Below are 70850 nucleotides of genomic sequence, written 5' to 3' on the forward strand. Positions count from 1 at the left end.
GGTCATATTTTTGGAAGCTTCCATGCTGAGGGTCAAGAGAGTCCACTTCATCCTCACCTCTTTCTCCGGTCACAGAGAGAAAAGGACCAACTGGTTTGTAAATAGCTTTCTTTTCCAATGCTCCACACCCATCCCCTTCTCTTCTGGATGACTGGCCTTCATTGCACTGGCTTCCAGAATCCACCACACCCACTTTGGAAGGGTGTGGAAGGAAAAATGTCCTTTATTTTTGTATCTTCTCTGTATCTGTACAGAAAGAACATTCTGGATATGACAGTGAGACAGAACCACCCACTGACCAGGGTCTTTGGTTTGCTGAGGGTCTGTAGCTGGTGAACAGCAGAGTGGATGGAGCAGTGTTTATGCGACTGAGGGCCGTGGAGCTCCTGTGTGCCCTGGGATCCAGCTATGTTTAGAGTTATTCTGGAGAGGGCTGGGAAAGCCACAGAACCAAGAAAGAAAAGGGACAGAGGGAACCAGATGGGTCTGGAGAGATGCTGGTGTCTAGGATTGTGTCTGATTCACTCATGTGTCTGAGACCTCTCACAGTGTCTTTAACTTAGAAAGCACTCAATGCATCCTTAAATGGAGTGAATTATATACCCCTAAGTGTATAACCATTATATACTGCTATGTATTACTAGGGCTTCCCTGGTGGCTCAGATGGTAAAGAATCTGCCTGCAATGCAGCAGACCCAGGTTCTATCCCTGGGTCAGGAAGATCCCCTGGAGGAGGACTTGGCAACCCACTCCAGTATTCTTGCCTGGAGAATCCCATGGACAGCCGAGCCTGGTGGGCTACAGTCCATGTGGTCGCACAGAGTCTGACATGACTCAGCAGCTAACAGTTTCACTTCCTTTCATACATAATTATACAACCTTAAGTGCCTTAATGGAGAAAGAAATGGCAATGCACTCCAGTATTCTTGCCCAGAAAATTCCATGGACAGAGGAGCCTGGAGGGCTACAGTCCATGGGATCGCAAAGAGTTGGCCACAACTGAGCGACTGAGCACAAGTGCCTTAAAGGGTTAACCTGACAAAGTACCCAGAACTGCAGGGAAATGAATGCAAGCAAGCTGGCTACAGAGGCCAGAACTGGAAAGAGGGAAGCAGAGTTCAGAGGGTGGGAAGGCCTAGGGCACAGGGACACCTAAACTGAAACTAAAGAGGAGAAGGGGATAGAATGGAAAAGAAAAAAATCAACAGGGAGACAGAAATGGCTTCTAGATCCAAGGAGGGTGTGTGTGCTCCTACTGAGGGTGATGACATGTAAGGAGGTGGCTGGACTCCAAATTCAGTTCCAAGACAAAGGGAGACTGTCTCTGAGAACTCTGAGGAGTCTCCCTGGACTCACTTCTCCGCAAGAGAAGATGAAGAATGATGGCCCTCCCCAGCTCTCCCCTGCTGTCTGAGGCCTACGGCTTTGCAGTGTCCACAGCAGCTTTGTCCCAAAGGAAAGCATGCATCATTCCTCCAGTGTGGCTGGGGACCTGTGGCGAAGACCCCCTCAGCTCCAGCCACCCAAAAGTTGACCCAGAAAACAGGTTTCCAGAAATCATGTGCTGACAGCCCTCTGAACTCTGAGGCTCTCAAATGGCTTGCACGCTGTGGAAAGTATGGCCTGCAGTTCCATTTTGGGGCAGTTCTTCTGTGCTAATTCTTTTCTTACTTATTCCTCTTCCCAAAGGGACTGTAAACTCTGCAGAGTGGGGCACCACACTTTATTTTTATACAATTAATTATTTCTCATATCTGAAGTGAAGTGAAGTGAAAGGCACTCAGTCGTGTCCAACTCTTTGTGACCCCATGGACAATATGGTTCAAGGAATTCTCCAGGCCAGAATACTGGAGTGGGTAGCCTTTTCCTTCTCCAGGGGATCTTCCCAACCCAGGGATCCAACCCAGGTCTCCTGCATTGCAGGCAGATTCTTTACCAACTGAGCTATCAGGGAAGCCATTTCTCATATTATCATATGTTTACGAGCTCTACGTTCCAGTCACAAGACAGGAAAAGTTCTTTCACTGTTGGTGATTGTTTTTCTGGTGGGGGGAAGGGTAGATCATCAACAAGCTGGTAAGCAAACCAATAAAGAGACAAGACCATTTCAGTGCATGGTACATGGTGCCATGCTGGAAACGTCCTAGATGAACTGGTGGGGAATCATTGGGTGCATGAGGTGGCTGGGGCCTACAGCCCACTGGATGTCAGGGAAGGTCATTCTTGGAAGAGGTGAGATTTGCATCTAGATCTCAAGGATGAGAAAGTCTCAGTCATAGAATGAGCACAGGAAAGAGAGTCATGGGCAGAAGAGACGTCAAGTGTGAAGACACTTAGTGGAAATGGGATTTGCCCGTTCAGAGAACAGACAGTGCCCTAGGTCATGGGCCTCCAGCTTAGTGAGCATGGAGGAGCTGATGGAAGTCCCTATAGGTAGAGGGAAGGCATGTGAGTTTAGCTCTGAGTACAGCGGGAGAGAACTAAACACCAAATTTGGGGTGGAATATTCTATTGTCCTGAAGAGAGATTTCATAATTTTCATCAGATTTTCCAAGACACCTGCAACGTTCCTCCCCCATACATTAATAATGCATGACATAGAGGGAGAAAGCCCAAGCCCTTCAAACACATGCAGTTTGGAGTCACATGCAGTATATTCTTCTAGGAGGCAGAGAACTACTCAGGAAAAAAAATACAAACAATAACCCTTGAAGAGGGCAAGGGTGAAATTTGGGACATTATCTGTGAAATCTTAGGGAATAAGCAGCTTTGATCCCTGGGTCAGGAAGATCCCCTGGAGGAGGGCATAGCAACCCACTCCAGTATTCTTGCCTGGAGAATCCCATGGACATCGGAGCCTAGTGAGCTATAGTCCATGGGATCTCAAAGAGTCAGACACAAATGACTAACACTTCCAAATGGGGTAGGAACATACCTCCAAATGTGGGAAGAAATGGCAGTTTGGGGAATGCTGGAGATCTCCTGGAAGACAACAAGTTTGCAAACAACTGGACAATGAATCAGAGATATTTGAGAATTACCAGGACTTCTTCCTCTCGTTTCCATAACCGTGTCTACAGGTTTCTAAAAGTCTAAGGGTGACATAAAAATGCCTAAAAATACCCTAAAACTATGCCTCAAATTTTCCTAAATCAATTTTTTCAAGAGCCTCTTTCTCTTGGTGATTCCCTCTTCCCTTCACCAAATAGCTGTACAGAGGATGAAAGCAGACATGCATTTTGGCCGAATGGATTTCTAACCTTCCCCTGCCACCCCCTGAGTGCCCCAAGTCCCTCCTGCCCCAATCACCTAGAAGACGTGCAGAGATGATTTGGAAGGACTCGGACTTGTTAATTAACCTAAACAGTCACATTCGTCTGCAAGGTGCATTCTTGTTAATTAAAACTGCGATTCTCTTTGTGCCCAGACGGCGGACTGCTGTTGTCAGAATAATTAGGTAGCATACGATGGTTTTCATGCAAATCTCTGACAATTAGAGCTGGCAATGAATTGGGTTTGAAATCCCAGTGAAGTTTTCAATCAGAAGTCCTCTGAGGACTCTTTCTTGAGGAAGGTAATGATGGGGCTACGATTTCAGGGAAATAGGATGTAAAGACCAGGTATTTGCTTCTGAAATCCTTTGGGAGGGGCTCCAGTTTGAAATCAATGAACTATAGGCATCAATGCGATCTTCCATCTTCCCTTAAGAAATAAGTCTCTCTCCATAAAGAAGCAATGCAGAGCAACCCTCCCTAGGGAATGTGTGTGTTCCCAAGAGCTTGCTTTCTGGTTGTCTTCTTCCTGAGAGGATTTTTTCTTTAGCCAGAGGCCCAATAATTCGTACAGAGCTAAAGTCCCTGCCATCCCTGAGATTAAATTCTTAAGGGTTCAAAGGACATAGGATGTGTATTCCTGAAGGGTTGCAGAAAAGATGTCTGAGTCAGAGCAGTTTGGAAGTGGTTGGTGGTGTGCAGTGGGTTAAATGGACTAGGATAGCAGGACCCCCAGGAAAGCCTTGCTGCTGCTGCTGCTAAGTCGCTTCAGTTGTGTCCAACTCTGTGCGACCCCATAGACGGCAGCCCACCAGGCTCCCCCGTCCCTGGGATTCTCCAGGCAAGAACACTGGAGTGGGTTGCCATTTCCCCGTCCAGTGCATGAAAGGGAAAAGTGAAAGTGAAGTTGCTCAGTCGTGTCCGACTCTTAGCGACCCTATGGACTGTGGCCTACCAGGCTCCTCCGTCCATGGGATTTTCCAGGCAAGCCTTATAGAAATGATTAAGGCCAGGGTTAGACTTACATAAGAACTACCCAAATGCAATGGAGATAACACAGGGAAAGGCCAGCACCCAGGGGAACTAGGGCAAAGCAGAAGGGACAGAATGAGAAGGAGAAAGTTGTAGGGACACATCTCCAACCAATCCTTACCTCTTATCAGCCCCAGGCTTCTGCCTCGGCCTTTTCTTTGTGAGAGATGTAAGAGGGGCAGAGTATCTGAGGGTCTCTCTACCCAGGCTGAGCAAGGAGGGATTTCTATCTGGAGGCACGGCTGAGGGGCTTGGTAGATAAGACAACCCCAGTGGTCTTAAATTAAGCCTCCCTTGCATCAAGTTGACGCTGGAAGATCTGGCAAGTTGAAAATGCCCTCTCCTCCCCTTTAACTAGGTCAGCGTCCGAATCCAGTAGCTTGTAAGGGAGTTGGCCAGTACCTGAAGGATTGAGAGCGTGGTCAGGTGCTGGAGGATGCAATTTATGAGAATAGGCTGCGAAGGGAATTACAAGAAAGAAAACACTGGGATACATTCATAAACTATGACTGGAGATCTTAGCATAATTTAGGTTTGTAATTTATCTCTCTTTTCTTTATTTTCTCTGCCTTTCCTTCTGTTTCAGTATGTCTCCCACATCTCAATTGGTCCCTAAATCCCGCCTTTCAATTTAGGATGCACCAATCAGCAGCTAATCTGGTGGTTGCTAAGAGACGGGAGGTGGAGGGGGGGTTGAGAGGATTTGTCACTGCACCCACCCAGGAAAATTCCTCCTGCCTTTCAAGTCGCCTGCCAAGGATGCTCTAACTCATCTCTGCCCCTCTCCTGCATTCTCCTATTTATCCTCAAAGTCCAAAGAGTCAAGCAGAAATGATTTTGGGGAGAAACCACATATAGCACATCTTTGAAAAATGACAGGCCGTACCTAGATTCAGGTCTTCCCTGGTGGCTCAGAAGGTAAAGAATCTGCCTGTAATGTAGGAGACCTGGGTTCGATCCCTGGGTTGGGAAGATCCCCTGGAGAAGGGAATGGCAATCCACTCCAGTATTCTTGCCTGGAGAATTCCATGGACAGAGGAGCCTGGTGGGCAGTCCATGGGATCTCAAAGAGTTGGACACGACTGAGCGAGTAACACAACCACATCCCTAGATTTGGATAGATGTAAGGTACCTTCTCAAGTCTCCCCAGTGTTTAATTGGGTTAGAGGGAGAGACACATTTTTGTGTGGCATCTCAGGTACAGGGTGAATTTGTTGATGCCATTAGAATTGGTTTCTCTTGGGCTTCCCTGTTGGCTCAGTGGTAAAGTATCTGCCTGCCAATGCAGGAGAAAGGGGTTTGATCCCTGGTCCGGGAAGATCCTACATGCTGTGGACCAACTAAGCCTGTGTGCCACAACTGTTTAGTCTGTGCTCTGAGGCCCGGGAACTGCAGCTACTGAACCCCAAGCACCCTAGAGCCTGTGCCCCACAACAAGAGAAGCTGCATCAATGAGAAACCTGTGCACTGGAACTAGAGAGTAGCCCCCACTCACCACAAGTAGAGAAAAGCCCACGCAGCAACAAAGACCTAGCACAGTCAAAAACAAATAAATGTATAAAATTATAAAAAAGAGGCTGTCCCCATTATGAAGGGGGGCTTATTCATGGTCCTTCCTATCATCACCTAAACTTGACTGAGAAAAAGCCTCCAGAATCATGACTAAGCATCCAGACAATCAGGGAGGATATTTGGGGAAGAGGACCCCAGGGCAAAGGGGTACGGTGGGGAAAGCAGAAAGATATATTTGTGTGGGGAAAATGGCTTATTTTGAGAGCTAAAAGATATTAGAAGGGAAATTTGGGGGATTCCAAGCAGATGGCCCAGCTAGATCAGGAGTTTCCTCATCAGGTATCTTAATGCTTCACAGCTTCTTGATTTTTAGTTCCCTCTATGCTTCCTTCATAGAAAAGGCTAGGTCCAGAAACTGGGGTAAAGAAAACTCATTTGAGTTAGGAGTGAATTACAAATCCTGATTTCATATCCTGAGGACAAGGATGGAGAGCAGAATGAGGTGGAGGGAAAAGCCCGAGAGAAAGAGAGAGCAGATCACTCGCGCAGGAGTATGCAAGTCAAAGTCTGATAAAGAGGCAACTATACACATAGGCATCTGTGATTAATCAGTCATGTCTGACTCTTTGCAACCCCATAGACTGTAGTCTGCTTGGCTCCTCTGTGGGATTCTCCAGGCAAGAATACTGGAGTGGGTAGCCATTCCCTTCTCCAGGGAGTCTTCTAGACTCAGGATTCGAACCCAGGCAGATTCTGTACCATCTGGGACACCAGGGAAGCCCATCTGTTATTACACGCATGCATCTAACATGGACACGGGTCCTAACAGATTTAGACAGACAGATGCCCACACACGTGGGGATTAGGACTACGCTGAGGAATAAACCTCAGAGAGAGGACTCCTGGGAAGTGGCTTTAGAATTATCTTGCTAGGTTCCATGAGCTAAGTGAGGTCCTCCAGGACGCTTCTCTCCTCCCCAACCACCACCTGATCTCCAAGCAAAGCCAACAGGAAGACAGAAGGCATATAGAAGGCAGAGAGGAATGCTGGACAGGCCAGGCAGACAGGAGTCATACTCTCAGTCCATCTTCACCCTTCTCTGTGTTTCTCACTGTAGCAGCACCTCTTCTTTCTTTACTAGCTAAGCTATCTCTTCTAGCTCTTTTTTTTTTTTTTTTTAGGTTTAGCTGCTCTCCTCATATTCTGGTCCCCTTGCTCTTGCCCTTTGAGATGGCAGTAACCCCACACCTCAAGAGAACATCTGTGTGCCCTGAGGATGTTTGTACATCATTCACTTTCTCCCCAGGCCAGCCAGAAAGGCAGACGCTGACAGCAAAGTCTGGTGTGAAATGTCTCTCTCTCTCTCTCCATTCTCCTCCCTCTCCTTTATGTCCCCAGACAAAATAAGAAACCACTAGCTTCATTAAAAAAAAAGAAAAAAAACAGCGTAGACTTTAATTCAGGTTGACAGGTGGGCAGAGAGCTAGCATTTGCCTCCAAGGGTGTCCAGATGAGAAGTCTGTGTTGTAGACAGAGGCAGGGAGGGTGGGGAGGTGTGAGTGGCCTGGTAGCAGACCCAGGCAAGGAGCAGGGGTGTAGCCATGCAGTGCAATATTGCCAGGGCTTCTGCCACATCCAGCAGCATGTCCAGGGCCTGCTGGGCCGGACATGTTGACACCACTATGGCCCTGGACCTCACTAGGGAGTCCAGTCCCAGAGCCATGCCCTGAGGCCACCAAAAAATGAACCAGACCCACAGGATATCAACCCAGGGACATGACGCCCTGCCCAGCGCCTTCTTCAGCCCCTTGGCTCCCAACAAACCCAGTGGCAACAAGACAAAGATGGCAAAACAGGCTGCAGCATGTATGTACCGCAACATTTCCCACTCCCCGCTGAAGGTCACGGTGCAGAGTCCTTGGGAAGTGTCACTGCCCAGCATGACTGGCAGTGACAGGAGGGCAGCCACTCCCCAAAGCCCCACAGTCATCCCCAGCCTGAGGCCTGGGACTTGGCCGGCACCCAGTTGGGGGCCCAGGCAGGCATGGTACCCTATCAGCAGAGCTTGAGCAAAAGCTGAGCCATAGGTGACCAAGTGAGCCAGGTGGCACAGGGAGGTGATGAGAGCCCCAGTGAGCCCCCGTGCCAGGATGGGCACCATGATGCTGAAGAGGGCACTGCCCACGGCCAGCTGCACCAGGGTAGACCTGTCCTGGTAGAGCTGCCAGCGGAACAGAGGTCTGAGAAGCGCGTAGAGGACGGTTCCATTAGCCAGGATGCCCAGGATGCTGACAAGGATGAAGAAGGGCAGTGAGGAGTAGTCGAGCAGCGGGCAGGAGTGGCAGGGCGCAGCTGCTTCCATGTCAGCCTCATTATAGTCTGGATAGTAGGTCTCCGTAAATTCACTCCAAATATCCTCTTCAAAGGCCAACTTGGTGGAGTTGTCATCATCCACCTGGAGGACATTCCCAAATGGACAATCAGAACATCCAGCTATCCTTCTGAAGGGGATCCTGGGAACCGAGGGCAGGAGGTAGGGAGAGAAGGGCAGTGGGAAAGTGGGGGCCGCAAGAGCAGGGTGCAGGGGAGAGGGTGGGAGAGGACAGGACTGGTACTCAGGAGGAGTCAAGAGTCATAGGAAAGCAAGGGGAGTGGACAGGCCTGGGAGAGAGGAGCAGGTCTGGATGAAACTGACAGAGACGAATGAGGAGGCAAAGAATCGGGGACCCTGGACATGGGGAGAAGAAGGGGACAAGGAAAACGAGGGAAGGAACGAGAGATGAGAGAAGGAGCGAGGTACACAGACCCGAGGGGCAGACAGAAGGGGTGGTAGGAGGCAGAGAGGGAGGGGCTGTGGGCTTAGCCCCACACTCACCCGGTAAAGACAGTTCCCCATGACACTGCTGGGTGCAGGGCGGGCAGAGAGATGGGCTGGGGTAGTTCTGTCTGTGGCTGTGGTTCCAAGATAAGCGCCAGGGACTAATGAAGGCCATCAGCTCTGGGCAGGGCCATGGGGCGGGCAGTGCATTCAGGAAGTGTTTACCCCACGCCCATGGCCTGTCTGAGCCCCAGCACCACTTAGGGCACTGACCCCGGGGGCTTCCTGTTTTGAGATTGGAGTCTGCTGGTGAGGACCCACACTCAGGAAAGGAAAAAGGTGGGGACCAGAAAGTTGGTGTTTTTCCGAAGGTGGAAAGGGAGGCTGAGAAGCCAGGGGGCTTTCCAGCACAAAGGGATTCTTCAAGCACAAGGAAGGAAGAGGGGGCCAGAGGTGAAGTGTGAGACGGTGATAAGAGACGTGCTGGGAAATTGGAGGGAAAGGGCAGCTGATGGCTCTCACTGTTTCTCCATCCCCTTGAACTTGATCCAAGGAAAGATAATTCAAAAGCGACGTGTTTGTGGGAGGGGGTGTTAGTGGTGCTTGTGGCTGGATCCATGTGGTGCTGGCAACCTGAGTGGTATGTGTTCGGGAGGGGGCTCTTTGTGTATCATCCATGGTGTAGGAGTGCACTTACTTATCTTCATGTGTGGCTGTGTGTTGCGTCATATCTGAGTGCTAGGTGTCTGGGAGCGTGCGCTACTCTCTGGGTCTGGGTGTTTTGTTGTGAGAGGAGGGAAGGCTGGGGGGCAGCTGTTGAGGTTGTATAATGAAGCTGCATCAGGAAGCAATTGGGCATTTGCCCAGCCACCTATGGGCATAGTAAATGCATCTTCCATACCAAGCGGAACACATGATGTGACAAGTTAAAGCAGGCTCTGGGGGGCAATGGGAGAGCATACTTTAAAATGGGACTGTTGTCTATGGGGCAATCTCTATTCACATTTCTGTTGGGGGATATAAAAGTCCTGGAAATGCTACATTGTCCTGGCATCTTAGCAAGATGTAAAGTTTCTTGTGGTGGAGAGAGCTATTTCTCGCCGGCATCCTGCAGGAGGATGCCCCTAAATGGACATTTCTGCTCTCTGGTATGCTGTCCCCTCACCACCCCGTTTCTCACATGACTGCTGCTCTTTTGTCCCCCACCCGCCCCTACCTTGCATTTTATTTCCTCACTGGGGGACCCTTAGTCTGGACATGGGGAAGGGTGAATCATAGAGCATCCGAGTTGGAACGATAGAGAGGGTTAGTTAGGTGATACTATTTCCTTTGTCCAAGAAGGCGCTGGGTGTCATAGTGCTAGTTCTGCCAAGTCCTCCTTCCCACTCACTCAGGGGCGGCTGGAGGTGGAAGCAGAGGTGCAGAGGAACGGTCACCTTGCCGAGATGGTCTCCTTTCTCCCGGGACACTAGCTTCAGTTTCAGATTCAACATGAAGGGGATTGAAAACAGAGTTTGGGGGTCTGTTGAAGCGATCCTGGAATGGTGCTGGGGGTCTCCTTTTTTTCCAGCATGGCCTGGCAGAGGGCAGTGGGGAGCAGTCAGGTACCCCACCCAACACTGGAATCTAAGGACCTGGCCAAAGGGCACGAAGGAACGCTCTTCTCTCCCGAAGGGAGTTCTGTCATTTCCATACAAGACGCCCTGGAGAGAGCGGCCTGGCAAGGCACACACCACCCCTGGAGGTAGCAGGTGCAGAACAGCCCTTACACACACACATCCCAACAGGAGCAAGAGTGGCAAGAAGGAGGCAGCCGAAGGACACGGATAATCCAGATATATTGAGGGTGGCCCCTCTGAGATTAGCACAGGAGAGTTAGAAAGATTATAAAGATACACGGTGCCCTCCCTGCCCCCTGCCCCGCCCCCATCCCAGACAGACACGCACAGCACGACGGCCCCTGTCCCCCCGCCCCCGGTACAAATATGGCTTCTGTGTAATATGGACAGAGTGGTTCAGCTCAAAGAGGAAAAGTCATTGTCCCAAAAGCAGGTGCTGGGAGGCAGGGAGCCCACAGGCCTGGGGCCCTAGGCTGCCTTGCTGCTGTAAGAGGAGGGGGCCCAGGGCCCTAACCAGCGGCTGGAAGATTCACGACAGTATTACCTGAACTGAAGGGGGTGGGCAGACCTGCTGGCTGCAGCTGCCCCCACTTTGCACGCCCCTGGGTTGTCAGGACAGCAGGACATGCTGGAGGAGGGGGAGAGTGGCGCCAAGGGGCAGCCTGGGTCTGAGGCGGGGCGGCCGGCAGGCGAGGAGGGCGAGTGGCCTCGTTTCCATGGCAACCGGCTTGGCCACAAGGAAGACAGAAAATCAGAAGCAGGGATGGAGATGGGAAGGAGACAGGCAGTTTTGCTCCTAGCCCTCAACGCACTGGGTACAGACTATGGCGACAAGAAGTGACAGCGGTCATTCCAGGGTCAGTGCCAGCGGGAGGCCTGAGGGATGCATAGCAAAGGCTTTGGCACTGACTCCATGGCTCTGAGAAGGGGAAATGGAGGCAGAGGTTGAATGCCCTGTGTTTCAGGGAGAGATGAGATGCACGACTGAGCAAAAACACACCCTGGGACTATTTTCTCCATAACAGATGGGCGCTGGGGACGGCATGGAAATACCAGGATGGAGCGACATCCCAGGTGAGGTACACAGCCTGCCTAGGGACTGTCAGCTCCCACAGCCCTCCTTCACATGTCCCACAGCCCCCCACCTGCCCAAGAGCCCCTCTGCCTGTCACTCACATACACATGTGCACAGACACACAGACACACACATTAATATTCCCTTCGTTTGGGCAGGAAACAGCTCAGCGCAGTGAAGCTCCTTTTAGTATTTTTGTTGTTATGTCTGCCTGGCTGCTGAGGGAGGGAGGGAGGGCTTCGGGAACAGGAGGGGGCACAGGGCAGCACAAGACAGGGAGGCGAAGTTGCTGAGCAGTGCCTAAGACAAGTGGTTGCCGTGCAACAGTCCAGGGCTCCAGTGAGAGTCAGGGGCCCCTGGGCGGGGAAGCAGATGCAGTTTAGGGCCCAGAGCAGCACCTCCCCCACAGCTGCTAGAGCAAGGAGGAGCAGCCTTGCTCTGCTATCCCCCAAGGGTGGTTCCTGGAAAAAGGGCCTGGCTTTATTCACCATAGGGGCCGGGTGGGGGGGGGGTGCAGAGAGGGTCATCTCTGCCATCCTTTCTCTCCAAATACGCCCTTCCTGCAGGGACCCGTGTCCTCCCACATGGGGAAGCCCTGGGCCCCCACGTGGCTGCATGCCACCTGCAGGTCACATCTCCTGGGGCACCCCCATTCACTCCTTTCCTGTTAGGGTGGAGGAGGAGGAGGGGTGTCACGTGGTCCCTTCTCTGTCCAGAGCTCAAGGTGTGCAACTTATAGAGGAAAAGCCACCTCCAGCCTCCTGCTCACAACCTCCCCAAGCCCGGAGAAATTCAGGAAGAGGCTCTGATGATGGAGGGCTGGTGAGAGCCCCCCACCAAACTGACCCAGCTCCTTCCTGCCCTAACCCTCTCCTCATCCTCCTCCTAACACTCCAGGTTTTCTGCTTGTGTTTTGTTTTGTTTTGTTTCTTTCCTCACCCCAGGGCCCCTGCCCCTCCAGCCTGGAAACAGATTTGATTTGGGATTGTTACAAAAATAATAATAACCCAAACGCAGAGAAGCCACAGAAAGGGCTGAGGGCAACCCTCCCTCCCCACCCGCCCTCTTCCCTCCCCATTCCAAACCGAGTACAAAACCGCACCCAAAGCAGACATTCTGTACAAGGGGGTTGGGGGGGGGGCTGGGGAGCAAGCGGGAGGGGCGGCCCTGGGGTCGCTCTGTACAAGTCCAGGTTGGTGATGGCCCCAGAAGTCCCCATGGGGTCCCTGGGGGGCGCCCCTAGATGAAATATTCCTTCTTGTCGTCCCCGCCCGACTGCCCGCCTTCTGCATTGATGATGGCCGTGTCCGCATCTGGGGCATCGTCGGAGCCTTTTGCCTCGTGTGTCAGGTAGGTTCCTGGGGAGAGAGAAGAGGCTCCTTCTTTCAGGAGCACTTTCCGAATCTCTGAGGCCTCTCTGTTCACTTTCCCACCCACTTACGCACACCTTGCTTCTCTAACTTTTCCCCTACCTAGAGCTTTCTCCTTCCCCGCCTGCCCTAATTAGCATCTTGCTGCTGATATCTCTCACCTGAACACACTACTAAGAATTGATGAAGCCTGCTTTTAGTCTCATCTATAACACAGGCCAAAAAAAAAAAAAAAGGTGTGTATATGTGTGCATGTATGTGTGTATACATACATCTGTGCTCATACAGTGGTAATAGGGAAGCTGCGATGTCGGCTCCATGACAGCACTGCTGAGATCTAGCTAGCATCTGACCAGTCCACAGAGTCAGGCTGCTGGCCAGGGATTTCTGAGGGTGTTCAGTGGTTAAGATTCTGTGTTCCCAACACAGGGGGCCTGGGTTCAACCCCTGGTCAGGGAACTAGATCCTACATATCACAGCTAAAAAGATTTCATGTGCTGCAATGCAACTAAGACCCAGGTGGCTGGCTTACAAGGAATAACAGAGGGCTAAGTCTGAGAGGATGGCATACGAGGAGAGGGGAGGGAGAGATGGCAGAGATACAAGCTGCTGCTGCTGCTGCTAAGTCACTTCAGTCGTGTCCGACTCTGTGCAACCCCATAGACGGCAGCCCACCAGGCTCTGCCGTCCCTGGGATTCTCCAGGCAAGAACACTGGAGTGGGTTGCCATTTCCTTCTCCAGTGCATGAAAGGGAAAAGCGAAAGTGAAGTCGCTCAGTCGTGTCCGACTCTTCGCAACCCCATGGACTGCAGCCTACCAGGCTCCTCTGTCCATGGGATTTTCCAGGCAAGAGTACTGGAGTGGGGTGCCATTGCCTTCTCTGAGAGATACAAGAGAGGAGAGAAAAGGAAAGGGATGGTATGGGGTTAAGGGGTGAGGAGATCAAAGGACGAAAAACACGAGGCTAAACCGAAAGGAGCAAAGTGCAGGAAGAAACAGGAGGGAGATGCAGAGTTCCGACAGTTCTGTCTTACAGCAGGCGACCCTGGAAGCAGAGCGGCGTGGGAGCAGCAGCTGACTGAGTAGGAAGGTTTGACTTTACTTGGATGATCACCAAGTGATCAGGCTTGACTGTGGGGCTGGTGATGCTCAGTTATCACAGGTTGGCTGTGTTCTTTCCTCCACAAACGCTCCAAGGGTTTTGGACACTCAAGCCCACTGAGACTCCAAAGGCCCCTCCTTCAGCCCGCTCCTACCCTGCCTGCCCCCGATGATCTCCCTGTCCACTCTCAAGTCCTCTTGATGCTCCCTCGTGCCTCTGACCTTTGTGCCGGATCAAGTAGTGACCGAGGAAGATGAGCAGGATGAGCAGCAAGAAGACGATGAAAGCCACGATCCCTCCAATGATGGCGTGGTAGGTGCTGGAGGAAGAGGGTACAGGACTGGGGTCTGGAGGGAGAGGGGAACACACAGTCAGACCTGGGAAGAACCTCCACCTTACAGCGTGTCTGACCTGGCCACGGCCGTCTTACAGCACAGAGAGAATGGAGCGGCATCATCCAGCAAAAGGGGTATGGCTCACTTTACACCTAGTTTCTTACACGGTATCTGAAACATAGTAATTGTTTTAAAAAATGTGTTCAAGAATAAATAGATATACCTGCTCACATTTAACCTTCTGAGTTTGTGAACCTGAAGCCTGACCTTGGTCAAAGATCAACACTTTAATCCCTACATCATTTCTTATCTTCTCTCTCTCTCTCTGTCTGTGTCTTTCTTTGAATTTCTGGGTTATCAGGATATTCTTTCCCTATCCCCCATACCCTCTTACCCTCCTGTCTGCTTGGTATTCTGAGCTGGCTTTTCTAGGTGGGCTTCTCAACCTAATCACGCATTGTCCTGATTTCAGATTGCAAAGGAGCAGTGAAAAAATGTTGGAGACAGGAATAGGCATGTGGACTGTGGATAGATGGTGGACTGTGATTCCTTGTATAAAGAAAAGTGTTCCTTCTAGTCAGGGAGTTTAGAGTTCCAGTAAGACCCAATCTTCCTCTCATCAGAGAGGTCTGGGGTTCCATGTTCACTTCCCCACCATCCAAAGGTTTGTGGGAAGGACAAAGACTGAACTTATTCCTCCCAGTTCTGATGGTCTCTGTCATCAGATATAGAGAATCTGTCCCCCACAGCAGTGTCTATAGCGGGCAGATTCCCAAGCACAGGCTTGACCAGGCATGCCGAGGAGAGCCGCAGTCACAGTCAGCGTCCCACAGATCTGAGGAGACAGTCCCAGCACATGCCCGGGACACAGTTCTGATGTGTCCAAAATTATACAAGCTCTAGTTAAGGCTCTCCGACCCATGGGAGAGCTATTATTATTATTATATTTTTTATAGACTCAGTTTGAGTCTTGATGCTTCATTGACTCCTCGTACATTTTCCCTCTCCTACCTTATGTCTCCTCTGGCTTGACTGGGCCAGCTTTTTAGCTCCTTGCCTGTCTCCACCTTATTTGGGGAAAAAAAAAAAATTATGCTCTGGTTTTTATGCTCTGCTTGGGAGGGAGGGAGAGGAAGGTCCCTGCGGCTCTATGATAGGAGGGGTGGGTATGATGGTTCAAACTGGAGGAAACACAGTGAGGTTATCCACTGTTCTTTTCCCTGACCTCCGAGAGAATGTGAGATATAATCTATATTAAAAATCACTTCTAGATAATTATCCCAAAGACTGTAAGAATGAAAATTCCCTAGAAAAGCCTAGTTTGGCACAGCAAAAATGACCTCTGGGTTCATCAGTTACAAGTTGGTGTCTCTAGTTATAACCATTTAATTTCACTCCAGGTAGTTGGAAGTCAACACGGTTTTGAATTCTCTCTGGAGGCAGATGCAGTAACTAATTCTACCACCAGGCGTCAGCACTGGAAGCAGACCAGTCAAAGAGGACTGGGCTTCTAGCACAGAGTGGCGGGATCAGCAAGAGGCCTCCCACAAGGGCACAGGAACTTTCCTTCTCTGCCAATGGTCATCAGAGTCGGTCTGGAGAGATCTGGGGGCAGACAGAACCTCAGAGCATTGTCCTTGTTCCTGGCACCCTACAATAGCTTTGTTTGTTGTGCTGAGGCAGCTCCTGCGTTGCTGAGGTTTGCCCCCAGAGTCTCAAGACCCCCGGTCTCTTATCCCCGGGAGGCCTGACTGCTATCTCCACACTGGTTTAATGGACATTTCATGTAAGGGAGTCTCTGATGTTCCCTTGACAACGCATTTCCCCTATTCTGAGGAAAGCCTGAGTTTCTAGCGGGACTCAGTGTTACTATGTGCTACATGCTCAGTTGCTTCAGTCGTGTCTGACTCTTTGCGACTCAGGACTGTAGCCCGCCAGGCTTTTCTGTCCTTGGGATTCTCTAGACAAGAATACTGGAGTGGGCAAGAATACTGGAGGCCATTTCCTCTTCCAGGGAATCTTTCTGACCCAGGGATTGAACCCTCGTCTCTTACGTTTCCTGTATTGGCAGGGGGGTTCTTTATTTACCACTAGCACCACCTGGGAAACCCCCATTGTTATTGGGGGGGGGGTCTTCAAAAAAAATCTCCATAAAGAGGCCTAGCCTGTCACTTTTCTTGAAGCTGAATTTTGTAGTCACATTTTTGGGAAGGAGTTCAGAGAAGGAACATCATCCAGTCTCTCTAGACGATATGGCATCTGAGAAAAAGATCCTAACTATCTCTCTGCATAGTACAAACTTATCTCTATTTTCTATATGGATTCTCTATAGCATGTCAAAGATCCTCAGAAAAGGAGATGGCAGTAGCAGCAGGCATCCTGTATTAGTCACAGGAGAAGTGACTCCTGAGGATAGCCCTGCTGCAAAGGCAGATGCCTCTACACTCACACATGAGTGACTCTGGGGCCTCGGCACACAGAATTCTCATTCTTGTTGCCAGGTGAGTGCCAAGATTGAAGGATGGTATCACCTGGGTCATCGCTGCTAAATAAAGGCAGATGAAAGTCCACCATCCCATCGATTTTTCCTTATTCCACATCCGAGAATGGACCCGGAGCCTGAGTCCTCGGGCCCTCCGGTGGTGGACTGTTCCCCCCTAGTCCACTCCCAGCCACGGTCTGGGGAGGCTATCAGGAGACGGAAAGATCAGAGGAGAGGAGAAGGGATCTGCTGGACGAGAGCTACGGAGGGCTCACCGTTCACGTTGAGGGTGTAGTAAGCCTTGTAGCTGCCCATATTACTGGTGGCTGTGCAGCCGTAGGTGCCACTGTCGCTCTTGTTGAGGAAAGGGAAGATCAGGGCGCTCTCCTGGGCCATCTTCAGCGGTGGCACACTGCCCTCCTTCTCCCACACATACTGCTGGGGGCTGTGGAGGCAGAGAAATCCGAAGCGTTCAGGAAAGGGTAGAGCAGGGAGCTAAAAGAGGAGAAAACGAAACTGGAAACAGGGAAGTCAAGGACAGCGTGATGAGGGCTTGAGCAGTTCTAGGGGCCAGAGACACTGAGCTGCTCAGGGGCAGGGGGAGGGTGACCCCTTGAAGTCCAGCCTGGGGACGAGGGAGGTTGTCGAGCTTGTATCTAACTGTGGCTTGGTTCCTTACGGGAACCTCAGGGGCTCAGTCGGGAGCGGCCCCTCCCCACTTCTGCTGCTTTGCAGGAGAAACAGTCAGAAGATGGGCCTTGTTCGATAGTGTCAAGGAAAATGAGAGGCTCAGAGAGCACGAAGGAGACAGGAAGACTTTAGGTGAAGTCTTAGTGTGCAGAGGTGTGTTAAAGTCCAGGAAACGGATCTTCTTACACGGGATTGCCACGTCCCTCACAGTGGAGCAACAGCTTTTGGCCCTCGCGAGGATGTGGAGGGTCCGGCCTTATCTTCGCTGTCGGTGTGTCTGCAGAGAAGGAAATGGCGTCACCATGAAACTCCCATGCCATTTACATAGCCTCCATCTCAAAACCATTCAGTTATGCATGTCAGCGCCCACCTCTAAAGGCCTAGGAGCCCAAGAGGCTGTGCAACCAAGGCCGCCCCACCCCCACCGCTGTGAGCAATGACTACTACTGCCATTGGATGTATGAAAACCACGCAGAAGTAGGGTTATGTCTATCCTTGCTAGGGACCCAAGTGATGTCTTAACAGAGAGCTGAGAAGGGGAATTGCGGGATCACCTGTGCCTAGCACATAAATGGGACTTAATACATATTTTTGACAGACAAATAAACTTGAATTTGATCATTAATTGAGCTCACAATCTCTCCATTTCCTCTCTGCAAGGCAGTTTAAACAGGAAGCACTGCTTTAATGCAAAACATCATTTTTAGGGGCCGGTCCAAAAATGAAGTAAGAGCTTGGAAAGAGCAAGAGATGGGGGTCATATTTTGGCTACAAAAAGGCACTAACACAATATAGATGGGCTCTGGGAAGGAATAATGGCATCTGCCACCGATGCCGAAGGGTTGCTTAGGAGGCTGGGTCCAGATGGCCGCATAGAACAATACAACCAGATGCTGGTTTAGAACAACAGATAAAGAGGCCGAGCTCCCCCTCAGGATAGAGCCAACCTTAACAAACGGTTAATGAACGTGTTTCAGTCCAATCAAACAGGACAACGAGAATCAGGCCAGGTGAGAGAATGGGTGTTCCGGGGCCTGGCAGCCACAGAAACCTCCAGTGTGGTGCCTGGAGTGTAGCATTTGTTGACTGACTGCTGATCACACAGAAGCCAAAAGGGTCCCTGGAGAGTGACTGCCAGATGGTCTGGTACCTAAGAGAGAAGTCTTTGGGACTCAGACACGAGAGGGCCTTCTTTAGCCCTGGCCAGGGGCCGGGACAAGAAGCTCAAGGTCAGGGGCTTTACACTCAGAACTAATAATCAGAGGAACAACTTAGAGCAATATAGACCTTTGAAATTTGCAAAGTTCTTTCATTATATATTGTTTCATTTATTCTGATGAAAATTCACTGAAGTAGACAGGGGCCACTCTGAGATTAAATGCTTTGGTGACAGTGACACAGCTAGTCAGCAGTGTCACCGCAGCTGGAATCCAGGTTGTCTGCTTTCAGATTGAGAATTTGCTAAATGGACAGTGACGCCACCCCAAACCTACCTCACGTTCAAGTGTCAGCAATGGGTCTGGCAATTGATTAAAACAGCACTGGAGTCAGGTCTGGATCTTCCATAAGAAAGAGGTGAAGGGTCTGAGTTCTTTTAGAAAAGCACCCAGTCTTTAGAATAAGAAATGCATTATTTTGTAACTCATTATCTTCTGCCTTTGTACTTTATTTTTTTCCCCCTTGACTTTTCTACTCAGAAAAGTTCTTTTCAAAAATTTCTAAATTTCCCATCTGTTTTCAAGGCAGATTCCATAAAGGAATGAGGATCCTTGGAAAAGTTGGGAGTAGTGATTGTGACAGTGGCCATTTCAGGTCAGAATCCCAAGAAAAATCATAGAGCTGGGGCAGATGGGGGGGAATACTGGGAAAAAATCTAGGACTAATGATGCCAGCGAGAGTGGTTTTCCTACCATCCCTTTTCTTGAACTCATAGTATGTTAGATCAAGAGGAAGCCTTTGTGATTCCATGTCCATCTTCTCATTTACCAAATAAAGAACCAAGCTCAATGGGGTAAGTTCCCTAACATCACTCAGCTAGGAAGTGGTGGAGGGGCAGATGAGAATCTGTGTCTCCTGACTCCTGATTTGCTACAGTTACTGCTATAATTTACAATTTAGATGCACAACACTGGCCTAACCCAGGAGACGGTAAATTTACCTATTGGGCCAAATCCCTTCAGCTACAGGTTTCTGTAAATGAAATCTTATTGGAACACAGCTATGTTCACTATTTACATATGATCTATGGCTATTTTCCTGCAGCAACAACAGAGTTAATTAGTGAGACAGAGGCCACATGGCCCTCGAAACCTAAAATGTCAACCATTGCTGGAAAAAGTTTGCTGACCCTTGGCCTACCACTGGCACATCTTGTCTTATTTTTTTCCCCTATTTACTTATCTGTGCCTGGTTCTTCATATACAGTCACCCATACTTTTCTTTTCTCCGTGCATATGTGCTAGGTCACTCCAGTCGTGTCTGACTCTGTGCGACCCTATGGACGGTAGCCCGGCAGGCTCTTCAGTCCATGGAAACCCCATGGAGTGGGCTGCCATGCCCTCCTCCGGGGGATCTTCCCAACCCAGGGATTGAACCCACGTCTCTTAAGTCTCCTGCGCTGGCAGGTGGGTTCTTTGCCACCAGCGCCACCTGGGAAGCCCTTTCTTTTCCCCACTCCCCATCTTATACCAGATCCTCTTCACCCACAAGCCCATGACATACATAAAACTTCTATGCGTTGAGCAGTGGATCTGTCAGCTCCCTTTAGAGATTCATGGTTCACAGAGCACACAATGTCTGCACCATCATCCTCCCGGGTGACCTGCAAGGTGACTGAGCTGCTGACGGTGAAGGTTTTGCCATTGGGATCTTCCTGTATTCGGGTAGATTCCCCTAGAGAGCAGAAACAGACAAGGCACATGCACACACACAGACACAGAGTGAGCCTTAACATGCAGGGACTGTGTGGGCCCCACCGTAGATATACAGATGGTGCATCTCAGCTTAGACAGACTTAGGAAGTTGTGAAATGGATATGTACACACAGGGAGGATGGAGGCCCCAACACACACACACACACATTCAAACACAAGTGTACACAGAATATCTATCATCCCCTTCTTTTCTTCTACACCATGGCTTATGCGCACATATACAGACAGACAGACATGTAACCCTCTCTCCCTCTCTCCTCCCTGCTGCCCCAGCACCACCTCCTCCCATCGCCCCCAAGGCAGGAGGAACTTACCATGGAGCTCTTGGTCACCCTTCCTCCAGGTGAGCTGGGCTGCAGGTTTGCTCCCAGAAGACTGACAGCTTAGGGTGGTTGTATCTTTTTCCCGTAGTGATGACTTGTAGCCACTGATTATAGGCTTCTGTGGGATTCCTGCCACAAACAGGGGGTGGCCAGGATAGGAAGGAGAGGCACCCTCAGCTCTCCCTGCTGGGATGGACTCTCTTGAGGGTTAGGATATCTGGGTTCTAGTTTGGTTCCTGACGGGTAGAAGGCTAGAGAAATAATCTTTCTCTTTGATCTTCCTGAGGACCAGGAGGAAAGGCCGCCTCAGAGGGAAAAGATACAGTGGTGGGAGATTTACTGTACCTGAGATGATACACGACCCAACGCACTAAAGCACAACTGGGTGGCCACAGAGTGTGAGGCTCAGGGAAGCAAAGACGGAAATTGAAATATGGGGTCAAGATGAGATGCAGACAACGAGGGTACTTGTCTTGGAAATCAAAATCATACACTGAACATATTTCTCATGTTTGTGTCTCATCACACGGTCTTCGGAGGTAAGTGGAATAGACACTAGCATCCTTTTGTTACAAGTTAGGAAATTCAGGCTCAAAGAGAGTTAAAGATTTGTCCCAAAGCAAACAGTAAGTAAAGGAGAAAGATTAGAATTAGACCCAGCACGCTTTGCATTTCATTATATTGCAATATTAACACAGGCTGAACTTTCCCAACATGCCTGGAGACTTGCTTGGCTCCAGGCTGCTTTAGAGGCCCACCCAGGGAGATCTGTTTGCAAGGAAGCACGCCGTGGAGACATCGGGGTTTGGGAGCCTCACCGAGCACGGTAACGAGGGACTTGGCAGTTCTCACGGGCATAGTGAAGATGGAGCAAGTGTATTCACCCTCGTCCGCCAGGGCCACGTTGCTGATGCTGATGCTGAGCTCATGGGGCGTAGATTTAACCAGCTGAATCCGATTATCTCGAAGGGCTGAGGGAAATCGCGAGAATTGGAAACAAGCCTTTTACTGGCACCTTTCATCTTTATCTTCCAATCCCAGGCCAGTTTTTTTTTTTTTTTTTTTTCCTGAGAACAGGTCTCACATGGTTTGGGGCAGGGGGAAAAAAAAAACTGCTCCTGAGTTTGAGCAGTCTTTAGGATATTCAGTCCCTTTCCTAGGCCCCTGGGCTCAGTAGCCTCAGAGATACTCAGAAAAGTAGATTGGATGTGTGGGCTACCTTAGGGCAACACTGTCATCAGCTGTCTCTCAGGGCTCCTTTGGGGGTGCCCTTTAGTTTGGGCAGGACCCTATAGGACCATGCATGACCTAGGTCAGAGCCATAATAATGAAGTTTCTCTGGAACCAGTTGAGGAGCCCATGGCCTGTTGATTCCCCAAATAGTTCCCTTCATGTTTCTCAGCCTCTGGACTGCAGGGACATTTCCTCTCAGCTCTGCAGCCCCATTCCTCAGCCCATGGAAGGGAGATAACTCATAGGACGCTACCTCTCTTCTCCCCAAAGTAGAGAGTCTGCTGGGCAGGGTTAGACCACTGTAGGGATGAATCCTCATGGTCTTTCACTTGGCACTTGAGCACCACGGTGCCACCAGCCACCACTGTCTCATCAGATGTCCAGGGCTGACTGTCTGCAGGAGTAGAATAGGGTTAGTTTCCAGATACAGTGCTGACCCCTCCACCCATTTCTGGGCTAAAGTCCACTTCATCTAATTACGACCATCCAAGGCCCATGTCTCTGTGTTCTTTTAACACATCACGGGGGAAGGAATAGGGGTGAGGGGTGGGTAGGGGAAGACAGACCTTACTTCCTCTTGCTTTGAATGCACAGGAAAACAGTCACTTGTTGAATATTTGCTGAATGAACTGACAGGGCCACAAACATTGAGAGGAATAAAGGCACCCAAAATCTACACATACCATTCCACATGTATCTTTTCTGACAGAGTGCTACCATTCACCTTTGAAAACACACATACAAATCTGTCATTCTCTTTTACCTTCCTGCCACCACCTGCATATGAGAGCAAGAACAGGAGAAGCAATTGTGACTAATAATCCCCAAACTAAAGGTGAAGAAAAGGCCAAGTCAGCCTTACACAAGAGGTAGCTGATAAAACTGCAAAATAAACAAACGAAAAAGATTAAAAAAAAAAAAAAAAACAGAAACATTTGACACAGACTTCCCAATTCCTCCAACAATAACTTCCTTCTAGTCATCAGCTCCCTTAACATATTCCTCTTAGTATCAGTGCTACCCGCCTCCCAAATCAACACACAAACCCAACTCACCATCCTGATGTTATTTTAAAGAAGAATGGATTAAAGTTTTCCCTTCCATGTGATGGAGGGACATGGTTTCTAATCCCTCTCTCCTTAATCAAGTTAAACAAAAGAAGATAATAAGATAACATACAGATGAGGCCTTTGAATTCCAAATACGCCTTCCAATCAGTTCAAGCTATGAGCCCCTCAAGTGTGACACTTGCTTCCTTCACCCAATATTGTCGCATGTGCCCCCCAGCATGGACTGATTCCCAACACTGATTCCCTCATCTTCAGGTCTGACTTCCTATGACCCAATAGCTCTGACCTTCCAGCTCTGATTTCTGAAACGTCCATACAGTCCATACAATTTCTTCTATCCTGCTAAGTTATTTAACCAGCAATGTCATCTCTGAATCAGAAGCAAAGAAACATACTTCCTACACTCCCTAATTGAGCAATTAAAAAAAATCCCCACACTCCCTATGGCACCAACCTTATCCCTACTTTATCTGCTTTCTCCTGTCTTTCTTGGTCCCCAGAGTTGCATTTTCAAGGAATATTCAATGAGAACTCCTGGCATAGAAGGGGCCCTGAGGAGCGAAAGTGGCACCTGCTAGTGTTGACACCAAGCACCAACAGCTCTGGGTGGCTGTCTCCAGAAGGGAACCCAAAGCCTGGCTGTCAGTTTTAGCATTTAGAATCATAAACATTAGAACAGACAGGGATCTTAAGGCTCATAGAATCCAATTCCCTCATTTTACAGATGTAGACAATGAGGCAATGTAGGTGAAGTGATTGCTTCAGATCATGCCATTGATCAGTGGTTCCAGTTAGGACTAGAATCCTCCTGACTCACAAGGCAGTGCTCTTTTCTCTGGAATGCTCCTCAGGTAATCACCTAACTTGAGAACTAAAACTACAACTCTGATATTAGGGAGCCAGAGACTGAATGGGCTGAATAAATGTGGAAGTGACATATTCCTTAAATATTTCAATGGAAGGGTTGGGAAGTCTTTCATTTACTGCTCACCATATAGTGATTTTTGACTAGTAACCCCATTGTCCCTGGTTCCTTTTGAAGAATTCTACCTCAATTGTGTCTTTCCAGACCCTCTTTATTCTGCATAATACACTCCTCCCAGAATCATTTGATTTTGGAAAAAGGTGTAGGGGAAACAGAGGTCTCTGTACTGGAGTGAGGGAAGGAGGAGTAGGTGCCAGAGAAGTTGGTGGTGTAGAACTAAGCACTAAAATGTCAGATGGAGAGGAGGAAGAGTTGTGTGGTAATGAGGGGAGTTGAGAACACAGGGTGGAAGCAACATGAGTGAGAGATGATTTGAGAATGGCTCAGGGAACTGAGGGATATTGAGATGAGGGGGCCTGGATTCTCACCTTGACTGGCCAGCATGTCAGGGCTGCTCCAGACTGTGGAGCTGATGGCCTCGTCGAGTGGAGCCAGAGTTTCCAGCTCCAAATTCTGCTCTTGCCAGTAGCCTGGGGAGAGAGTCTCCATCAAGGATGAGCCCTACATGTAAGCTGCTATAGTTTGAGATCTGTACTTTCATTGCTGGGGATGGGGGAGAGGACTGGGCCCTGTGAAAAGCATGTTCAGCAGGGTACCTAAGAGAAGGTGGTCTTCTCACAAAGGGGAAAGATTAACTAGAGTGCTGAAAAAAGAAGTGAAGTTCTTTTTTGAAAGGGTGAACTAAGGAGGATGCTAAGATTTAGTAGTCAAACATATAATGTTAGAGCCAACAGTGATCTTAGAGATTGTCGGGTCCAGTTCTCCCAGTTCACGATGAGGACAATGAGGCCCACAAGGGTTAAAAGTGACTTGGTAAAGGTCATACAGAAACATGAAAGATAACAAAGACTCTTCATTTCTGATCTAGGATTCTTTCTGCTACACCATATTCTCTACTAAACAATGACAGGTTTAATAATTAGAAAATTCCATTTAATTCTTTAAATAAACCAGTTAAATAAGCATATTGGTATTTTCATTTCTGCCTCACAAAGAGGAAACAGATTGAAGTGACTTGCCCAAGGTCCTACAAATAGAAGAACAAAGACTGGAAATTAAATGCCTGCTTCCAAAGCCCAAGCTCTGTTTCAAGGTAAAACCCTCAGCACTGAAGACAGAGACCACAGTTGGGGCTGCAAGTTGCCCCACACCTTCCCACATTGTTCCCTTCTATCCAGAGTTCAGATTCTCAAGTTTTCCTCCTCTGCCCTCAGTCCCACTCATCACTTTATATCACTGACTCTGCTCCCTCATCTGGCACAACACACGCCCAAAGCCTGAGTCACGGCTCTCTTCCTAAATCCTTTTGTGAAGTAGTGTACAGTGTCCATGGCCTATTCCCCCAACTCAACCTGAGAGGCAGAGGGACAAAGAAACCGGTTCGCAGAATCTTTCCAGGATCGCCCGTCGTAAACCCAGAAGTAGCCAATAACGTACGCAAAACTCAGTGACGTCATCGGCTGCTGAGCAGAGTCCGGAGCTGCTCCTTGTCCCGGGGCCGAAGTCCCGGCAGAACTTCGCCCGCTCCGGAGCCCGCGGAGGTGGGGGCTGGGAGAGGAAAGGACGAAAAGAGGGTAGTGGGACCAAGGAAGATAGGGAGGTGGGGTGGGGAGGGTACGGAGTGGCACGGGTGGCAGACTAAAAAGAGAAGTGGGAAATGGGCTTAGGGTCCACGAGAAGAAAGGGAACGAGGGAGAGAACTGCCGAATCAAAGGGAAAGAGGGGTGACGGAGAGGAGGGCGTGGGGGAGGGGGAGAAGGGAGATAGATGGGGGAAGGGAGAGGGTGTTAGAAGGAGTCCTAGCCTCCGGATAGGGCTCTAAAGACAGCTTCGGAGACGCCGTCCCTCTTCACTCTTTCTCAGACATCCTGCAGGAGTTTGGAGACTTGACTCTATTCCCGAACAGGAGAAGCCCTAATGCCCACATGGGGAGTGGGAGTACAACAGAGAAAAAAGTATCTTTAGCAGGTAGAAGCCGACAGGAGAGGGGACAAGGAAAGTGCTGATGAGAGGCAAAAAAGATGAGGATGGGAGAAGGAAGGCGGCCAGGATGAGGTTGCCGAGGGTGCTCAGAGCCTCTCCCTGGGGGCCAGGCTCTCACCCTGCTATCTTCTGTGGACCTCAAGGATGCAGGCAACCGGAAGTTGGTGAGTGTTTCCTGATATTTTCCAGGTAGTCTGTTTGTGGGTGCTTCAGTGGGAACCCAGATTGGCTGTGCTAAAGCTTGGCATGGTAGAGGGACAGGGAAAGCCAGAGAGGGTCAGTGCTCAACCCCACAGTATTGGTACCCAGTATACAAAGTAAGCACTAAATAGACCTTTGCTCAAATGGAGAAAATAGCCTTCTCTTACGTTGGCATAAAGGCTTTCAGTTTTCAGAGTGGACTTTCAACCATGAATTCATGTCAAAACAACCTTGAGAGAGAGGCAGCCAGATAGGGTCCCTTTTTAGAAGTGAGGTTTAGAGAGGTTCAGCGACTTACCTAGAGACACACAAATAGGACCCCTTTCAAGGATCCTCTTTCTCCTGCTGGTTGGTGCTCTTAAAGCTTTTTCAGCAGCTTCTGTTTCGTACAACATTTCAGCCCACTGTATTGCAATTTTCTTTAGTTATCAGCCTCCTTATCTAAACTTTGAGTTGGTGAAGAGGGCAGGAGCCTTCCCTTTTTCATCTTTGTATCTTCAGTACTTAGCCTATAGTGGGCCCTCAGTACATTTAATTGCCTCTGGTAATTCATTCAGTCACAATTGGCACTCTGCTATGGCCATTCTCACTCAGGCAGAGCATGTCTTCTGTCCAAACAGCATGGATTTAGTCTTCATTCTATTGCTCCTTATTTCATTTGTGCTGTTTTCGGCCTTCTCCTCCGTTGCTTTTTTTCCTTGCTTACATTACCTTCATCCCTCCCCTCCTCCTGCATTTTGCTGGCATTTTTTTTTTTTTTTCTGCATAGGATGAATAAGTGAAATGATGATGTTGGTCATTCAAACCAGACTGAATTGTTTAGTTGAGGGATCTGATAACTAAACAAATAATCTCTAATAAATGGCATGTTGGGGATATGCTTGATATATTGTCTCTGTAGGTTTATAAGGAACTCATTCTAGTTTGCTGTTTTAAGAAACTGATTAAGAAATAGCTCCTTTTTTTCCTGCAAGTGGTGATATTTTCCCTTTTAATTCTCCAAAGTACTTATGACCTCATGTCTCCTCTTGAGAATTGTCTGTTAATGTGCCTGAAATTTTTCTTGCTGTTTTTATAAAACTGTACACCTGTAATGATAAATTCTGAATAGCCACTCTCCTGGGAGCAGATGAATGATTATATAATGTTATTCATACAAACATGGATAAGTGGCAGAAATTATAACCTGGATTGTGAAAGCCTTGTTCTTTGGATTTAGATCTTGCCAATCGTTTATGACATCAGCATAAATTCTCTCAATGGGTTCAGACTGGAAAGAACTTAAGAGAGTTCTCTGAAAAGGTGGCAAGCACTTTGAAGTAGAAATAGTGACAGTTCTCTTCAGGCCGGGTCACTGGAAGGAAATGTAGACTTTGAGACCATAAGACCATTAGGAAGGGGAGGCCCAGGTTACTCATGTAGAAAAACTGATAAAGAGAGCTCCAGTCATATAGATCATGTTGTTTCCCTGCTTAGAAACCTTCACTGACTTCCCATCGTCTGCAGATAACATCCAGATTTGTTAGCCTAGTTTACAAGATCCTGCAGTCTGATGCCAATATGCCTTTCAGCTTTGTCTTTTCTTTACTTCACTCACCCCGTATCCCAGACATATGATGCTATTTGGAATTCTTTCTGTAAACCCTTTGCTTTACAGCAAAGTTCACTTTCCCACAGTCACTCTGTTGATAATGCCCTTCACCCATCTGCACACATCTAAGCTCTAACCATCCTTAGAAGCCTATTTGTTTGTGGCACTTCCTTCAAGAAGGCTTCCCTGATTGCCTCAGGTGGAAATCATTTCTGATTTTTTTGTCGTTGTTACAACATTTTATCTGCTTTTCTTAAATTATGCATCAATCTTTACTTTGAGCTGAAAGTTTGGCTTCCCTCCTAAATTATAATAATTCTGCAGGTAGTGTTGATACCTGATTCATCTCTATATTTGGTACCAGCCCTATTAGAGCATATTGCACCTAGAAGGTGCTTAATAAATATTTCCTTAATAAATGAATCAAAGATGCTGAACATCTTCAGTTGGAGTAACTAGGTTCAACATATGCCCGTGAAGAAGAAATAGCAAATCAAACAGGCTAGGAAGAAATGGACCAAGGAAGAAGGTAGATATTCCAGAGGCTGAAGCTCTAGAAGCTTACAAGATGCGGGGAATCTCTATTTACTGATTACCTTCTGTGTGTCATGATCCAAGCCAAGTGCTCTGTTTTCATTATTCCAAAATAACCTGTGTGTATGCGTTAGTCACTCAATCATGTCCAACTCTTTGGGACCTCATGGATTGTATAGCCTGCCAGGCTCCTCTGTCCATGGTATTTTCCAGGCAAGAATACTGGGGTGGGTTGCCATTTCCTCCTCTAGGGGATCTTCCTGACCCAGGGATCGAACCCAGGTCTCCCACTTTGCAGGCAGATTCTTTACTGCCTGAGCCACCAGAGAAGCCTGAATAACCCTTGAATAGATATTGTTATGCATATGTTAAGGATGAGTTAACTAAGACTCAGAAAATTTAAGTAACTTTTCCATATGATAGATCCAATCAGTACTGAGATAGGGCAGCCTTTAAACTTAGATATCTCTGACCACAGAGCCCAGACATTTTTTTTTTGCACATCTTCGCTACAGTGCCTCCCTTTGTAGAAGCATATGCTTTATGTGTGTGGTGGGGGGCAGAAGGTATAGGTGGAAAGATTCCTTCCTGCATTGCTAGCCAAGGTTTGTTCACCTAAACAATATTCACAACAGTCACCTGCAATATGATAAAAATTAACAGTGTAGCAAGCTGGAAGTGGGAGCTTGTGGTGGTGGTATGATTTATACCCACTGAGTTATATTTTCAATTGGATTCCTTAGTGCATCTTCATCTATACCTTTGGGGGCTCACCTCAAAGAGCTGGGATGATTCTTCAGTTAACCGAGCAATAGATGTGTCTGGTTAAAACAGAATCCCCTCACATTTTCATAGCACTCTAGCTCTCGGCTATGAACTAAGATTGCCTTCTTGTTTGCTCTCAGTTGTCTTGGGCTTTTCTTAATTCTTGGCCTATTTACCCATGAGTTCCAGTATCTTCAGGACTCCCAGCATTTTAAAGGACAAAGTAGCCCTTTCACTCTGATTCCTTCTGAATGATTGTTCATATTAAGAGGAGCAGAGGTGGGAAGTGGAGACTTACTAATGTGCCTTTTAAAGCATACATTGACACCTGTGATTTTGTCTTTCACCCATAGTACAGGGCCTTACACATAGTAAGTACTCAATAAATATTTATTGAATAAATACATGAGTAACCAAAATGAATAAAAATGTATTATGTTTCCAATTTAAGTGCTGTTAGTAGAGAAGTTTATGTGCTTAAAGTTTATTGCTTGGTTGATGTATTTTCCCTGCTCTGTCTGTTTTGGGAATCCACACTGCATGGGCCTTAGGGCCATATATAAAGTCACAGGTGAACATTTGGGACAGTGGCACAAGGGGACAGAGCTCCCCTGCATAACCACTGCTCGCCTTGCAGTGCTTGGGTCCAGAGCTCCACTTCCCAGATTATAGAGAACGCCAGCTCCTCGAGTAGGAGTTAATGGTGATGATGATGGTGATGGTGATGATTCAGCATTTCTCTAACTCCAGAGTTAAAAATACTTTTCATCCCAGCCTACTTGTTATTCCTCACGACTACCATGGCAGGTGGGTGGAGGAGTGTTATCTCCAAGGGAAAAACACCCTGGGGGCTGTGGCCCAGAATGCCGAAGGGACCCACTTTTAGAAGGGTTTACCCACCCTCATTGCTGGGCTCCCTGGCCAGGTGATCTCACTCTTGATTCTTTCCTGACCCTAGCTATGTAGTGGATTCTTACATATATTTCAGTCACACTGAAGGTAGTGGCCATGACCAGAATCAGAACTCAGTGCCTGCGTCCTTTCTTTATGCCTAGAGCCATATTTTTCTTTAACAGTGAATGTCTGCTCCTGCATTTGGAAGAAGGTGGACCAATCTCATCTGAGGCCCAATTTAATCCATAACTCCAAGATTTGGGAAGGGAGTTACTTTGACCTGTGTAGCTTTACAGCATAACATCCTGATCACAAAGAACTCTCTTTAAACTTCATTTTTCACGCTTGCTCTTGGGTTGCCAGGAATTCCGTTACTTCTGCAGAAGTCACTGTGTAATTTCCTAGTCTAAGACTCTGAGGGCATGAGTGTCAAAATGTTCTCTCTCACTTCCTGCTCTACATTCCTTTTTAACTTTGTCTTCCCCAAGTCCCCATTTCGCTTCTATTCCCAATATTACAGAGCAGTCAGATGAAAGAAAGCTGGGGCCATAGAGGTTAGCGTTATTTTGTCATCACGGCTTGTCTGTTTTTTCAGGTGTACTTCCTTCGCTTCCTGTGGCTCCTCAGGGCAGGCTCCTGTCCCCTCACAGGCAACATGATTCCCTAATGGATCTCCTCGCTCAGCTCAGGTATGCTCCAGCTCACATCCACTTCAGAGCCTCAGAGCTCAGTCACGCTTCAGCTGCCTGCCTCCTGATCGGCCTTCTCTCCAGCTCGCTGCCCCCTCCACCCTCTCTCTGGCTGGGCTGCTGAGACCTTAGCTTCTCAGAGTTCCCTCCCTCCCTCCCTTATTTCTGTTGTTGTCTGGCTTTCCCTCCTGGAGTCTTGTTGATCTACTTTCTCTCTGGCTCCCAACAGCCTTTTGGCCCAAAGAAGTCACTACTCTTTGGGTGTGGCTTTACTCTCCTAGCGGGCCGGGGCATACAGGATATAAGTGAAACTGGATGGTGAATAGGGTGGGAAAGAGCACCTTCGCTGTTAGGAGCCCGTGACATACTGATTAGCCCTGTAGCTTGGTAGAGTGTAGCCAAGAGAACAAGGGATCTTTATAGAACAAGGAATCTTATTCTATTAGATGATCCAAGAGACTTAGGTTTGGAAGGGACGAATCTGGGCTCAAATAGGTTTATTATCGTAGGCTGGCAGACACCTTTTGGCTACATCCTAAGCAGTTGTTAGAAATGAAAGGCTTTTGTTTCCTGGTCTTGGAATGGTGTGGCGCTTAGCTTTTCCAGGCTGAATGAGGAGGAGGGGATCTTTAGGGTAGTTGGCTAGTTGACTAGCTTGCCTGCAGAGGGCGTGAGGTTGAGGTTAAAACAAAAAGCACATTGTGGTGTTAACCCCTCTTTTCACTAAAAAACAAACAAACAAACAAAAACAGTTATCCCAAATGTTTTCCCATATCCAAATGTTTTTTTTTAAAAAAAATCCATGTTTAAGATGCCATGAGTAACTAACTACATCTGTTTGCTAAAGCCCTGCAATTAATTCCATGTTCTGGTCATTTTCTACTGACCCCTACTGGCCAGAGGTGGTTATTCCTAAGATCATTTTGAGTCTTCCAGACTAGAATGTAACTGATGTCCTTTCTGATTCCACTACCAAAGTTCAGTAATTCCTCACCTTCTTTTCTTGCACCTCGTTCTTCGCAAAATATTCTCCCCTCTATAATTCTTAGGCTTCCCTAGTGGCTTAGGTGGTAAAGAATCCACCTACAATGCAGGGGACCTAGGTTCAATGTCTGGGTTGGGAAGACCTCCTAGAGAAGGGAATGGCTACCCACTCCAGTAGTCTTACCTGGAGAATTCCATGGACAGAGGAGCCTGGCAGCTTACAGTCCATGGAGATGCAAAGAGTCAGACACGACTGAGTGACTTTCACTTTCACTGTGGTTCTTTTAGAGTTGACAAAAATCGCAAGTAGTGTCTAGTGCATACTTTCTGTTTTAAAGATGAAAAACCAAGGTTCACAGAAGCTTAGAAACTTCTAAGCATGGTCACACAGGCAGTTAGTGGTAGCTGGGTTTATAACCCCAGTCTTCTGTTCTCATTGTCATTCCCGTGCACTAGCTAATTTGGAAGTTAAGTTACCATTTAGTGTGACTTTACTTCCCGTGACATCCACTCTTCCTGCTTCCCATCTCCCTCTGCATTGCTGTGAGGAACCCTAGGACTCTGGACCTCAGGAGAAGTAACTCTGCTAAATGCCAGGCAGGTTAGAGAAGTTGGGGTGAAATGAGGAAGCAGAAGGTGCGAATAATGTCACCCTACAAATGTCAGGGTCTTCCTGGCAGATTTCGATTCTTACAAAAGAGGAGGCCATGGGGCTGAAGCTGCTTCTGTGCCCTTGGGAATTAAAAGGGTGCTGAAGAGGGTGGGCTGTGTATGTGTTAGCATCTGTGTGGAGAGCTGGAGGATGCTAACCTGATTGTGATGTGGGAGACAGAGACTAGAAGGGAGAAAACCGCAGAGGAGCTTATCCTATTCTTGAGCTAGTGACAGAAAAAATCTGGAGGCAGAAGTGGGCTTGCAGTAGGCTGAGGGGGGGCCCTCAGAGACTTAGTTAAGATTCTGAGGAGCAGAGACTGGGAAGTGGGTGGCAGAGAAGGAGGTGGGGACAGCTGTTGCTTTGATTTGCTATTGAGTCAGTGTTCTCAGTGCATTAGCACTGGGAGGGAGCCCCGGGCTGGCCCCCAACACAAACAAGCTCCTCTGGAGCCAACACAGTGTTGTAGCAAGAATTGCAGTTGGGAGACAAAAAAGGAAGGGGATCTAATCCCAAAAGAGCCCCTTCCTTGCCTTAGCTCCTGCCTACCAGGACTGGGCTGTGTGCTCCAGACAAGCATCTAGTGTTCTGTACTAAGAGGCTAGGTGGGGGTGATGAGACACAGCAGAGCGGATGGCTTTGTACGAGTTGCTGGGAGCACAGGTTCTGTGCAGGGGCTTGACTCTCATCATTTATTTCTCAAGCAAGCCCCTAAGGTAGGGCATGAAATCACTCCAGTTGATGACAGCCTTGAACCATTTTAGAAGCATCCTTTCACCCCCATCTCCTCATTCCCTTCCCACCATGTTCACACCCTCAGAAATCAGGACAGATATGACCTGGGTCTGTGTTCTAATGCAATAGAGAGTCAGGAGGCCAGATTTTGAACTCTTAGATGTCCCTTGAGCCAAGTGCAGGCACTTTATATTCTTTCTCTCACACGTCTATAATAGAATTGGGAAAAAATTGCCCCATCTTAGGAAAGTACTTAGGAAAGGAAACATAACAGAGTCAGTGTGGAGTAAATGAAAGCATAATTAAGTTTAACTTGTTGGAAAATATGTTTAGCCATGAGAAAATAGGAACTGGGAATGGGCAGGAAAGCCCAGGAACATTGGGGAGAAGTAAAGAACAGATTCCCTAAGGAATATTCATCCAGGTGCCAAAGCCCGGCTCCTAATTGTCCAGAGTCACAAAACCTGTTTGAACAGATGAATGAGTTCCCTTCTCAACAGGCTGTATCTTATTCTCCTTTGCTCTTAATGTCGCACTGTAGATAGTTCAGGCTGATGGCTTGGTGTGGTGGGATAACAATGCTGTGAAAAAGTTTAATTTGTTAGAAGTCAGGCAAGAGAGCATTCTGGCTCTCTGCCGGCTCTCATTTTACTGACTTGTTTTTACTGTTTCCCTTCACTGGGTGATCAGAGTCAGGGTGTGGATGACAGGTTCAGGGCAGTGATTAGGAGCATCACATGGAGAAAAAACTGCTCTGCTCTGCACACCCACACTGCTCTGGGTCCCCCTCTTCTGCCAATCCCAGCTGAGATTTAGTCTCTTCCCTTCACTTTTCTCACCTAAAAATGTATTTTGCAGCAAGTGGCACATTGTTCAATTAGCCTTATTCTGTGCCTTCCTGGGAATTTAGCTCTTTTGTGAGACAGATACATTCCTCCAAGCCTACAGATGTCATAGTCCCTGAAATGGCCATTATTTCTGCCATCCCAAAGTTCTCCTCCTCTCCTTAAACCATCATTGAGGGTCTCATCTTTAATGTGGATATACATTCGATTTTGTTCCCCAAGATGCATATATATTTCAACCCGATCACTCTCTTTTTCTCCTTCAGCATGTGTCCCTCAACATACACATGATGACTGGTTTCACTCTTTGTATCTCTGTTTTTCTTTTTTTTCTGTCATAAACACAGCTTTTCTTATGACCCAGATACAGAGCCCTTTTCACAAGCCCGTTATTAATCAGAACCCCTAACGTCCATCCAGCAAACCATATGGTTTAAACTCAGAGATTCTCCTCAAAGCAGAATTCAGAATCCTGCTCAGACTCCCCAGGAGAGGGCCAGAAATCCTCTTCTCCCCAGGGCTGAGCTCAGTCCATCTGTCGCTGACTCTGGACTCCAGGGCTTGGAAAGCAGAAGAGCGTTGGCATGAAGCAGCAATTGAGGATAAATGAGAATGTGTGAGGCCAATGGGCTAGGGATGGTGGTTTTTATATTTGTTTGAGATTATAGGATGACATTAGTGGAGGAAATATATAATATGTGTTTGGAAATATCTCATCCTTAAGAACTAGAGTAAGAACTAGTAAGAACAAGTGAGTGCAGTTGTCTCACTGTTTTGTTTACATTTGCTGAGGGGCAAATGATTAGGAGCAGATGGTAAAACAGTCCTCTCATTTTATGATAATGAAAAACTTTGCTCTTCAAAGACTGACCTAGGTAGGCTAAGTCTCAAGTAACTTGTCACCTATGCATTTGTTAGACTCTTGCTGGGTTTCCAAGGAGGGTTGGGTATTTAAGTTAGAAACTCAATAAACCAGTTCACCTTCTGAAGCTTTTTACTCTGTCTGAGGCTTTGGCTGGAATTCTAGAATCCAAATTGGAAGCAAAGAGCCAGATCCCAGAAGAAAAAATGAAGGCAAGAAGCAAGGATCTCCATATTCCCAGTAAAACCTGGTGTTGGAAAGACTAGTTTTCCATTCTACCTTGCTGATATCTGTGGCTGTATGAAGGAAGTAGAGAGCTAAGTAATGGTTAGCTTAAAGATGAATGGCTGACACACCAGCCTTCATTTCTTTTTTTTCCCCTAGGGCGAGGTGATACATCTGACCTTTTTTGACCCTGAACTAGAAGTAAAGGAGCCAAAGGTGCTTATAATTAGCAATCAATACACAATTAGTGTAGGTCTAGCTGGGGTAAGGAAAAATGAATCCTGAGAGAAAATAACATTTTAGTTCTTTATGTTATTTAGCTTTCTTATCATTCTCCTGGAGACCTCTGGGAGAAAGATGGAGAGAGATGAGAGGGTTAAAGAATCCCAGAGGTAAGATCTCACACAGAAGAATGATACACATATTGAAAAAAAGCTGGAATCTCTGCATTAGAATCCTTTCAGAAACATGTCTGCTCTTTATGAGAACAGGGGGCTCAGGGAGATGAGTAGATGTGAGATACTCCAGCTGTTACCATAACCCTAATTCTGTCTTCTTGAAAGCTCGCTCATGGAGATAAATCACTTCCATTACCTGTCCTTGAGGAATGAAATTTCTCCTTGTTTCAAATAAGGAAATAGAAGAGGGGTACTGGAAATTAATTCTGGAAACCTGTCTCTCCAGCTTCACTCTGTATAGGTCATTCATAAGTGTTAACTATTATATGAACTATTATGCAAAATTGACAGGGGGAAATCATCATTGAGGGGAAGAGAAGCTTGTATAGTTCTGATGTGATGGGAGGAACAGGCTGTCTAGTCTCAGACTGGCAGGGGCTGAGCATTCTTGGCTCCTTGCTGCACTTGACGTCATCAGCTTATTGGCAGATAACCCAAAAGAGTAGCAGAGTCCAGTTTAAAGATGCATCTTCTGAGATATGGCCAAGGACTTGGAGTCTGGGATAAGACGGTTACATTAAGGCCATTTAGTCTACACAAGATGGTTATAATGATGAGGAACATGAGTCATGGATTTGGTATTTATTTTCTATGCCTCTCCATATTGCATTCTTCTATTATCTATTCTGATGAGCCAACCTATATATTGTCTTTATGTTTACTGCTAAGGCCGAGGGGAAAGGGACAATGAGTATCATGACAGGACAGTTTGAGCTGGTTGTTAGGCTCAGAGTGGTGTTAAGAGGTGTGTGCTCATAAATTGAGTCGGACTCATTTTGCATTCTACATGTATAGTGTATATGTGGTAACTGTACATGAGCAACGCTGTCTCAATCTAAGCCACGACTATTTGTAGTTCTGTTTTAAATCTATGAGTCCATATATGGCAAAACATTCAGTTCTTTTGAGGCCAATTGAGGTCACTGTAGGCCCTCATCTCCTGAACATTGCAAACAACACTTTTCCACCTCAGAATTATTTGTTTTTTCTGTCCCCTTCCTACAGGTGATTAGGTGGTTATGAAGACTCTCCAGATCTGGTCTTGTCCCCCTCTTGCTGGTAGAGCCAGTCAGGAATCATAGCCAAGATCATGTGTGTGTTTGTGGTAGGAGGAGGGAAATCCCATCCCTGTTTTGAGGGCTGCACTGTGGAGAGTAAAGAGATTAGGAATTTGGATGGGGAGCAGGACCACGGAGAGCAGCAAGAAGAACCTGGAGTGTCCCCGTCAGGGGCTAGCACCATGGAGAGCTCAAAGCACCTGTGGTATGTTCCACAAAGAACAGGAAAACCAGGATCATGGGTTAAGGCAGCCAGCTTGCAAACAATCAAATGAGAAAGAACAGACATCAGGGCTTCTGTTAGGATCATGGCACACCCATCATTTGCTCTCAAAGGCCTTCTCAAGTACTTTGTTTGAACCTACCACACATACAACCCAGAGATGGTGCTAAAAAAGTGAGGACCGCCACCAGACTGAGTTTGTCAACATAAGCCTCAGTAATTATGGAAAATACATAAGAATCAGTGGTGGTGGAGAGAGTTTTGATTTGCTGCAACCAATTATGAATGACATTAAGAGTATCTTTTAATGTGGGAAACAGTGCCACAAAGCCTGCGTCTCCTCAGAGACACTAGACATAAGGAAGCCAAAATGTGTATTATAGTTAGGTATGGTATGAGACCCAGAGAAGGAAATGGCAACCCACTCCAGTATTCTTGCCTGGAAAATCCCATGAACAGAGGAGCCTGGTGGGCTACAGTCCATGGGGTCACAAAAGAGTGGGACACGACTTAGCGACTAAACAACAAAGGGTATGACATGTATCAATCAAATGCTCTAAGGCACCCCAAATTGCTGTGAACAGTGCAATCTTGATCTTACATGGAAAAGCATAATGGATTATGCCTTGTAAAAAGGGTATTGTCCTCAGGACTTAGAGGTCTTTGTGTTAGTTGGGAAATTTGGCCACTCTCTGTAGACTTAGGGAAATTTTGGTAAAGGGACAGATAGTTCTCTCTTTCAGTGCTTGCTGCTTCAGTGAAGAATATGTAGCTTTAATGAGCTTATATTTTGTAAAAAAAAAAAAAAAGAAATCTCAGCAGTTTCATGTGTTCAAGACTCCTAGAATAGAGTCTAGGAGTGCTAGAATAGATGGATATCCTTGTTGTAACAGGGTTGGATTGGGTTTCTACTTGGGTTGTAAAATCCCTGAGCATCAGCTGGTTCTGATCTGGTAAAAAGTCACCTTTACTGCTGATTCTAGAGGAAGAGGCAGGTCTTTGACCCCAGAGACTTGTTCTTCCCTATTTTTCAGTTACATTGAACATTTGTTCTTAATTTGACTGAATTCTTAGGGACCTGAATCTTTTTCTGATGGCTTGCTTTTCCAGGCTTTTTTTTTTTTTTCTAGTGGTTTGTTTCTCTCTTATCTCTTAAAAGCATTCTCATGAGGATTGCTATTCTCAGAGTTCATGGATGGGTCTCTAGGACATGACCTCATCCAGGAAACAAAATGTTCCAGGGCATGGACCTATAGCCAGTGATGAAACAGGAAGTGTTAACTTGTAGCATAAAAGATGAAAGGAGAAGATATAATTACCAAAACTTTCTAATACCCTGGCTTTTTCATTCAGTATTCAGTTAGGAATTGGTGCAGTCTACAGCTTGCATTCATGGAAAACCTGGAGCCTAGATTACTATTCTTCAGTAAAATTCCATTACTGAGAAATAGATGACAAAAAAGGGATTGTTGAGCTGGTTCTGTCGGAGTAGGAAACAACAAAGAATGTGACTAGCTTCAGCCCCAGGGGTTTAATTTCTCTGATGATAACTGTGAGGGTTTTTTCCTTAGGTTATTTTTTGTGACCTAAGGACAAGAAGCTTTTGATTCTAGTACATATTATTTGGACTGCGAGAAAGCAGTGATAGCAAGGGGTACCAAAATCACATCTAAGAATTTTCAGAGCAATGGCACAACTACCTGGGCTGCTGTTTCAGAGTGACCAGAACACCAAAAAGATGCCATCTGTGGAATTTTATGGCTGCAGAACTATGAGTCATTCTTCAAGTGAATAGTGACTGTTTCCAACAAGGCACTGTTGAAATTAGATTTGGACCTCCTTTCTTCCTCAGTTGGAAGAGGAGAGAGAGGAAGAGAGAGAACAAGAACCTAAGGATAGTGAACTGCCTCATTTATTGTCAGTCTAGGGTAGAGGATTTCAAACTATGTAGCAGAACCTCTGTGCCTTAAGAATTAGGGGAAGTATAGGGGAAGTCAAGAAGGGCGAGAGGGTTTCAGGTCTTAACTTATCTGTTTCAAAAAGAGTAATTTTCCTTTGATCTGTTTTATTTATTTGATAAATAACTTTCACGTCTTCAAAGATAAAAGTGAGAAAACCACTGTGCTCAAAGAGACTACTAAGACCAACAGTGCCTCCTAGCTCTAGGGAGCGCTCAGGACAGAATCTTTGGTGTCACTGCTGGAATAGGTAGTTGATATGCTACCGCTTGGGTCCCACATCAGACAGACTGGTTCTGTATGTAATTAACTAAATTCTATGATACCAGTGTCTCTCTGATGCTTTCAGCTTCTCTGTGCCAGAAAATGCCATGTCTGAAGGGAGAGCATCTCCTTCCCAAGGATTCCCAGCTGCAACTGGGAAGAGAACAGAAAGAGAACAGCTACAGCTGCAACCGGGAAAAGAAACTGGGTGCAGTAGGTCTGCCAAGCAGATCCGTGGGCAGCTTTAGAGTGAATGCCTGCTGGACTTCTCCGGCACATTGGGCATGATCTCTACACTGGGCACCTGGCCAGGGGGCTGCAGAATGGACGGCAGTGGACGGAAGGTCATTGGGAAGGGAAAGATGTTCATGTGTGAGGCAGCGCCCTCCAAGGTTAAACTGCTATATCTTGATCCAAAGGACAGGGAGGCTGCCCAGCTGTCTGTTTCTGTACCAGATCAACTCACAGAGTGCTGGAAAGAATTTGAAAAAGAAAAACCAAGGGAGGTTGGACGCAATGTTGAATGTCGAACAGCTCACCAGGGAGACAACCACAGGACACATTAAGTTCACGGGCCTTGTAATCCCCCAAACCTGGAACTGCCAACTTCTGCCAACACTAGTGGAGAAATGTGAGAAGGAAGGGGCAGGTGGCTCACTCTGAATGTCTAAACCATTCCTGAGTTTCGAACCACAGCACTAATGGTCAGGTTCAGATAACAATTGTTTGCCCTTCTCCAGCCTCTCAATCCCTGTGCAGTCTGATGAAATCTAAAAAAGTGTATGCTGTACTCCAGAGAGCTGTGTGCTGCCACTGAGCTCCCTGCCCAGGGCCCTCAGGAACCCCAAGTCAGGGGTCCTAGATACACCTTCTGTATGAGCCTGGGCACAATGGTCATCGGGACTGCCACCCGTGGGTTTTAAATCTATACACCTGCCTCCCACATCAGAGTGGGCCTGTTTTGATCCCAAAGCTAGGAAGTAGAATTAATTTAGATAGAAGATGGTACATGGTTGTGTCTCTTGTGCATCAGTGCATCCTGAGACATTACAACCAGACGTACGTCCACTGTCAGGAAAGACAATGCTCTAGAAGGACAATGATGCTTGATTTGATTCTTTTTTGGGAACAGATCTTCTAACCCATCTCCAAATTCTCAATCCCTCCTCCAGACATTCTCCATTCAAAATTTATTGGCTTCGACTCTTCCCTCAAGCCACTGCTATGAGAGGTATATATATATATGTGTGTGTGTGTGTGTGTGTGTGTGTGTGTATAAGGATAAAGCATTTCTTTTCCTCTAAATCTTAAGCCTGAGTAGGGGCTGAGCCCCCAAATTGAGGACTAAGAAAGAAGAGTGCAGTTGGTGAAGAAAGAGTTGGCTAGTACACAGATTACTCTCTTCTCCAGTGTTTGTTTATATCCTAGAGTTGAAGAGCTCACAGCTTTCTGGGATGACTTCGTTCTGTTGAGGTTCCAGCCTGCCCCATCAGTTCCCATTGCCAAACAGAGGCAGTTTGGGTCACGCTTGTCTCTCTTAAACACAGCTAGCAGAATGGAAAGGCCAGGGGCTGCAGCTGAAAGTCAAGGCCTAGTAGAGAGTCCTTATTTGGGTATGTGCACAGCACCCAGCAACCTCTCCTTTGCCCAGCACTTAGCCTGCCCTCCCGCAGGACTCTCCTCACCTCTTCAGTGAGTAGGGTCATCAGTACAGCCGTCAGGGTAAAGGGGGGGGTTCCACATAGGGGAGAGGAGGGGCCTCTGTCCTGTGGTGACTTGGGTAAGAACTCCCTTGGGGAGTTTGAATGGATACAGAGTAGAAGCCAGCCAGCTAGCTGTAGGTAGAGGATGCTGCCCAGTGTCCCCATAACACCAGAAGCTCCTTCTTCATGATGGAGATAGGACTTGGGGAGCAGGTCGGGTGAGATGGAACAAGTATTCCTCCAGCACCCTGGCTCTTCGCCTGTTTCCTTCAGATGAAATTCTCTACATCATCCTCCCAGTTTCAACCCCTCCCCTCTCCACCCGCCCCGCCCTGTGCCCATCCCTGCTGGCCACTGGGTCCATCGCCCAGGAGCCACCTCCCCTTTCTCCTCCCCTGCGGTTCTTTCTGTTTTTCGCTGGCATCTGGCCGGGCATAGCCACCACCCTCCCCCTCACTCTCCCCACATCCCTTGGATCCGCAGAGGTCCCGGTCCCCCTTCCCCTCCCCCAGCCCAGTCCGCCTCTGCCAGGGGCGGAGGAAACTGGAGGATGCATTCCTTTAGTCCCTTCACCGCCTGCCCTCCCTCCTCCGGGGACCTGAGGCTCTGAGCTGTGCCTCTCTTCCCGGTCTCCCTACAAACTGTCCCCTGCCACCCCATTAAGCGTCAGCAGCCTTTAAGAAAGCTGAGGTGCCCTCACAGCGCTGACCTACATAGCCCGGTCCAGGGCGGGAGGGGGCCCCTAGTCCCCTCACCCCTGGCCCCGCCTCCGTTCTCCCCCCACTCTCTTCCTTCACCTCTCTACCATGACTAACCCAAGAAGGTTTGAGTTCCTGACGGAGGCAGAGGGGGCTAGGCAAGACATCTTACCTCAAATTTGGAAAATCAATTCTTAGCCCAGGAAAGCTTTGGGTTTTCCATGCATCCTCCTCCCCAAATATCTTCAGTCTTCCTTTTGCCCAGTCTCCCCCCGCTACTCCCCCTCCTCCGCTCTCGTCTGGGTTTCTTTTCCCGGCTTCTGCCACCGTTAGGGACATTGCCATCCCGGGGCCCTCTCCGCCCAGTGTTGTTGTTTTGCTCCAGAGAGAAGCCCCCCACTTCCTTGCCCACGCCCCCCTCCACAGCCTCGCCCAGGCCCCCTTCCCTGCCCACTCGGAGCTCCGCCGCGGGTGGGGGGACGGTCGGAGGAGCAGGAATGTTTGCATACAGCAGTTCAGGGGACCGCACTGGCTACCCAACCCCTCCAGACATACATACACAAACAGCCGACACACGCCCTGACTGAAACAGCGACAAATCTCACTCCGCCCCCAACACACACTGACACAGACATACACACAGATACTGACACAGAGACGCAGCCAGACACCAACACAGACGCGCACACCCAGACACACACGGACAGCAACACAACCAGACCCCGGGCGGCTGGTAACAGACCAGAATCTCCGACCACACACGCAGACACACTCGACGGTGGACAGGAGGGGGTGCACCCGGCACACCCCAAGATCCACAGAGACACGGATGCTCGGAGACAGACACAGGGTATCAGGAGCGGCTGGCGACTTGAACCCCAGCTTCCAAACAAAGCCAACAGGCGCCCTCCGCCCCCTCCGCCCCCTCCGCCGGCCGGAGCCCCCGCCCCGGCCCCTCCCCACCTCCCCTGGCGCCGCCCCCTCCCTCACTCACCGTCCTGGGAGAGGTTGGCCCCGCCGGGCGCCCAGCAGCAGGCGAAAAGCAGGAGCAAGGGCAGGGCGGAAGGGGCCCCCATCGCGCTTCCCGGCCGGCTCCCTGGCAGGGCGCTGGCGAGCCTGGGTCCCTGGGGGCTGAAGCTGGGGAGGGGGGTAGACGACGCCACTGACCGAAAGGGCGCCCCCGAGCCGCTTCGGAGCCCGGGGCCGAGGCGGGGACCGGGAGGGAGCCGGCGCTGCTGCAGTCGCGCGGATTAAATAGGGCGCTCGGAGCAAACCATTCGGTTGGAGGTGGAGGGGGTGTGACGGGGGGCTGGGCTGGTCGCGGGGGGGACCGGCTGCCGCATTCCCCACTCCCCCCGCCTGCCGCACCCCCTCCGCGCCGTCGTGGTGCTTTCCACCCTCTCCCCCGGGAGCTCCACCAGCCCGGCTCGGGCGTGGAGCAGAGGGAGCGAGCTGGCTCAGCAGTGGGACCCGGCGCCCACCCCTCCTAGACTTGGGGTGGAGGGAGGGGAGTCGGGCAGGGCCTTGGGCCAGCTGGCGGGAGCTGGCACTGCAGGCCTGGGCAAGGGCGTGCCCACTAGCCCGAGAGCTTCCAGCCCCGCCCTCCTTCCTTTGGCAACTGGGGATCCCCAGGAGTGGGATGCCCCTGGGGTGCCCCTATCAACAGTGTGCCCGGGGACATCTCTGCAATGGGTAACCAGTTACCCTGGTCTTTTTCCAAAGCACCAACATCCCTAGTTCCTCTGACGAAAGAGCCCCTACTTAGACGTCCAGCAACAATTTGTGGCCCCAGGCAATTTCCTTTGAAAGGCATCTTCCAGCAAGCCCCCAGGCCATGGGAATCAACACTTCCCTCAAACCCTCAAAGAAATTACTCCCAGTCTAAAAACAGCGATTTCCCTTCAGATTCTGCCGAACTGAGCAGCCTACAAAGTAACTCGGTGGTTTTCCCCCTTAATCCTTCCTATTCCCCGACTTTACTCCCAACCTTTTCCAATATGTTTCTTCTTTATATTTCAGAGGATCTTGTCCTTCCTTTTTCAAGTTTTAGTGAGTAAGATTCTAGGTGAATGGTCTGATCTACAGATTCTCAGGGAGCTGCTCTCTTAAGGACCTTTTGTGGCTAATGCAGTTTTTGCCCCTGAGGCCAGATATGAGATGAATAAGAGAAGCAGGGTGTCTGTACTTGCTCTTGGCTCAAGAGTTCCAAGCCCCTGGGGTTTGCTTTTTTTTTTTTTTAATTGTGATTGAAGATCTCTGGAAGAGTCTTGGTAGATCTCAGAAAGAGATCCTCCTGAGTCAGTTTTGCTCCAACTTACCTCTTAGGTAAGTTGAAGAAGGCAATGGCACCCCACTCCAGTACTGTTGCCTGGGAAACCCCATGGACGGAGGAGCCTGGTAGGCTACAGCCCATGGGGTCGCGAAGAGTCAGACACGACTGAGAGACTTCACTTTCACTTTTCACTTTCATGCACTGAGAAGGAAATGGCAACCCACTCCAATATTCTTGCCTGGAGAATCCCAGGGACGAAGGAGCCTGGTGGGCTGCCGTCTATGGGGTCACACAGAGTCGGACACGACTAAAAGCGACTTAGCAGCAACCTCTTAGGTATACACTCCTAAATTTTAGAATTTCTGAATCAAAGAATTTTATGTATATGAGTATTTTTTAGAAAATATTTGGTACAATCCTTATTACACAGGTGCAATTGAGATTCCAAGGGTATGAACTGATCTATCCAAGATTAGACTGACAATAGTAGAAAACACAAGTGTTCGCCAGGACATGGAATAATATGATTTTTGAAATGCCCTCTAGTCTTGGGTAGTATGTATGGATGTGAGAGTTGGACTATAAAAAAGGCTGAACACCAAAGAATTGATGCTTTTGAATTGTGGGGTTGGAGAATACTCTTGAGAGTCCTTTGGACTACAAGGAGATCAAACCAATCAATCCTAAAGGAAATCAACCTTGAATATTCACTGGATATTGGCACTGAAATGCCAATACTTTGGCCACCTGATTCGAAGAGCTGACTCATTGGGAAAGATCCTGATGCTGGGAATGATTTAGGGCAAGAGGAGAAGGGGATGACAGAGGATGAGATGGTTGGATGGCATCACTGACTTAATGGACGTGAGTTTGAGCAAACTCTGGGAGATAGTGAAGGACAGGGCAGTTCGTGGGGTCACAAAGAGTTGGACACAACTTAGCAATGGAACAAGAACCAATCCTGGGAGGCCAGTTTTGTCCCTAGATGACAGATTTGGGTGCCTGTCTTCTAACTTCTGGGCCCATCCCCTCTCTGCACTGACTATGCGTCACCATGCTAATCTTTAATGTTTGACTAATCTTTCCCCCTCTCAGACAGCTTTTGCAGCTGTCTGTGATGGACTTAATGTCCCTGTCACCTAGTAACTCAAGGACAAGGGTGTGGAAGTGTGTGAAGTCGCTCAGTCATGTCCGACTCTTTGAGACCCCATGAACTGTAGCTTACCAGGCTCCTCCGTCCATGGGATTCTCCAGGCAAGAATACTGGAGTGGGTTGCCATTTCCTTCTCCAGGGAATCTTCCCGACCCAGGGATCGAACCTGGGTCTCCCACATTGCAGGCAGATGCTTTAACCTCTGAACCACCAGGAAACAAGGATATGGAGGGTACTCTGTAATCAGTAAACAGCTCTATATAAATGTTAGTCACTGGTGGAGAGGACAAGAGAGAATATTCTCCAGGAAGACCCTTAAGGGTCCTTAAGATCCTTAAGGATAGCCAGAAAGCTGCCCCTCTGTTTTTCTTCTCACTGTTTGTGGAGTTTACCTATGGTTTCTGGGAGAAGAGCTCTGACTACCTCTTGAACATTTCTTGAGTGTCTGGGTGGTTATTAAGAATTATTTATAAGACAGTTTTTGACCACTTTGGGTTGTCTGACTTGCCTGTCTTGACTCATCTCAGTGACTCCAAACTGTCCTGCTGCATTGGGGGTTCTGTCTCCCTGGGGGTTCTCTGATACCTTGAAATCTCTGAGTCAGAGATGGAAGGGGGAGTGTGCTTGAAAGATACAATAAGGACACCTGGTATAAGAAAGAGGAGAGGCTGTGCTATAGGATAGGCAGGAGGGAAGATACAGGGGAAAATGGACCTTCTGACTAAGGTGGGATTAGGTTGGCGTGAATTTAGTCATGCAGCAAAAAGGAACGAGTGGGTGTGTTTTCAAAGAGAGAATGAAGCTTCAGAGAAGAATCATGCTATCCTAGTTAAAGAGTCTTGATGGATAAAGAGTATTATCTTTGGAGCTAGAAGTTTTAAAGATCATCTAAGTGGGATTAAGAGAGGACAGGTTAGTGCTGGGGGGAATGAGAGTGGGGATGGGTGGGATTGGGACGCTAGGATGTAGGATTAGGTCCCAAGCTTCTGTAACTAATCACCTTTTCCATCTGCTGCTCTGCTGATCCGTTTCTGCCTGTCCTTTAATTCTCTAATGACTCTGCTGGTCTGGCCCCACCCTCTACTGTAACTGCAAGGGAAGAGAACCAAGGGTGGGAGGAGAGGGGGAGAGCTTTTGTGGAGAGTATTAAGCATGAGCAAATGAGACTCCGGAATGCTCTTTTCCTACTAGTTCCTTCTCTCTTTTCTGCATCATCAGCATCATCTTGGCAGCACTTTAGGGTCTAGGAATGGGAAGCAGCCACTGGCTTTTAGAAATACAGGATAAAAGAGTACTAGAATTGTAAGGGACCTTCAAGATTACCTAATGAATACCCCTTGTTGAACAGATAAAGAAAATAAAACACAGAGGAGTTAGGTGACTTCTGTGTTCACACAGCCGTGGAGTAGAGGGGTTACAGTATTGGATAAATAAGGCAGATATACCCTTGGGAGCAGGAGGGATAAGGAGAATCGTTTTCCCTGGGAGTGTTCACTTTGAGGAATTCTCACTCCTGCCTATCTCAGAGTGAAAGGGCCATGTCTCCTGCAGAGGCAGATAGATCCATTTGGCATAGCTCCTTACCTCTAACCACTCTAATGCTCTTTGTCCCTGTGCACCCAGCCTCTTACAGGCACCCCATTCACTAGGAATAGAGTTTTACAAGGAAAGCCTGAACTACAAGGATTATCCTCAGCCGGAAAACAGGTAAAATAAAAGTATCCATGTTGCACTGTGATCTCTATGGTTACTTTTCACTATGATATGCTATGATATACAATCAGTGTTCCCCAGAGACTTGCACAGAGTCTGGAGTGGGTTGTCTGTGGGGTTCAAGAACTGGTCACCACAGTGAAAACTGGGGGGAGCAGAGAAGGGGAGTGGAGAGAAGGCGAGTGCTGGCTCCTGGGTGCCCTTGTCCACTCAGCAGTGGCCTGGGTGGCCGGGGGTGAGGAATGTGGCACTGGCACCGGTGCTGGGCTGCATGCAGCTGTGTGGGCCCTGGGCATTCCTTTCCCCACGTGGCGCCTCTTGGGGAGGGAGGAGGGCAGGAATTTGGCCTGAGTGGGGTGAACACTACATATTCATCTAGGAGGGGAGTGACAGCACCTGCAGGAAAAAAAACTCCGAACCTGGCTCAGTTCTGCTTTGCCCTCTAACCCTTCGCCTCTGTATGACTTTTTCTTTATCAGTAAATTCTACACAGGTTTCCACATTTGCTTTCCTCTTTAATCTTCCACCCAAGTAAACTAGGATTCCTCATACTGCTTCTTATTTCTATTATCCAGTTTTAATTAACCCTATCCTTAATAATAACCTTTGTATGTGTTTTAATTCTAACCTTAATTGAATTCCAATTTCAACCCTAACCCTAATCTTTTATAGACTCCAACTACTAATCCTAATACCAATTCCAATTTAATTGTTAATTTTAAGCAGCATCTTAATTCTAACCTGTTGTAAGCCACCAATTTGGGACAGCAACTCGTTCATAATAAAAATGATCACAGGTACCATTTTTTGGGGGTGGGGGGTGGGAGAAGCTTTCCTGGTAGCTCAGCTGGTAAAGAATCTGCTTGCAATGTGGAAGACCTGGGTTCAATCCCTGGGTTGGGAAGATCCCCTGGAGGAGGGCATGGCAGTATTCTTGCCTGAGAATCCCCATGGACAGAGGAGCCTGGTGGGCTGTAGTCTATGGGGTTGCAAAGAGTCGAACACAGATGAACAACTAAGCACATACCATTTTTTTGAGAATCTGTTGCATGCCAGACTTTGCGCTGGGTACTTTACTTGCATGGTATGTCATTTAATACCTGAAGTACCCTAATGTGGTTGAGATTATTAGCTGCATTACAGATATGAGGAAACAGAGGTTTAATGAGATTATGTAATTTGTAAACAGTGAATCCAAACCCACTGTTAGTGTTCATTTCTCTTTCTGCTAACAAATACTTTCTGATTGGGCTTTTCCTAAAATCCTAACTAATTTTGACTTGAATAACTTCTAAATTACTGAATGTCTTGAGAGTATATTATTAGTTAAGCTTAAAAAAAATAAATAGTGGTACAAAATAGAAACCAAACAAGCCAACAAAAAGCCCAAATTCTCCTGCCCAGAAGTCCCATTGCCACTTTAAAACATTAAAGTAATGTGTTTATAGAGTTAAAATAATCAAACTATGGAAAGAAACAAACTAAAAGGAAAAGGCTTCTCTCCTCCCCAGACTTTCCATATTGAGCCACCCCTGGGGGCATTGTTCCCATTGAAGTTTTGCTGCACAGCAGTCCTACCTCACACAGTGCATCGGGAAAGCACTTAAAGTCAAAATAAACACCTACCAATGAAATCACCATATATATGCATGTGACTTCGGCTTGAAGCTCTCTAGACAATTTGAATTTACCATGAACAATAACTGTTAAAGGCTAATGATCTGCCAGGTTCCATGCTGAACTCTTTACATTTATTGTCCTTTTTAATATTCACAAGTTCCCTGTGCAGGAGGCCTTTACCCCTATTTTACAGATGAGGACAGCAAGGCCCAGAGAAGCCAAAATCCAAAAGATGTTGAATGAGAGACACAGGTTTCCAAGACAGATTTGTCTTACTACACAGCGTCAATTTTTAATCACTAGACTTAGCCAGGGAGGCTTGTTAGAGAAGAGGTCATGTGAGCTTTGTTCTAAAGGAGAGAAGAGGAGTTGCTTGATATTAGAAAGGAGGATGACCTATAAGACTATGGATAGACTCAGATCGATATGGGAGGAGACTATACAAGGGGGAAAGGAGCAAGATAGATAGCAAATGGGGGGAAATGAGTAAAAGGGGAGAGCATAATAGGGGAATAGAACAAATATGAGCGGAGACCTGGGAACTTTTATGTGATAAATTCAGGCAAAAATAAAATCAGGTAATAAGTATGTGTGCCACTATTGCTTCGGCTACAGGCTGATTGATGTATATTATTGGAAAGACAGTAAACACACATAATCATCCACAAACAAAAATACACAATTTGGTTACATGGATATCTGTAGCCTCTCCAACGAAAGATCTTTGCATCCCTCCCCTTACGTTCTGTGTCCCAGCAATATCAAATGGCTTGTAATTTCCCGAACACTCTGTGTTGTTTCATGCCTCGGTGTCCTTGCACATACTATTTTCTATACCTGGATTGCCCATCTCATTAAGCCTGATAAAACTTGTGCTTGTGTTTATTCATCCAAACTTTGATTAGGTGTCGTTGACTCTGTGAAGCCTCCTATACAGAGTTAATCACTCCTTGCTAGGTTCTACCATTGTATTGAATATATCCTTCCACTGTTACACCTTTTTCCCTGTGTTGTGATAGTTTGTCTACATGTTTTTCTCTTTTGTGAGCTCACTGAGGGCAAGAATGATATTTCATGAATCTTATTATTCCCAGTGGTTAGCTTAGAAAGAGGAAAATAGTTGATTCTCAGTTAATTCTACTGAATTAAACTGCAATGATATATTTACAAACACACAGGCTTGATCAATATTTTTTTTTCTTCAGAAACACAAACATGTATATAATTTGATTTTGTTGGTATACTCCCTGAATTTGTATGTGTTCATATAGATACAGTGTGTGCCAAGTTAGGTGAATGACTCTAATACACATATTTTCATCCACTTATTTAAGATAACATTTTATAATTCTTGGAATTGACTTAGAGCCTGCCATTTCCTTTTGCATATCTTCAGTTGTGGAAAATTTTCATCCTTGGAGGTTAGCTTTTAATTTTGAAACTAGCCAAAGGCCTTTGGGATCCAAGCCTTATGGATAAGTGACAGTTCATGTTGGGTAATACAAAGACAAGAGTTGCCTATTAAGTAATAGTAAATGGCTTAAAGGTTGACTAATATGTTGGTTCTGAAGGCCGTTCCCAGAGTCCTAGAAAATTTCTGAGCAGTGGAATTCTGATCTATTTGTTAGTACAAACAAAATCAAATAAGGGTTTTGTCATTTTATAGTTACACTTAAGTATAAGAAGACAAAAAAATCATTTGTCCAAAATAGAACTCTTTTATCATTCATTCATTCATTCATTTATAGTTTATTGAGTTTTTATGTGCAGTGCACAATGCTAGTTGAAAGTGGCTGTTTTGACCCAGCTGTGCTGTGTGATCTATTAAAAAAAAATCTATAAACCCAGGTTTTATTTTTATAATTACAAAACAAAATGATCAGTGGATGCTCTTACCCCATCTCCAATTCCCACCCTGTTTTTGAGCCTCAGCTTATCTAAGAGGAATAATGCAAGGGTCAGGGATAGGATAATACTTATGGATGCAAAGTTCATGATGATAAAGACCGAACTGACACCAATGGCTTACTTTTTAGAATCATAAAGTAAGAGTGAATATTTAAAAAATGTCATGTCTAGTGCTGGCCTCTAGAGAATACAAAAATAAGTAAGTCATGAAACCTACCTTCAAGGAACTGATAGTCCAGTAGGAAAGATAGGGAAATGCAGAATTACTATACCATGTGATAAATGCTACAATACAATGATATATAAGCCATCTTAGAATCAGGAAGGAGGCAGGGATTAAATTTATGGAAAACCTTAATAAATGACTAGGGAATTGGCCAACTGTAAAGAGGATGAAAGGTATTACAAAAGGGAACAGCATATCCAAAAGCAGGAAGCGGAATAGTCTGTTGTGGCTAGATTGTGAAGGGAATTTATGCTGGAGATTGCTCTTTATCCTGACGACAAAGAGTCATTGAAGGGTTTTAGCAGGGAAATGTCAGGGCCAAATTTGCATTTTAGAGTGATAACTCTGGCCGTAGTGAATGGATAGACTTGAGGATACACATCATTTGATTCAGAAGCCTGACCATTCTGGGGACCACAAATCCAGCTCCATGACATTGAGTAGGACCCACTGAGCGTGGTCTTGTCTGATCCTATAGGTAATGTGGAGATAACCCCAGGCTACTGTAGTAGGACCCAGATGTCAATATATAGACAATGCGTAGACAACGCTGTGGAGCATACAGACCCAAGCGGTGGCGCAGAGCAACGTTAAGTTGTATACAGAAGGGGTTAGGTACCCTGACCAGCTGTCCCAGCTTGCCAGAGGCATTTTCTAGGACTTTCAGTTCTAAAATTGGAAAAATCCAGAAAAACTGGGATGAGGTTGGTCTCCATACTGTTTCTCTTCCTGGCAGAAACAGCCTGCATTTAAGGGCAACCATTACTCAGACCATCTCCCCAGCAAGCAGTTGGGGTCATGTCCAGGCCAGGCTGGAGAGGAAGGAAAGTTGAGCATGCTCTTTTCCATTTTAGGGAAAGAAAGGGATGGGAAGGGATAGGGGTAGTCATGAGTCTGAATAGCTAGGCCAGTTGAACAGGAGGGAAGAGGAAAGGCTGAGTAGGAGGCAGAGGGTGAAGACTGGGTTTTGGTACCAGATCTCACATCCTTTCTCTGAGATCTGGGCTCTCTGCTGGTGATAAGGAGCATTGCAGGCTCAAAACAGGATTGCAGAGAATGAATTGGATGTATATATTTAGCTTTTCATTCATGCATGGAGTTCATATACAGTTGACCCTTGAACAGCACAAATTTGAACTGCCCTGGTCCACTTATACGTGGAGTTTTCCCAACCAACATACAGTTAGCCCTCTGTATAGGAGGATGCGGAACCTGACCATACGGAGGGCCAACTGTGAGGCACATGAGCATCTGCAGACTTGGTATCCTGGGCGTGGGGGCGGGGGCCTTGAACTAGTCCCTTGTGGATACTGAAGGGTGACTAGTCACACAGTCCTTCAATATCCATGGAGTGCTTCCTATGTGGCTGGCACTTTGCATATGCTTACATTACTCAGTCTTCATGTATAGCCCTGGATCTTGTAGGTATTAGCATTCCCATTTTACAGGTGAAGAATGAGGCTCAGGAAATTTGATAACTTCCTACAAATTACACAGTAACTGATGGAGTTCTTGGTCATCCAGAGAAACTGATACATCCACCTGTGCCTGATCATAGGACTTATGTGGAAAGTGAAGTGCGAGTCACTCAGTCGTGTCCGACTCTTTGCGACCCCATGGACTATACAGTCCATGGAATTCTCCAGGCCAGAATACTGAAGTGGGTAGCCTTTCCCTTCTCCAGGGAATCTTCCCAACTCAGGGATCGAACCCAGGTCTCCCACATTGCAGGCGGATTCTTTACCAGCTGAGCCACAAGGGAAGCCCAAGAATATTGGAGTGGTAGCCTATCCCTTTGCCAGCAGATCATCCCAACCCAGGAATCGAACTGGGGTCTCCTGCATTGCAGGTGGATTCTTTACCAACTGAGCTATCAGGGAAGTCCTCATATCAAGGAAGCCCTGAGGTGGGGGCACTGGTTAAAAATAATACAGGTATCCTGGAGTTTCTCGTTCCATAGGGTAATAATAAAAATTCCTGACCTCACTGTTAGTAAGTGCTCCCAGATGATGCCTCAGTCCTGACATTCCTGAGAAACAGCACACCACAGCTTGTGGATCCTTACAAGGAACTCACTAATTCCTGAGAGAACCGTATCTGTAAATAGTCTATTGTGTTAAGTTTTAAAACCAAAACATATCACTGAATCTTTCAACACATAATTTCCTCGACTCTTCCTCTCAGTGATGGCTAACCTTGTTTATAAAGCCCTTGGCAATCTGGCCCTTGCCTATGTCTCTGACCTCATATTACCTTTTGGCCACACTGTCACTCCCAGGCTGTCCTTTTTGTATCTCTAGCAACCAAGCTCATGCCCACCCTAATCCTTTGCACTGGCTGGTCCTCCTGATCTTAAACTTCCCTCTCTGCTCTATGCAAAGCTGCTCTTGCTTGCACATCTCAGTTTGAATGTCTCCTCGTCAGAGAAGCCTTCCCATTCCCTTGTAATCCATTAACTCCTCTGCTTAGTCGTCAGTCATGTCCGACTCTTTGCAACCCTTTGGACTGTAGCCCGCCAGGTTCCTCTGTCCATGGGATTTCCCAGGCAAGAATACTGAAGTGGATTCCTTCTCTGATCAGTTAGCATTTTCTACTATTTTAAAAAATAATTTATCATTGGTTTATTTGTTGTCTGTACTCCTTCTCCCAGTAGATACAAGCTTCATGAGGAAAGAACCCTGTCAATTTATCTGCCAAGTTGTGTTGTCAGAAAGCGAAAGGGCATTGCATGTTAGGTTGCTTGCCACATAATCGGTGCTTATTAAATGTCGTTTGAATGAGCTCATGAAAGAGGACTCTCTCCTTCATCACATTTGGAGAAGAGTGTCCACATTCTTTCATTTGACGCATTGATTTTACAATCAAGAACCTCCTACTGTCATATAAGGCTTTTCCCTCTGGTTCATGAAAGAAGACATCTCTTTCTCTTTCCTAGCCTTTACAACATGTCTCTCTAGAGGCTGCAACACTGTTATTAAATTGCCCCTCAACCTCCTATATGTCAGGTGAAGTGTCCTAATTCTTAACCCTCTGCCAATTCCTTTATCATTTCAGAACCTCTTCCCTGATTCTTTCCTCTTAGATAGTTGAGTTCAGAACAGGTCCCAGTAGGTAAGAGAGGCCATGGCTGATGGTTATGAGTTGAACATGAGACACTGTTCCAGGCTCTCTTGTATATTTTTCTTCTATCCTTGATTTTTAAGCTGTCTTCCTTGGCTGACTCATGATCACTTGTGATCCATGTTTGGTCCTAAGACCTTTCTTAAGCCCTGAAATTCCAGAGCTTGCTTACCCCTCCAGTAGCATTCCCTTGCCAGGTGACACTTGATGAGATTTGCCAGCAGAGATTCCAGTCTGAAGGCTTCTTTGTGGACTAATGCCCCCACTACCTCTCACCACCTGAAACCCTGGTTAGTGTGGTGGGGACGAAGGAGGCCAGGAGTGGCTGTGTGTCCTCTTCTAAGGAAGTTAAACAGGCTCTGGGTCCAGCTGCAAGGAGCCATTCCTGACTTCTTATAGAGTAGTGCAGGACAAAGCATGGGCTTTTGAAGTTGGGCTTTCCTGGGCTTGGATGTCAACTGTGCCACTTCCTTTATTTGAGATCAATCTTTTCACTTGTTAAGTGTTCCACTTTGTTATTTTCCATCTTGTGAAGACTGGATGAAGACATTTATGCAAAACTCCTAGCTAAGAATTCAACCCATGTTAGTTACCTTTCTCTGTGCCCCTTCACCTTAGAGCAGATGTGTGAGGAATATGTCTCTGTTCTACCTGGTGTCCAATACAATCTTGCTCTGTGCCCATTGTCTGAATAGAAAGCGCTTTTTGGGTCTAGGTTGTTGTTCAGTCACTAAGTTGTGTTTGAAACCTTTTTGACCCCATGGACTGCAGCACACCAGGCTTCCATGTCCTTCACCGTCTCCAGGAATTTGCTCAAACTCATGTCCATTGACTCGGTAATGCCATCTGACCATCTCATCCTCTGTCGTCCCCTTCTTCTCCTGCCTTCAATATTTCCCAGCATCAGGGTCTTTTCCAGTGATTCAGCTCTTCTCATCAGGTGGCCAAAGTATCGGAGCTTCAGCATCAGTCCTTCCAATGAATATTCAGGGTTGATTTTCTTTAGGATTGACTGGTTTGATCTCCTTGCACTCCAAGGGACTCTCAAGAGTCTTCTCCAGCACCACAATTCTTTGGCACTCAGTCTTCTTTGTGGTCCAACCCTCACATAAGTGCAGGACTACTGGAAAAACCATAATTTTGGCCATACAGACTCGTTTGGTTCCAATAACCTGTTCACGCTTACCCAGAGCGTTTCTGCTTAGCTTGCTCTCTGCTGCCCTCTTGTGGTCACCCTGACCCCTCGCCATTCCTGGTCCTCTGCTCCCTCTCTGCGGCTGCTTTGTTGTAATGCAGGCTCTTGCCAGATTCTTGCCTGAACTGGCTCCCAGCTCCTCGGAAGCATTTTTCAGTTTAACTTCAGTCTTTTCTCTTCAGGTACTACTATCTTAGTTCTTCTAAACTCTTCTGATGCTTTTTAATATTCATCTCCTCTCGTCAGAGATTCTGTGAGAAATGTATCCTGAATGTTTCAAGTTTGGGTGCCAGTAAGACCTCTTCAAGGGCTTCTCAGGTGGTGCTACTGGTAAAGAACCCACATGTGGATGCAGGAAACATAAGAGATGCAGGTTCGATTCATGAGTCAGGAAGGTTCCCTGGAGGATCAGGGGAACTATATGGACTGATCTATATGAACTGTATGGACTGTGGCTTGCCAGGCTCCTCTGTCCATGGGATTCTCCACGGACAGAGGGAACATGTCTCCATGAATGTGTTCAGTCGCTAAGTCATGTCCGACTCTTTTTGACCCCATGGAGTACAGCACACCAGGCTTCCTTGTCCTTCACCATCTTGAGGAATTTGCTCAAACTCATGTCCAATGAGTTGGTGATGCCATCTGACCATTTCATTTTCTGTTGTCTGAACGACTGAACATGTCCATGGAGACATGTTCCCTCTTGTCCATGGAAAATCCCATGGACAGAGGAGCCTGGCAGGCTACAGTCCATAGTGTCACAAAGAGTTGGACATGATTGAAGCAACTTAGCATGTATGTACACAAGACCTCTTCAAGTTTTGGATCCTGTTATCTGTTGTCCTGTTCGACACCAAGTTCTCTGGCCTAGGAATGCTGAAGGAGCAGTATGTTGCCATAGGTTATCTAAACATAGAAATCCCCTCCTTTTGCCCTCAACATCAGAGCTTTTTAATAAGAGAGGATACACCAGTGCTTGCTTTGCTGAAGGGTGATGGTGGACCTCAGATAGACCCACAAAGCCAGTGCTTCAGAGGGAAGGCGTGTAGACGAAGGATATATCTGCTTTCTCTCTCTTCTAATTGCAAAGCATGCCTAGCAAAGGTAATGAAGGATTACTTAGGATACAGTCAAGTACACTATTTGTTTGAGAAACTTTGTGGATAAGAATAAAGGGAAATAAATTCAGTGAGGTGACTTTAAGCCAAATTTGAGAGGATAGGATGTGAAAATCAGGGACTGAAGAGCTTTATCTTTATCCCAATGTCAGTGGCAAAATTTTTTGAAGCAGAATGCTATGTGATTGAATTGCTATTAATCCTCAGATTCAGTGCAGCAAAGATGCTAACTCTTTTTCCCTCTGAATCTGCAAATTTAGTGCAATCCCATGCTAACTTCCAATGTTTTGTTTTATGGAACTTGATCAGTCAGTTCTAACAATCCATTGGAAAATGAAGTCAAGAATAGCCACAATGTTTAAAAAACATGTGGAGAGGTGATAGTGAGTTTTCCCACTGTCCTTAAGTTACTTTAAAATTGTAGCAGTAACTTCTCAGGAGCTATCTATTTTGCACATGGTAGTGTATATAAGTCAATGCTACTTTCTCCATTCATCCTACTTGCTCCACTGTGTCCACAAGTCTGCTCTCTATATCTGACCTAGAGGGGTGGGATGGGGGGAGGGGAGGGAAGCATGAGAGGGAGGTGATACCTGTATAATTATGGCTGATTCGTGGTGTTGTTCGGCAGAAACCAACATAACATTGTAAAGCAATTCTCCCCCAATTAAAAATAAATTAAAAAAAAAGAATGTGAAAAAATTTGTGTCAGTGAAAATGTTGAGGCATTGACATAAAAATATGCAGATAGTTTCAAGGAACAAGAGAAAGCGTAGTAGTCACAAACCAATGTGAGAATTTAGTGTATGAGGAATAATACGCTATGTCATACACTATACTTCTAATTAGTGCCGAAGGATTCAACTACTTAATGAATGGCATTACAATAGTTTGATATCTATTTGACAGTTGGGGTGGGCTCAAGCCCTTCCTTATTCCATATACAAAAATAAATTTTAGATGGTCCGACATGCTAAATTTTATAAATAAAACAAAACTAAAAGAAATTGTTAAAAACTATAGAAAGTATGTTTAATCTCAGAGTGGGAAAGACCTTCCTATGTAAGAGAAACTCACAATCTCACAATCCAAACTCACAATCTCTAAAAGGAAGGACTGGCTAGTTTGTATGATTTTTATTTTCTCTTTTTTCCTCTTTTTTTTGTATTTTATTTTATATTGGCTGTAGTTGAATTACAATGTTATGTTAGTTTCAGGTGTACAGCAAAGTGATTCAGTTATACATATACATATATCTATTATTTTTCAAATTATTTTCCCATTTCTCAATATTACAGAATATTGAGCAGAGTTCCCTGTGCAATATAGAAGGTTACTGTATGATTTTTAAAAAATGGTGTATATTGTAGATGCCATTAAGGCAAAATCTGTAAGATACAGATTGTGATAATTTAGTTATAACATAACCAAGTTTTAAATTGCTAATATGCAGAATATTCAATAAGTACACATAAAAGACAATTCAGAAATTTACACAAAGAAATTTACACAAAGGGTGTGAGTAGGAACTTTTAGAAAAGGTATAGTTGTCCAATAAACATCTGAAAAGATCTGCTCCATGTGAATTTTGAGAAATACAAGATAAAGCAACAGAGAAATCCAAGATTTTTAAAAATTAAAATTATGGATAATATCCAGTGTTGGCAAGCATTTGGGAAAACAGGAACCTTTATTTATTGTTAGTAAGAATATAAATTGGTGCAGTCTTTTTGCAGATATTTTGGCAGGATGTATCAAAATTAAAAATGGAAATACCAATAGTGCTATTTCCATCAACCTGTGCTATAGATCTATTCATATGAGTGCCATGATTTATATACAAGATTCACATCTTTGTTTACAGTAGTGAAAAATGGAAAATAATCTGAATATCCATCAACAGTGAATTGGTCAAATAAATTATGCTATAGTCATACTTTGTAATAACATTTAACAATTAAAAAGAATGAGGTGAATTTATATGTACCAACAAGGAAAGATAACCAAGATGTATTGTTAAGAGGAAATGCAAAGATAATACACATATTGTTATCCCTATTGTGTAAAGTAAGAGAAAAAACTAAAAAGACATGTTTGCATATGTTATATTTCACATATAACATGTGAAAATGTGGGTTAATGTAAATGAGTAGGTACTTACTGGCTGTGTGTCCTTGGGCAAGATCTTAACATCTCAATATTTTATTCTCCTTGAATGGAAAATACAGATAATAGTAGTACATATCCCCTAGGGTTGTGTGATGTTAGGGTTAAATAAATTAATCTACTCAAAGTGCTTTGAATAGTGCCTGGCACATAGTACTCACTTCATGAGTGCCCCTATTATTCAAACACATATTAAACTTGGAGAATTATTATTTGGGAGGATGGGAATTATTATTTGGGAGAATTATTATTTGGGAGGATGGGATGAGATTTCAGATTCTGAATTATTTTTGGAGCTTATTCTAAAGAAGGTCATTCAAAGCTGATTTAGAAATCCAGGAACAAAATTAGACAGTCCTGAGTTGGGGGATGCTGTTGGAAATGGAAAGGAGACTCTGAGTTTGGTGTTGGTGATGAAAGGGCCGAGAGTCAGAAGGCAGGGGCCGCTCTCAGTTTGGGGTTTTGAGTGATGGACTTAGAAAATGCTGCAGCATGGAACAAAATAGTGGAGATAGGCGACTGTTTTTGTGGGGTGAAGTATTTTGGGATGGAAGAAGATTAGTTTTGTTTTAAGTTATGTTCTTTAAGCTTCTGGAAACCCATCTACTAGGAAGTAGTCAGTAGACTGGGTGTAAACACTGGCACTCTGGAGAAAGATGACGTTCCAACTACCCTTTGAGGTAGAACAGCAGAAAAAGTCTCCAGTTCTTAGGTCTCATTCTAAGGATTTCCATCTAATATTTCCATTATAAAAATAAATGATTGTGATATTATGGAATAATCTCTGGGTAAGGGGGGCAGAGAACCTGTTCTAGTCAATTTGTTCGTCTATTCATTTTTCCCCCCAATAAATATAAATTGAGCAACTCTCATGTGCCAGACACAGCTCAGACTGATGAAGTAGAAGGAGCTCAGTTGCTCACCATCTGATTTAGGAGGCAGACATGAACAAAACTGATTGCAATACAGTATGCTCAGTGCTCCAATAGCCATCTGCACAGGGCTGTGTGAAGAGGGGTGTGATCCAGTCTGCTTAGGGTTGTGGGGGAAGTAAGGGAAATGTGATAGAAAATGAGATGGCTGAGCTGAACCTTCCAGGAGGAGAAACAATCCTCCAGGAAGATGTGAGGGTGGGGAGAAGGGGAGGGCCTTCCAGAAAGAGGAAGCATCACATCTCAAAGCATGTTAGCATGGGACTGGAACAGCTTTTTTGTTGGTAGTGGTAGCTTTTTTGGTTTCTATTATAGAGAACCGTAAGTACTTTGGCATGGCATGGCATGGAGGTAGGGGTAGAGAATATTAGTAAGTGAATTGAAAAAAGTAGCAGGGATCAGATCGTAGGTGGTGGGAGAAATATCAATAACCTCAGATACACAGATGACACCACCCTTATGGCAGAAAGTGAAGAGGAACTCAAGAGCCTCTTGATGAAAGTGAAAGAAGAGAGTGAAAAAGTTGGCTTAAAACTCAGCATTCAGAAAACTAAGATCATGGCATCCGGTCCCATCACTTCATGGAAAATAGATGGGGAAACAGTGGAAACAGTGGCTGACTTTATTTTTCTGGGCTCCAAAATCACTGAAGATGGTGACTGCAGCCATGAAATTAAAAGATGCTTGCTCCTTGGAAGAAAAGCTATGACCAACCTAGACAGCATATTAAAAAGCAGAGACATTATTACTTTGCCAAAAAAGGTCCATCTAGTCAAGACTATGGTTTTTCCAGTAGTCACGTATGGATGTGAAAGTGGCCTATAAAGAAAGCTGAGCACTGAAGAATGGATGCTTTTGAATTGTGGTGTTGGAGAAGACTCTTGAGAGTCTCTTGCACTACAAGGAGATCCAACCAGTCAATCCTAAAGGAAATCAGTACTTAATGTTCATTGGAAGGACTGATGCTGACGCTGAAACTCCAATACTGTGGCCACCTGATTCAACAGACTGACTCATTGGAAAAGATCCTGCTGCTAGGAAAGACTGAAGGCAGGAGGAGAAGGGGACAACAGAGGATGAGATGGTTGGATAGCATCATCGACTTGATGGACATGAGTTTGATTAAGCACCAGGAGTTGGTGATGGACAAGGAAGCCTGCGTGCTGCAGTCCATGGGGTTGCAAAGAATTGGACACAACTGAGTGACTGAACTGAACTGAACTGAACTAGGCCACAGGGGAACATTGAGGGGTTTCATCTTCCAGAAAAATCACAATTGCTCTTGTTGGTGGCATGGCAGATGGGTGCAAGGGGAAAAGGGATGGTTACAGGTAGACAAGTGAGGGTTATTAACATTTTCAAATTGCCATGGTTTGAAAAGAGGAAAACAAAGGAACTAAAAGCAGTGAGAATGGAGAGTGAGGGACAGATTTGAGAGCTAGTGAAGGGGCAGAATTGGTAGAACTCAGTAGCTGATTAAATTTGGAAGATAAAGGTGAGGAAAGGAGCATTGACAGGCTCCATGTTTCCAGCTTAAGTGATTGGATGGTATGTTCCTTCTCCCCAGGATATATAAAATCAGTCTTCTTCTTTCCATTTGCTGTTGTGTAATATGTTCTATTTCTGGGATCCACATCTCATCATAACTCACCTTGATGACTGCCAAAGCCTCCTTGCTGTGACCTCTTGAAATTATCTACCATGCAACATCCAGAGTGATCTATCAAAAATGCAAATCAAATCATAGTTTCTCCCTTACCTAAAACCTTTCACTGCCTCTGCATCTACTGCAGGATGAAAATCGAAGGCCTTTAACATGACATATAACGGTCTCTAAGATGTGGTCTTTCTAGCCATATTCTTTGTCATTCCCTGCCTGAGACTTTGGACTTAAGCAACCTCTCATTTCTTGTAGTATCGCACACAGAACTATATATTTGTTTGTTCTCTTCCCTCTAAAGTCTTTAGTGTGCCTTCCTTTCTCTGTTTCCCCAACACACACACAACCATACACTCTCCCTGTCCCAACCTCTGTTAACCTCCGATTAACAACAGTTCTTACTTTAAAACTCAGATGAGGTCTGCAGCTCTGGAAAACTCAGGCCTCACAGACTGGATTAATTTGCCCATATTTTTGGATATTATAGCACACTGGACCTACCTCTACAGTCGTTCAGCTTTTTTTGTTTTATGATTCTGTTTATTTTCTGTTTCTCACCATAATCCAGAGCAGATACAGTATCTTCATGATCTCTGTGTCTCAAATGCCTAGCACATTTTCTGGTATATAGTGTGTATTTATGGGCCTGTGGAATAAATAAATTAATAAATGAGTAGGCACTACCATTAGCTAGATGGGTGGAACAGGAAGAGCAGAAGATTGATGGGGGACTATAAGCTCAGGTTTGTACATTTTACAACTGAGATTCCTGCGAGTCACATAGGGATAGCTATTTCAGGGCAGCCAAATATATCAATCTGGCTTTCAGGTGAGATGTCTGGCTTTCAGATACGGGTATGGGAATTTTTAGCTCATAGTTGGTAGTATATGGTATGGTGCTCTTTAAGATCATTCACAGTGAAAATATAAGAGAGAAAGGCACACTTTAGGGCAGTATTTTTGACCACAACCCACAGAAAAAATTAGTTTTTATTATGCCCCAGAACACATATACTCACACAAGTCCATGAACATGTAACTAAAACAAAAATTTTATGAAACAGTATATAGTCCTTTTAGACAGTGATGCCCTCTGATGTATTTTTTTTATTTCATCCTGTCTTATCCTATCCTATCATTTCTTTTCTATTTAATAGTATACAAATGCTGCTAAACATTCTGACTGGCAGTCTGATAAACAGTCCTCTGTAGAACACTGATATTTAAGAAGGAAGACGAGGGGCTCGTGAAGGAGGCTCAAAAAGAAAGCACAGGGCGGGGGGCGCTGTGAAGTAAGTGGCAAATTAGAAGAGAGTAATGTGTGTCACAGAAACCAGAGGATGGAACATTTTTGAGAGAACAGGTGTGGTCAGATGTGTGAAGTGCTGCAGAAAGGTGAAGTGAGACTATCAATTTGGAGAGGGCATTTTTGCATTATCTCAGTTGAAGTCAATTGAGGACTAGGTAGGCAGTAAGAGAAGGAAGCCTGAGCCTAAGCTCTTCTCTATAAAAATGGAGACTACCTGGCAGTAGTCTGCTGAGGATTTTCTCATCCTTTATCTAATTTACCCCTTTAAGGTATTATTATTTGTGTGCATTTTAGAAATCAAAAGAGTAATTCAAACCTCAGAGAGGTTCATTTAGGTGCCCTGTGGTGCCCATCATCACATAGTAAGTTGGAGAACTGAGATTCAAACCTTGGTCAATCCTGACTTTAAAGTCTGTAGTTTTCCAATTGCACCGTAATGGTTAGTCTATTTTTGTAATTTTGGATAAGTAATTTAATTTCTATGGTCACGAGTTTACTAATCTCTGTAATTACAGATGGAGAGGGTTGACAAAAATTATAGACTACAGAAATATAGAAAATAAAGAGCTAGCATGTACTCACTGAGCATTATCAACTTAATCTTCAAACTATTTTTAAAAATTTATTAGTGTCACAAGAGCATGTGGTAAAAATTCAACTGATGCATAAGGTTAAAAATGAGACAATTATTTTAAACTCATTTTCCATTTGGAGGCTTCGGTGGTCCTGAGAAGAGTTTATTTAATACTTTTGATTTTCTAATTTATCAGTTAAGACTGAATACTTAACTGATTTTAGCATTTTGGCCTTCCTCTCCCTCACCTTCCCTATACCCAATGCATAGTGACTGTGTTGAAGATTCAAGAGTGATTCAGTGATACCATAAAGGAATAAAAATGGCACTGAAGTTTAACACTGCTCTTTGTTATATATGAAAGTTTCAAGAGTACATCCTAAGAATTCTCATTACAAGGAAAATTTTTTTTTAATTTTTTTATTTGGCTGTGCCAGGTGTTAGTTTTAATTCCTCGACCAGGGATTGAACCTGTGCCCTCCTTGCGTTGGGAGCACAAAGTCATAGCCACTGGACCACCAGAGAAGTCCTGGAAAAAAAAAATTGTTTTTTAAATTTTGCATCTATATGAGATGAACGAGTGCTCTGTTTTATCTAAGGACTGACTCTGTTAAACTGTGTTTTCACCTACCTGTTATTTGATGTATTTCATTGAAAGATGTTTTGATGATGGATTAAAAAAAAAAGGCACCAAAGCAGGAGTCAGAAAACCTGGAATTGAGTGCCAGCTTTGTGAATGACTAACTGACTGATCTCGAGCAAGTTATTTTATTTATCTGGAAGGCAGATAAACATTTCCTGTGTTTTTCTTAAGGTAACTGAAAGGGGAGTGAGCCACTAAAGGGGAGCCTACATAGAGCCGCCTTACCCAGTGCTGCTGTCTGTCTTCTAGACACCACAGCCTCTCCTTCTCCCTCTATCTCTCCCTCTGCCCTGTGGCCGTTTCCAGGCCCGCCTGGCCCTCCTGTCCTTCCTTGGGCTATCCCCCTCTGAACACAAATGTGGGGAAAGTTCTCAGAATCTCACTTCCTGGGATGAATCTCATGGGCATCCCATGCCTCTCAGCGATGCCCTCTGTGGAGTGGTGGCAGAGGTCAGAACACGGCTCCTCAGCCCCACCACTTCTGAGCTGAGTGACTTTGGGCATGTCACTTAGTGTCTTTCATCAAGGTTTTTCTTTTGTAAAAGGAGCATAAGGATAATCACTTTTTCCATAATCTAGGGCTGTTCTGATGATAAAATGAGATAAAAAATTCAAAATCCTTTTATCATCATTATGTCTATTGTTAATAATGATTCTTAGAATCATAGATAGGTAGCAGGAGGAAGGACCTTGGAAATTCAGCTGCCAGTTTTTAGAGGAGGAGAAACTGCACCTGGAGGAGATCAACTGGTTCACTCGACGTAAAATGCTTTCCCTTGACCCTGTTTCCAGTGTGGGGACTGAGTACTCTTTAGCTCAGGCTTTAGAAGTCCCAGTCTTCTGTAGGTAGTAATGGACTGTCGTGTAAGATAAACTGTATAGTATAGATATTGCTATGGCTTGTCATGGGCATCACTGACTCAGTGAACATGAACTTGAGCAAACTCCAAGAGACAGTGAAGGACAGGGAAGCCTGGTATGCTGCAGTTCATGGGGTCACAAAGAGTTGGACATGACTTAGTGACTGAACATCAACAACTACAACAACAACAACAATCGCTTGTCAAACAGAAGGTCCTTACATAAGGACAAATTTAGTTCCTGGAATTGAAACTTTCATGGGTGTACTTTTCAGTTTAGTTAAACTGATGTATTGTAAAAGATGAGTACCTTTCTTGTCTGGCAGTTATGGAGTCTGCTTTGCTGTGTTCACCTCAAGGTTTCTTCCTGGCTGAACGGGAAGTGGAGCTGAGGTAAGCAAAAGAGAAAGAAAGCCCAGTTTACTCCTAGTATTAGGCAAAACCAATGTTCTCGAATCCCTTGGCCAATGACTACAGAGTAATTGGCGTTTTAAGGATCCATCTTCTAATTCTTTGACCTCTAGCCTAGAGCATTTGACCTTTTAAGAACCAAGGGCCCCGTCACTGTGAAGATTAAGAAGCCTAGTTACCAGCCCATCCTCTGGTAACTCAATGCCATGGGGATTAGCAGGGCCCTATTCAGGGCCTCCTGGTTTTAAAGCCAATGGTGCACAGAGCCCCGATCAAAGAAGTAGAAGAGACCAGGTGTGTCGTGGAGACAGGAAGATTCCAGGATGTCTAGAGGTGAAAATGGAAAGGAAGGGAAGGACCATCAGGTCATTCTGGACAACCCTCAGGAATCTTGATCTGTGTGGACTGGGTAGAGGAGATTCAGAACAAGAAGTATAAACTGAAGATTTAAGAAGGAGAAAAGATCTGGGCTAGGAAGATGGGTGGAAAAGAAAGAGATCTGGGAAATGAAATCTGGAGGAAGGACAAAGAGAACCTGAGGATGAAGGAAAGACAAAATCAAGACTCTGGAGCCAAGTGACAGTCTACTGAGAGCGTGAGGGTCAAGGAGCTTGAGAGGCTGGGAAACTCAAAAAACCTTCAGGATGGTGGTTACAGAGGGTAAAGACAGAGAGGAGCAGTGGGCTGAATCTGGGAGAGACCAGGAACAGTGAGCTTGGGCAATAGTCTTTAGAGTAGATGGATCCAAGGGGAGATGAGAACAGATAGGGAAAGGGTCAAGAAATTGTGCCTTGCAGAGGATAGTGACTGGATGGGAAAGGATTAGGGAATACCAGCTACAGAATGTGGGAAGTAGTGAAATGAACATGAGTGAGGAGCGGTGTTCTGAAAGAGATGGGAATACCAGACCACCTGACCTTCCTCTTGAGAAATCTGTATGCAGGTCAGGAAGCAACAGTTAGAACTGGACATGGAACAACAGACTGATTCCAAATAGGACAAGGAGTACGTCAAGGCTGTATATTGTCACCCTGCTTATTTAACTGATATGCAGAGTACACCATGAGAAACACTGGGCTGGAAGAAGCACAAGCTGGAATCAAGATTGCTGGGAGAAATATCAATAACCTCAGATATGCAGATGACACCACTCTTATGGCAGAAAGTGAAGAAGAACTAAAAAGCCTCTTGATGAAAGTGAGAGAAGAGAGTAAAAAAGTTGGCTTAAAGCTCAACATTCATAAAACTAAGATCATGGCATCTGGTCCCATCATTTCATGGGAAATAGATGGGGAAACAGTGGAAACCGCATCAGACTTTATTTTTTTGCGCTCCAAAATCACTGCTGATGGTGATTGCAGCCATGAAATTAAAAGATACTTACTCCTTGGAAGGAAAGTTATGACCAACCTAGAGAGCATTTTAAAAAACAGAGACATTACTTTGCCAACAAAAGTCCGTCTAGTCAAGGGTATGGTTTTTCCAGTAGTCATGTATGGATGTGAGGGTTGGACTGTGAAGAAAGCTGAGCGCCGAAGAATTGATGCTTTTGAACTGTGGTGTTGGGGAAGACTCTTGAGAGTCCCTTGGACTGCAAGGAGATCCAACCAGTCCATCCTAAAGGAGATCAGTCCTGGTTGTTCATTGGAAGGACTGATGTTGAAGCTGAAACTCCAATACTTTGGCCACCTCATGAGAAGAGTTGACTCACTGGAAAAGACCCTGATACTGAGAAGGATTGGGGGCAGGAGGAGAAGGGGATGACAGAGGATGAGATGGCTGGATGGCATCACCGACTCAATGGACATGAATTTGGGTAGACTCCGGGAGTTGGTGATGAACAGGGAGGCCTGGTGTGCTGCCATTCATGGGGTCGCTAAGAGTTGGACACAACTGAGTGACTGAACTGAACTGAGGAGCGGTATGGACAGAGGGGAAAGGGCATTTAAATCAGGAAATGACTAAGGTTGATGTGCCCTGAGGAAGAAGGAGAAACTGGTGGAGATGGTGAGGAGAAGAAACAGTGAGAAGACATGACAGGGAGGTTAATATTAACACATGAGAAGGGGATGACTTAGAGTTAGCAATGGAGGCATAGAGAGCCTGAATGTTTTTTCTTTTTTTGATTGCATTGAAAGGCATGTGGGATCTTAGTCCCCTGAGGGATCTAACCCGCACCCCCTGCATTGGAAGTGCGGAGTCTTAACTCCAGGACTGCCAGGGAAATCACTAGAGAGCCTGGATTTTAAAGAGAAGAGTGTTGAACTAGAGAGGAAATACCAGAAATTACACATTTTGGGGGAAAACCTGGGTGAAGCTGAGAGAACATTTCCCAGCAAATTCCCAGAAAGATCTGGTGGGATGTGTCAGTCCACTTCCTCTTCTTTTGTTAGACACTGCTAGCTTCCTCATACTTTTTGACCAAACAGAACATTTCATATCCTTGGAGATATACTCTCTGGAATTTTCTAGTCAGCTGAAAAAGGTGGGAGATAGAAGCAACCAGGAAGGAGAGATTCTATCTCCAGATTCTTCAGCATTCCTCAGACCACCTCCCCACACCCCCCCACAAGAGGTTGACCTCAGTATCTCCACTGTGACCTTGAGTACCCATTGGAAGTCCAGCCCATTTTTGAAATAGATTGATTCTAGGTCTACTTTCCAGAAAACTTGAAAGGGCTGGATATCCCAGTGGGACTGAGTTATACCTGGGATGGTGTCTGAAAGTTGGATGTTGTGATTAAAGCAAAATTTTCTCTCTATTTGTGCTCCTTTGGCTTGATTACAAGCTCAGTTATTACCTGGATTATCTCACTTCTTTCTACTTAAAGTACAGGAAAAAGATGAGGAGGGAAAAAGCAATCTACAGTCAAGCTCCTTGACTGAAAGTGAAAAAGTGGAAGTTGCTCAGTCATGATCTTCCCAACCCAGGGATTGAACCCAGGTTTCCTGCATTACAGACAGATTCTTTACCATCTGAGCCACCAGGAAAGTCTTGACTGAAGAAGGAAGGAAATAGAAGGCTTTAGGAACATACATACTTTATTATCACAGGTTAGAAAAATGCATGAGAGAAATAGACAAATGACAGGGAACAAGGCCCAACAAAGATGCAGTGTCTGGAGAAGAACCAAAGACCCTTTGCTTGTCTGTGAGTATGTCCCCATTGCCTTCTGTAAAGAGTAGGGAATTATGAACTGAGCACCTGTAACTTCTGCAGAGAAGGGCCTAGCCCTACAGGCCTGACCTTGCAAAACACCTTTCTCAACCTCCCTGGGAGGTGCTGACAAGAGGAATGAGATGGGCTGACACTTAGGGGTCAGAAAATAAAATAGTTGTTGGAAACATTAGAAAATGGTATATGGAAACCACTTCTGGAGAATGTGCCCATGTTCATATGAATGAATAAGATTTGGGACACTGTAGGGACTGGATGAAAGTATAGTGTGTAAAGGCTGTACTCTCCAAACAGTTACATTGTCCTCCTCCATCTAATATCCTTTAGCATTTAAAACATGGATTTGTTGGTATAGGTATAGGGAAGCTGTGAGCAGGGCCAACATAGGATGTGGGATTTAATTGAATTTGTTTCTGGGCCACAAGGACAAGTTTCTGGCATTTACCACGTGTATCCCAGCAACACTTTATGAATGAAATAAGGTATGAGCATCACCAGTGTGTCTGTGGGGTCAGAGGGTGGTATTCAATTAGAGGCATGAGTAATGCTTGAGTCATAGATCTTTGGAGAATTCAATCAGTACAAAAATTTTTTTGGAAGGAGAATGTAGTCATCTTCTTAAGGGTTTACATAAACACAAATGACATACCTAGCTTAGAGAAGAAAAAGATGTACTGTCTTTAATCATTTTGATGGCTTAACCTTATCTTTCCTTCCCCTTTAAAAACTACCACTTTCTTTGATTGTTTCCTTCCTTATTTCTAAATTAAAAACTTAATTGAGAGACATTATTCACACTTATCAAGAAGCTTTATCTGATTGATGGATTTAAAGTGAAATAATAGACGTCAGAGGAATGTCTCTTATTTGATAAAAGCCCTTGGACAAAGTCCAGCATATTTTTGTTGACATAGAATATAAATGTAAAGGATCCTGGAGAGACTCTTGTTGGGTAGGGGTGTTTCTTTGCTAGAATGGAGAGGTTGAGGTGGGGAGTAACGGAGGGATAAAGGAAGGATGTTCATGAGAAAGGAGGCAACTCAGGCAAGATAGTCAAGAATTATAACTCATGGGATAGAGGAAGGAGAGGGACAACATCTTGAAGTCTCAGCTCATATTTCTCAATAGCATTTTTTATTGCCCCCAGTTTACAATGAGGAAATGGAAGATTGAGAAGTTAAGTCACATTCTCGGAGTTTTGAAGCAAGCAAACTACATAGCTTGCTACTGAAGCTGGCTCTTTGGTTAGTGTGAACCTGGAAAATCAGCACCTTATTTGGCAGGCAATAAGACTAATTCCATCCTCCTAGGTGGCTCAGTGGTAAAGAATCTGCCTGCCAAGCAGTATACACAGGTTTGATCCCTGGGTTGGAAAGATCCCCTGGAGAAGGAAATGGCAACCCACTCCAGTATTGTTGCCTGGGAAATCCCATGGACAGAGGAGCCTGGTGGGCTACAGTCCATGGAGTCACAAAAGAGTCGGACATGATTTAGCAACCGAACAGCAACAAACGGCAAGACCAATTCCATCTTTCCCTGTCCGTCTTTCAGAGTAGTTCCTAGATTAGAATTTACCTACAGGATCCTTGAGGGTGGGACCATGTCATTATTATCTCTCATTGTTGTATGCCCTAGCCCCAAGTGAGAACATTTCAAACTTGGTGAATGAAGGTCTGGAGGGAGTTGGAGAACTGGGGCTCTTCATTCAGGTTGTGGAGAACACATGATCTCTTAAGGTAGTGAAGCTTTGGGCAAAACTCGGGACTGATCGATTTCTTGAGTATGGGGCTAAATCTCTATGAAGAGCAGAGGATGTGTTGTGTCTCAGAGAACATTGATTGAGTCTGGTGGGAAGTATCCTGATAACCTAGGCTTTCCTTTTTCTCGTGCCTGTGGGGCTCATGGCTGGCCTGAGCATTGAGCTTCCCTTTACAAGCACGTGGACCTCCTGATGGGTTCCCTGACTAGCACCTTGTTACTGGCCACTCAAAGTAGTACAGTCTTTGGCCAGCACCAAGTTCTATGTGTCAGATTCTTGGAGTTGTCTAGGGTAAACGTATTAAGAATGGTGCAGTCTGTGCCTCCTTGCTTTAGGTTTGCAATATGCATAATCAGTTTTACTTTTCTGAGCTCCTCTCTCTAGGTCCTAGATGAAAGGCAAGCTTGATTAGAATGGCTGCTTTTCCCCAGGTATTAGACTCTTCCCTTTGCATCCCAGCCTGACTGAATCACCTTGCTCCCTGTTGCTCCCTGATCCCATCATTGGGCTATAGGAACGGGTAGGAAAGTATGAGATATTACCCTGGGATACACTCTTAGAGTTAGAAGCGTCCTTTAAGATCTTCTGATCGAAGCCCTTCATATTGTCATGCTGTTCTTCACTTGGCCATCGCTTGTATGTTGAGCTATAATTGGAGGCAGGTGGCAGTGACCAGAGCTGTAGCCCTAGAAGCACACACTGAGGCTGGGGAGAAGGGGATTCTGAGCCAGCACTTTACTCTAGTTGTAACCTTTTGAGTGGGAGTGAGGTCATGAACACTGAACCAGAGTCTTTCAATCAATGTACTGTCATTGGGAACACAGAGGCCAGTTGTCCCCTGATGTGTCTGGGAATCAAATAGGATAAAATGAGCTGAAGGTGAGGTTAGAAGGAACTAGATTAGACTTTCAGAAGGACTGGCATAGTGAAAACAGTGATTGTGGCATGTTTTCTCTAGGAGGCTTTTAAATATAGGAACTGTTTTATTTGATCTAGGGTAGGTATGGATGTCTTTATGTAAGGTTATGGAGTGATGGTCAGTTTGATTGTCTGGGGTCACCTCTAGCAAGCCCAAACAGCTGAGAAATCCTCATGCTTTAAATAAGACAGTCCTGGAAGGAAAGAAAGGCAGACTTGGAGCTGGGGAAGGTGGGGGAAGGGAGGCAGGTATTCGTGGAGGGTTGCTTGAAGACCATCTGTGTTTCATTACAGAGCTGCCACACTCACCCTCCCCCCTGTGTGCCCTTCTTCCCACCTTCCTTTCTGTCTTTCTCTCTGTCTCTCTCTCAGACACACAGACCACTGCTCCGTCTCCACTCCCATCCTTCATTCTAGAGAGGATACTGAAGGAACATCGTATCAGACTCCCGTTCCCTCTTCCCAGGCTCCACAGATACAGCTCTCAAAGCTGAGAACTGTACCGTCTTCTGGAGCCCAGTTTCCCTGCTAGTCTCTGCTGCCGTTCACACTGTTTCTTTACGGAGGCAGCTTCTTTGTCTCGGGGATCGAGGGTTTTCCTAAATCTCCCAGCTTTGCCCAGCCCCTGCCTGAGAATAGCTGGACTGGGATGAAACCACAGTGAGGGAGAGGGGTGGAGGTAGAGAAGGCTTCGGGTTTTCTCCGCTGGACTGGGTGCACTCTGCTTAATTAGCATGAGAATAGAAAGACATTCTCCCTACCTCCCTTAGGGATGGAGAGGAAAGAAGAGCCAAGACTCTAGCTCTGTCCTACTCCATCAGAGATTCTGGGACTGGGGAAATGACCACTTTCACGTTCCTCCGATCCTCTGCGGACCCCAGGACCCACGGTACTGAGAAAAGCTTTGATGGAGCCGGCTGGTGGATCTCCACTCCAGATT

The 70850-nt window shown here is 46.0% G+C and overlaps 2 protein-coding genes across 5 annotated transcripts; both read right to left on the reverse strand.

The window, feature by feature from the left end:
* Positions 1-7244: 7244 nt before the first annotated feature.
* On the reverse strand, positions 7245-8773 carry ACKR1 (atypical chemokine receptor 1 (Duffy blood group)). 2 transcript variants are annotated; one of them, XM_081488038.1, is made up of 2 exons: positions 8693-8773; positions 7245-8272 (listed from the first exon to the last, which is right to left on the reverse strand). In XM_081488038.1, exons 1-2 carry the CDS (start codon positions 8711-8713, stop codon positions 7301-7303), a joined length of 993 nt encoding a protein of 330 aa, XP_081344164.1. In that variant the 5' UTR covers positions 8714-8773; the 3' UTR covers positions 7245-7300. The 2 variants fall into 2 exon arrangements, with proteins under 2 accessions (XP_081344164.1, XP_081344163.1); XM_081488037.1 differs by having other exon boundaries at positions 8687-8773.
* Positions 8774-10453: 1680 nt separating this feature from the next.
* On the reverse strand, positions 10454-42439 carry CADM3 (cell adhesion molecule 3). 3 transcript variants are annotated; one of them, XM_081488034.1, is made up of 10 exons: positions 42170-42397; positions 24222-24323; positions 22052-22192; positions 21384-21536; positions 20557-20694; positions 20031-20201; positions 17496-17586; positions 16895-17064; positions 14024-14149; positions 10454-12687 (listed from the first exon to the last, which is right to left on the reverse strand). In XM_081488034.1, the coding sequence occupies exons 1-10, from the start codon at positions 42249-42251 to the stop codon at positions 12569-12571; spliced, it is 1293 nt and encodes a 430-aa protein (XP_081344160.1). In that variant the 5' UTR covers positions 42252-42397; the 3' UTR covers positions 10454-12568. The 3 variants fall into 3 exon arrangements, with proteins under 3 accessions (XP_081344160.1, XP_081344161.1, XP_081344162.1); XM_081488035.1 differs by lacking the exon at positions 24222-24323 and having other exon boundaries at positions 42170-42439; XM_081488036.1 differs by lacking the exon at positions 24222-24323 and having other exon boundaries at positions 20169-20201; positions 42170-42329.
* Between the last annotated feature and the right edge of the window lie 28411 nt (positions 42440-70850).

Source organism: Giraffa tippelskirchi, chromosome 5, assembly GCF_054371585.1.
Source record: "Giraffa tippelskirchi isolate mGirTip1 chromosome 5, T2T-mGirTip1v1.2.pri, whole genome shotgun sequence".
NCBI lineage: Eukaryota > Metazoa > Chordata > Mammalia > Artiodactyla > Giraffidae > Giraffa > Giraffa tippelskirchi.

Coding starts and splice junctions, on each gene's coding strand:
- ACKR1 (XM_081488037.1), bottom strand. CDS start 8,713: ATGGGGAACTGTCTTTACCGGGTGAGT. Junction 8,273..8,686: donor ACTGTCTTTACCGGGTGAGT/GTGGGGCTAAGC, acceptor AATGTCCTCCAG/GTGGATGATGACAACTCCAC.
- CADM3 (XM_081488034.1), bottom strand. CDS start 42,251: ATGGGGGCCCCTTCCGCCCTGCCCTTGCTCCTGCTTTTCGCCTGCTGC. Junction 20,695..21,383: donor GTCCCTCGTTACCGTGCTCG/GTGAGGCTCCCA, acceptor TGTTTGTGGCAG/GAATCCCACAGAAGCCTATA. Junction 20,202..20,556: donor GGGTGACCAAGAGCTCCATG/GTAAGTTCCTCC, acceptor TCTGCTCTCTAG/GGGAATCTACCCGAATACAG.